The sequence below is a fragment of the Eretmochelys imbricata genome, chromosome 14, assembly GCF_965152235.1.
Source record: "Eretmochelys imbricata isolate rEreImb1 chromosome 14, rEreImb1.hap1, whole genome shotgun sequence".
Lineage (NCBI taxonomy): Eukaryota > Metazoa > Chordata > Testudines > Cheloniidae > Eretmochelys > Eretmochelys imbricata.
The window spans coordinates 46,054,478-46,115,425 of record NC_135585.1 but is presented as its reverse complement, the minus strand read 5'-3'; the positions used below and the strand labels follow the sequence as shown (position 1 = coordinate 46,115,425).

The window sequence follows — 60,948 nt, the reverse complement described above, 5'->3', positions numbered from 1 at the left end:
GCTTCTTCATCCTTTACAAATGAAAGGGTTTTTCCTCTGGCCAGGAAGGATTTAAAGGCAGTTCGCCTTCCCTTTCTATTTATGACAGTAGCAGAATAAGGAAAATGGACTCTGAAAGCAGACTTTAACAAACGCAGAGAACTAGCAACTAAGGTCCCATGCAGGGGTGAAAGTAGGCCGGTATAGGCCGGTACGGCATACCGATAAAAAGTGGCCGTTGGTACCGGCCCATATGCAGCTGACATTAAAGCACAGCTGCTGCAGCGCTTTAAGGAACCTGCTTAAAGCACTTTAACGTTGTTGCCCCTTTTGCCGCCGCCCCCAGCCACCATTGTGTGTGGGGAGGAAGGGGCAGCTGCTCCAGGGCCAGCGATTTAAAAGGGCCCAGAGCTCCCAGCCACCACTGCAGTGTCAGTGACCGGAGCCCTGGGCCCTTTAAATCGCTGCCAGAACCCTGGGCAGCACGGGCCAGGCCAGGATGACCCCCCAGTCCTGCCCCTTCTGCCTGAGGCCCCGCCCGTTCCGGGGCCCAGAACCAGGGCCCTGTACCGCTAAGTGCTTAATGTTACTTTCACCCTGGTCCCATGGGAAGAAAATGTAGAGGAAAAAGGAGCTCAAGAGAGCTGGCAGTTTGTCAAAGAGAGTCTACTAAAGGCACAACAGCAAGCTATCCTGATGCAAAGGAAAGATTGGAAGAACAGTAAGAAGCCAATATGGCTCCATCAGGAGCTTTTTAATGACCTGAAAATCAAAAGAGAATCCAGGAAAAAGTGGAAACATGGACAAGTTGCTAAGAATGAGTACAGGAGACTAGCACAGGCATCTAGGGACAAAGTGAGAAAGGCCAAGTCAGAAGCCAAGTCCCACCTAGCTAGCTAGGGACAAAAAAGGCAGTAAGAAGAGGTTCTGTAAATATGTTAGGAGCAAGAGAAAGATGAAGGAAAGTGTAGGCCCCCCCTACTTAGCAAAAAAGGAGAGCTAATAACTGACAACCTCAAGACAGCTGAGTATCAGGAATCAGGGCCTGCAGCAGAACCAGTCTCTGGGCAACCTAATAAGTGCAGCTGGTCTGGACTAGGCTGCTTGATAGGCTACAGCACCTGATTGGTTGCAAAATTCAGCAGACCGGCTCTTAAGCCCAGCTGCAGTTCAGAGGCTGCTCAAAGTATAGCCCATGATTGTGATAGCTTCTGCCTTGTTTCTGTTTTGCTTTGTTCTAGCTAACCCAAGTCTGACCCCTTGACTCAGATTCCTGACGTCTGACCTCAGCTCTAATGCCTAGCTCTGGCATCAAGCCCCTGACTCATGTTTTGACCCTGGGCTCTGACTCCTGGCTACTGACTCCTGCTCTGACCACTAGGCATAATTGCCCATGTCCTAGTCACTGACATTGAGGTGGATCATGCCTATTTTGCTTCATTCTTCACAGAAAAGGTTAACTGTGACCAGATACTCAACATAATTAATATTAACAGCAAGGGGGGAGGAATGCCAGCCCAAATAGGGAAAGAACTGGTTAAAGAATATTTAGATAAGCTAGGTGTATTCAAGTTGGTGGTGCCTGATGAAATTCACCTGTGGGCACTTAAGGAACGGGCTGAAGCAATCTCAGAACTATTAATAAAAAGGAGGAGGAGTACTTGTGGCACCTTCGAGACTAACTAAGATCTGCTGGTCTGCCTCTGAGCAGATGGGCTGAATTGGGCCCCGAAGGGAAGATAAAAGTAGAAGAGCACCTACGTTCCCCAGGTTCATGAGTGTTAGGGAGTGGGTAGGACACAGCTGCGGGGGTGCCTTGTGGGAGGCAACAGGGCAGGTGTCTATAGGCAGTGCGAGGACTGCTACTGCAAACCAAGTGAGTTTAGCTTTTTGCTACTAGTAGCAAATTCCGATGTGAAGCAGTTTCTGACATGCTGACCAGCTTCAGCTGCCTGGATCTCAGCCCCTTCCCCACCTGGGCTTCAGGGCTGGAGTCTCCCCCACCCCCAGACCCCCTTCCTGGATCCCTCCTCCTGCTGTATGGAACAGGGAGCAATAATATAGGAGTAAGCCAACAAGGGCCCGATCCTGCAAACGCTCCCCTTTGACCCATCAGGTTGGAGTCACGGGGTGCTGCTGTGACTCAGGGCTGCTGGGGAGATGAGGGGCTGCAGGGGGTGTCAGTGGCTGGAGGCATCTGCGTTGAACAGCAAGGAGACGGCCCCGGATCTGGGCTCTGCTCCCCCTCCCCCGGCTCCTGTTTGGGAAGGGGCGGGGCTGGGGGGAGGGGCACTCCGGTGATTTATGAGAATCCAGCTCGTGGCTCAGAGCCCAGGAAGCCCCCGGGACTCCGCCTCTCCGGGCTGCTGGTGACCGCGGAACAGCGACGGGACCCCCCCGCTGCCTCCTCCCAGCCTCCTCCTTCTGCACCAGCCCCGCCCCCGAGATTTCCCTGGAGCTCAGACTGGCCATTAAAACTCCCTCCGAGGAGGGACCAGCTGCAGCCGGGCAGGTCCCGAGTCCCCTTCAGTCCGATCTGACCCCCCCCGCCCCCCCCCCCCCCCAATTGATCCGCTCCTGCTTCCCACCCCGGTCCCACTCAGTCACTCCGGATTTCAGCTCCCCTCCCCCCGCAGCATCGGCCCCCGTCCTCATTCTGCCTCCACCCAGGGCGGGGGTGGGGGGTGACCTGGCTGGTGCTTTTTGCTGCTGGTGCTTCGTTTCCCCCCCCCCCCCCCCCCGACAGGGCTGTGGGGACGGGGCTGGGCGGGGGAATTACTGAGAGCCCAGCGATCCCTGGGGGGCAGGAACAGGAGCCGGGGGGGGCATTGACACCCCGACACTGGCTCCCCCGGCGAACTGCCCCCGCGCCAGCCCCAACCCCGCCAGCTCCGAGCCCCTGGGGGGGGGGGGGAGCTGGGACTTTCAGAGCAATTTGCTCCGCCCCACCCAGCCCGGGCCACGGACCGTTACTTTAAGTTTCCGCTACTTTGGTACTTTCAGTTTTGAAGCGGGGGGGGGCTCGGCCCCGTCAATTCAGCTACAAATTCACACAAATAAGGATGGCGGGGCCGGTCTCCAGCCCTCCGGCTCCGTGACCCCGTGTGCGGAACCGGGGCTGCAGCCTCGGTGAGTGACCTGGGGCCTTATGGCGCAAGCTCCCCGCAGGGAATGGCCGGGTTCCCCCCCCCCACTTTGTTATTTCCAGACTCGGTGAATCCCTCCCAGCCCCACCCCAGCCTGCAGGGCCATCGCCCCGGGGGAGGGCAGGTGCTGTTACCGCCGCTGCCCATATTACAGGTGTCTGCCAGGGCAGGGGGAGCTTCACCGCCCCCCAGAGCTCTGTCAGTGGGCGTCACTGGGGGGAGGCCGCGAGTCTGAGCCCTGGAGCCCTGGTCAGGCCCCTTCCTGGCCAGTGCTGGCCGCTCTGTGGGCAACACTGGCCCCGGCGGCTGTCCCAGCGTAGGGGAAGTTACAGGCACAGCCTGGTTCCCTGGGAGGGTTTTACACCACCGCCAGCCTGGCCGGGGCCGCACGGCTGGGTGCGGCGTGAGCCTAAAGCTCTTTGTCTCTGAGGGTACGTCCACACTGCGGCTGGGAGGTGCGATTCCCACCATAGACAGACAGACAGACAGACACGTGCTCCCTCTGCTCAACCTAGTGCAATGAAAGTAGTGGTGTAGCTGAGGGTAGCATGGGCGGGGGCTTGAGCTAGCCACCCAAGTACGTATCTGGGGGGGGGGGGGGGGGGTCCAGGCGGGTTTGTTTTCAGGCACGTCACCCGAGCTGCTGGCTCTGCTACCCCAGCTAGTGCTACGTGCTAGTTTAGGTGTGTTCACACCAGGAGAGCTATCACATGTCTGTCTATCCCCCCCCCCCGGGAAGCTCGCTCCCAGCTGCAGTGTAAATGTCCCCTGAGAGAGGTTTCAATGTTACAGATCCCAGGGGGCACAGAGCTGGGGTGACCCTGTTCAGAATTCATCCCTGACATTTGCACCCAGGCCAGAGGCAATGAGGGTGGGTCACTGACATGTAAAATCACCAGGGCCGGGGACTGATCTGGGAGATCCCCAGAGAGCCCTGACCTGGGAGAGGTGTGGTCAGGCGATGGAGCCCCTTTACCACAGCAATCAGTGGCCATTTATGCCACGCTGGCTTGTTTTCCTTAATATGTCCCATTCCACAGCGGTGTCTGAATGCCCCAACTGAGATGGGGATCCCTTTGTGCTGGGTGCTGGATACACCAATAGTGAGGGACCGTCCCTGCTCTCGAGAGTGTATTACAATCTAAATATGAGGTGCAGCCATGGTGTGAGCTATGGACCGGTCGCTGGCACAGTGACATCTAACCCTGCTCAGAGCCAGGGCAGACGAGGACTATGGGGGAAATCCCTTCTCTTCGGGTGCATTGTAGGCAGCTGTGAGGCTTGTTACCTCCTCCCCACTGCCCCGTGGCACTGTCCTGTCGCTGCATCACACTCACTCACCATCTGGTTTGTTATTTCTGCTGTTCCCCAGACCAAGCTACGATGACGGGGAAGGTTCCCTCGTTCTCCCCCGGCTCCACAGTGAGCTCCGCTCTGCCGGGCTACGTCGCTCTCTGCCTCGCTCTACAGGTTCACCGGCTGGCATCAGGTAGGAGCTCCGGCCTCCTCGCTGGGTTTGCTGCTGTTGCTATTGTTGGTCATCGTCCATCTCACATCACTGCCTTGTCTTATAAGCCACGTCTGCTCAACCTGCTCACAACCAGCCACATGGAGAAACCACAGGGCACGTCTGGGTCCCCAGTAGCCATGTTTGCTACCTAGACACAATCTTGTCAGGCCTAGCTACACACACGCTGCTGCTGTGACTGGAGGCTTCTAAGACAAAGAACACGGCGAGCGCCATTACAGGGCTCACAAACTCTTTAAAGGGACACTACCAAATTCCTATCTACTGCACTGCCAGACTGACTGAAAGTCGCAGATCAGACTCTTCAGGTACAAACAGATCATGAATCCCCGACTCTCTCTGGTTATGAAATGAAAACCCACAAGTCATTCATACTGCACTAGAACACATCTGACTCAGGCTGAGAGGGAGACCTCCTCTTACAATGAGGATGGGAGGATATTTGCTGGCTTCTTCATTCTGTACCCTTGGGGAAGGCCTTATAGGCCTGGTCTACACTGGGGGGGATCGATCTAAGTTACGCAACTTCAGCTACGTGAATAAAAGCTGAAGTCGACGTATTTAGATTGACTTACCGCGGCGTCTTCACTGCGGTGAGTCGACTGCTGCCGCTCCCCCGTTGCCTCTCACGGCGCAGGAGTACGGGAGTCGATGGGAGAGCGCTTGGGGACGGATTTATCCCGTCTGGACTCGACGAGATAAATTGATCCCTGCCGATCCGGCGGGTAGTGAAGACATACCCCTAGTGACCCACTCCACCCCTGGGGCTGCCTGCACAGCTTCTTGGGCATTTTGGTTCCCTCCTGCTGGGGTTTCTGTAATGATCTTGGGGCTCATTAAACAACAACTCAGTGAAAGGGAAAGGAATAAACCTTTTAATAAAACAAACTCGACAGCTTTTGTGGTGAAGAGCTGAACACAGCTACACTGAATTCTCAACCTTAGATTCCAGGGCACATCTCTAAATTCTGATGCTCATAATACTGTCCCTCATGAGGGAGCATCTCGAAGGGCATGGCTACACTTGCAGATGTAGAGCACTTTGAGTTAAACCAGCCTTTGGAGAGTGCACTAGGGAAAGCGCCGCAGTCTGTCCACACTGACAGCTCCAAGCGCGCTGGGCATGGCCACATTTGCGGCACTTGCAGCGGCATTGGGAGCGGTGCCTTATGGGCAGCTTTCCCAGCATGCAAGTGACTGCAAGATGCTTTTCAAATTGGGGGGGGGGGGGAGTGTGACCGGGAGTGTGTTGTGTGTATGTGGGGAGAGAGAGAGAGAGAGTGGTTTTTGGGGGAGGCTGAGAGCATGTCAGCAGGCTGTCTTGTAAGTTCAGACAGCAGCAGACCCCCCTTCCCCCCCCCCACCTCTCTCTCTCTCACACAGCACTCCACACTGATGTTTGCTTTGTCTCGGAGCAGAGAAGTAGCCGGTTGTCAGAAACGGAGCTTTGAAAGGGCACATCCGCATTCCTGCAGTGATTCAAAAACAATGAGAAGAGTGGCCACGTGACTTAAGGGGATTATGGGACGTTTCCGGAGGCCGATCAGAGCGCAGTAACGCAACACCTCGTCCACACTGACGCCTGGGCCTTGTAGCCAAGGCGCAGCAAACGTTATTCCACTCGCCGAGGTGGAGTACCAGGAGCGCTCTAGCTGCGGAGTCAGAGCGCTTTACATGCCTTGCCAGTGTGGACGGGGAGTGAGCTCGGGCGCCCGGGGCTGCTTTAATGCGCTCTAACTCGCAAGTGTAGCCAAGCCTTTAGTTATAATCTTCCACAAACGTATCTCTATATCTTCCCTCTTAAAAAAAACAATTAGCTGTTTCTATATATGTATATAAGAGTTAACAACTACCCAATAGCACATGCATTAAATTCTCAACCCATCTAGTCTATTTCCATAAATCACCTCATAAATTACCTAAAGAGGTGAGGTTACCAGGACATCTCTCTGGAGTGAGTCTTTACCACTCATTTTCCTCAAATTTCTCCAGGCAGGTTAGCAAGTCTCTATGGGCCTTTCAGGACATTTAATCTCCCTCTCTGATCTTCTCATTGGAGTCTGAGTTGTTCTCCTTTGCCTGTTGATGGTAAAGGATCAGTCAGTTGGGAAATGCCAGAGTCCATGTCGACTGTCAATGTGTTGGAACTTTCTGGGATTATACATAGATCCCTTTGATTGCATCAAAATGTGTCCCCTTGATTTGTCTGGACTACAATCGATGGCAAATTGTCTAAAATCTGCAATGGAAAATTGCAGCCCATTATCGCTAAAGACTTCATCTGGAATTCCATGTCTGGAGAGGATTCCCTTCATGTCATCTATCACTGACTTACCACTAGTACTGTGCAGTGTGCAAATTTCTGGATACAGAGAATAATCCTCTGTGACTATGAAATAATCCTTTGATTGCCAGGTAAATACGTCAGTACCTGCCTTCTCAGAAGGCCTTTGTGGAACTGGATGAGGTCACAGTGGCTCTGCTTGTTCCCTTGTTGGCTTGTATTTCAAGCATGAACAGCAGTTTCCTACCACTTTAGTGATGATGTGATTGATCCGTGGTCAATACAGCACCTCTCATGCTCGTTGTTTGCACTTCTCAATTCCTTTTTGGCATGTAATGTTCCTCCAATTTAGTCAGTATTTTACTTAACTTCATGCTTTCACCTTCTTCAAACGTAAAGCTGTTCTAAATATCCAATGCTTCCGCCTCAACAACAGGCAAAAAGATTGATCATTTTACTTGATCATTTTTCTCTTCTGCCCCTCTGGCTACTAAATACAAGTCAAATCTCTTTCTGAATTTTTTCCAGTTCTCTGCAACATTGCCTGACAATTGCAGACTGAATGGAAGTTGCGACACATCCATTTTTGGCTTTTTTCCCCGTTTTAAGCTATTGGAGCTACTATTTTGCTCACAAAATACATACAAAAGCCTTTGTTCTTCTCTGTTTGCTGCTGCATGTACTCCCCTTGCCTCCACTTTCAGTTGCAAACACAGGAGTTAACTTCAAAATGACTGCAGTCTCCTTCTCGTTCAGCACTTCTGACACCATGTAATGATCTTGGGGTTCATTAAACAACAAACCAGTTTGTTAGGAATAAAACTTTTAATAAAACAAAGCAGAAAGTTTCTGTAGTGAATTGCTGAACACGGCTACGCTGTGTTCTCAACCACAGCTTCCAGGGCACATCTCTAAATTCTTGAATTTCACAGGTGCCAACTTTCAGCTTTCCCCGGTGGGGTGTTCCACCGTGGCTCTGCCCCTTTCCCCAAGGCCCCACCCTCGCTCCACCTCTTCCAGCCCCTGCTCTGCCCCCTTCCCCAAGGCTACACCCCCACCCTGCCTCTCCCGCCCCAGTTCAGCCCCCTCCCCCAAGCACGCCCTGCCCTTCCTCTGCCTCTTCCCGCCCCTGCTCCTCCCCTCCACCCCAGAACCCCTTGCCTGCCACTGATCAGCTGCAGGTAGGAGGCGCTGTGGGGGAGGAGCTGATCTGCAGGGCCCTCTGAATACCTGATCGGCGGGTGGCTGGTGGGTGCTGAGCACCCACTATTTTTTTCCGTGGGTGCTCCAGTCTGAAAATTATAATTATACACATCTCTGCATGCCCCAGCTGCAGTCACTGTGTTAGGTGCAGCTGGGTTGACTGGTGGAGACATTGGCTGGAGCAGCTTGGTAGAGCTGTGCTTGTGATCTGAGGAGATCCAGATCTGAGTCCCGTCCCCCCGCCCAGGCATGTGATGAAAGGAGAGAGGTGCAGGTGTACCTTGAGGGATCTTGCATCCCTTAGTTCAGCCCTGAGCTGTGTAGTTGTCAGTAGCAGGGCTCAGGGGCCTGCTTGCCACGGGGATTGTCTGTGTGTTTGACAATGGGGAAGGGGACATATAGTGCTAGATAGAATCCTGGGAGTGTGGGTGGAGGGGCTGTTAAAGGGGGTGAAGGTTTGTAAAATGTAAGAAATGCGGGGCTGTTTCTGGGCAGTCGCTCAATGTTGAGGGCAGAACGGGGTGGGTTGCTCCTGTACAGCGCAGCTCACCTAAAACAAATGTTCCCTTAGCAAGGAGAAGGTGTTTGTGCTGCAGTTGTCATGTGCCCTGATCCCTGAGGGACGTGCTCTATCTGCACAGGCAGGGTGTGGGCCTGTGCCCCATGGGTTTGTTAGGTCATTGCTCAAACAGGGCAGAGTTAAGGTCGCTTCGGCTTGTACCTTAATTCTGCATTTGCTGGTTTTCAGAGGCCTGAGTTTTGCTGAACTCAATTTTCTGGAAGGACGTGAGATACCGCTGGGAACTTTAACTCTGCATTAGCAAAGATTTTGTCAGTGACTTTCCTTCCTAGTTTCTTGAACAGAAAGAGGACTCTTTGTAGTAGACAGTAGTGGCCATTTAGGAGGTTGTAGTTCTCACTTAGGTTTGCAGCTGATACACGACTGTGGCTCGATAATAACAAAAAGCCCTAGCTTTTATATAATGTTTTTCATCAATAGAGCTCAAGGAACTTTATTCATTATTCCCATTTTACAGATGGGGAAACTGAGGCACAGAGCAGTGAAAAGACTTGCTCAAGGTCACCCAGCAGGCCAGTGGCAGAGCCAGGAATAGTCCGAGTTCAGTGGTCTCTCCGCTAGGCCACATGGTTGCTGTGCTGTTCCTCAGCACTCCTTGCCCCGTCGACACTTTTTGTTACAGTGCAGTGGGGATAATGGGGTTGTGTTTTGAAGGGTTTACAATGTGTAGTTGCTAACAGGGCTGGTGAGAGAAATCTGAGACACAGTCTGTATCCCAGCATCATGACAGTTCTTACAGTGATTGTAAGTGTGAGATAAAACTGCTGAGTCTGTCTCCTTCTCCATCCCCTGCCCCACCATCCCTCACAACATGTAGCCCCCCCCTTCCCCCTCCAACATTCCAGCTCTCCCTCCCCTTCCCACACCGTTAAGCCATTAGTTAGCACTGTAGAAGCCTTTAAATATGTAAGATGTTGCTCCTCGCTGTCTCCAGATGGGATAGACATACCTGCGCTAGTTCTGATCAAGCTATCGTGCTATAAATGGCAGAGTAGACACAGTGGCATGAGCAGCCTCCCTGAATATGTACCTAGGGTCCTGGGCAGGATCATACCTGGAGAGCTAACCCATCCGCCCACTCACACCACCACGGCTACGCTTTCTCACACTAGCTCAATCAGAACTAGTGGGTGCATGTCTGCCCACACTGAAAATTATACCTCCAGCTCAAGGTGGAGACGTCCCCTCAGTGTTACCAGCTCGCAGAATTTTATCACAAGTCTCATGATATTTGATGTGTTTCTTTAAGCCACAAGTCCTGCAGGCCTGTGATTAGGTGAGAATCTCAGCTTTCAGTTTGCTTTAAAGTAAGTGTCTGTCCCTTGTGGTTGCAGATAAATGCTTGGAAATGTGACCCCAGTCAACTTTAAAGGTTCAGAAATCAGAAGGCCAAGAACAAGCCCAATTTTATGATTTTTAAAAAAATCTCTATTTTTATGCCAATCCCATGATTTTTCAGGGGGTTGACTCCTGATTTTTGAACACTTCAAAGATGGCAATAAGCACCCAGCTGCACTTACATTTCTGCCTGTCTTGGTTCCTCTCCTATTTAATTTTTCTTTCCCCTCGATACATTTCACAGCACGGTTCACAGTGACTGGACCTGACCATCCGATCACTGCCTCCCTAGGCGGGGAGGCCGTCATGCCCTGCCACCTCTCCCCCAGGATGAGCGCTGAGGACATGGAGCTGAGGTGGTTCCGATCCCAGTTCTCTGCAGTTGTGCACCGGTATAAGGATGGACGGGATCAGTATGGAGAGCAGATGCCAGGATATCAGGGAAGGACAGAGCTGCTGAAACATAATATCACCAGTGGGAGTGTTTCCCTGAGAATACGCAATGTCCAACTTTCTGACCATGGACAGTACACGTGTTTCTTTCAGTCCAGTGTCTCGTATGAAGAAGCCTCACTGGAACTGCAGGTGGCAGGTCTGTAGCTTGTTTTACCTCACTAGCAGCATAATAAACGGGGCAGGAGAGCTCATTGTGAGAGGACTCTGGATGCTTCTCATTCACACATTGATACCCAGAATCCCCTTTCAGACTCTAGTTACTGAGCAGCAGCTGCTCTCTGAGAATGAACTGGAGGAATTTCACATCTGTGCTCTGCACTCTGTATATTTTTCTAAACCTGGCTTTGTTTTAAATAGAACGGAATAGAGTTCAAACATTCCTCAGCCATTAAAACAGCCCCACCATTCCCATGTCCCAGGCTTTATGTCTATCAGGTGACTTTCCCAATTTTGCTTATTTAAATACACCGTGTGTTCTGTACAACGTTCCCAAGATGTTTCCTTGTTATGAACCAGAGTTGGTTGGTGCTGAGTGCTGGTGTCGCCCAGTGAAGTGTCTGAGCTGCTCAGCATTTCTCAGGAGCTGGCCTCCTATTTTATTTATTTATTGACTGCTGTTTTCTTTGTCAGCTTTCTCTTGGAATTGCCTTATTATTTTCCATTGTGGATAAACTCAGGATCTAATTTCCACTGGTAGAAATCAGTATTGGGAAATTATAGAGAAGAGAACAGATCTCCCAACACTCCGAGAAACACTTGCCATGTATTTTTCGTGTAGTTCCCAGTGACTCTGGGTTCTGGGGATGCAGAGGGAGAATTAATTCATTCCTTCTGCTATTGTTCTTTTGCTAATTCTGTAGAATTAACACAGGTTTATTCCATTCTTCTCTAGTTTCAGGCTCTGACCCCCAAATCTCTGTTGATGGTTACCATGATGGAACAATCTGGGTTGTGTGTCGATCAGCAGGCTGGCACCCAGAGCCCAAGGCTCAGTGGAGAGATCACAGTGGGCAGCTGCTACCATCTGCTTCTGAAAAAATATTCAAGGATGCCAATGGCCTGTTTCAAAGCCAGATTTCTATTTTTATAACAGAACATTCCAACCAGGACTTGTCCTGTTCTGTCAGGAACCTACCTCTTAACCAAGAGAAATTATCAACAGCTTCCATAGCAGGTCAGTGCCACCCACAGTGCACCAGGGATAAAATGGACATGGCAGATGCTAGTGGGGAATGTGTATGATGGTGTGTTTATTGCTCACTCCTAGTTATATATTTTTCTAGATACTGCATGAGCCTCTCTTTTACTGTCTCTGGAGGGCTTCATATAGTACATGCCAAAAAACTAAATCAGTGTCACAGAACCACCAAGGACCCAGGCCAGCATCCCAGACCAAGGCAGCATTCCCACTCGCTTAGCTGAGAGCTCTGCCTGAGTAAAGACTGAGGGAGCCAAAGTGTCAGTTTATATTAAGTTTCACAGAAGTCAAGAAATTCAGATTTAGAATCTGCATAGCCCCTTTGACCCTAATCTTCCCAGAGCATGTACTTTCTGCTGTTGCATTACAGAATGACGCAAATGGGCCCAATTCTTCACATACAAATCAATTGGAGATTGGACACAAGTGTCCAAAATAAACAGATATGAAATATCATATACATAGATCCAAAGTTATAGAGGAGGAAGTGCAGGGAGCCTTTATATTATTCACTTTCACCACTGTCAATTCTCATGATTTTATAGTGAAACTCCTGATATTGTCTATTTCAATTAAAACCTCATCTACTAGAATTGCAAGTTTATGTAAGAATCTCAGCTTTACCTGGAAAAATGTTTCTAACCCTCCTGATTGCACATAAAAGCTTGAAAATGTGACCCCTAAAGGCTCACAAACCAGAAGGCAAATACAAAGTAACATTTATTGTTTTCTAAAATCTCATGATTTAGGGGGAGGGGGGCCTGATTCATGACTTTTGAACACTTGATCTGGCAATACTGCCTATAAAATATTTTTGTTAATATATAATTATTGTAATCAATGAACAATAGCCACCTGCACAACAACAAAGTAGCACCAGTGATATTTGAACGAAGGAGGTGAGACATTCTTTAATAAAATCCATTAGTACGGCTAGAGCCCTCCCACAGCAGCACTGGCCTCCCTCACAGTGGGCAATAGACAAGGCTACCCCAGAACAGTTTTACCTTCACTTTCCGTTCCCCCAGCCTCTCTTCCAAACCTCATCTACCTGCACCCAGGCAGTAGCAGAGGGGATCCCCATTGCAATATTTAGAATGTTGTTTGTCTCAAGTCTGCATTGTTACATCTGCTGAACAGGCTGTGTATGGCATTCCGGGGTGCAATCCAGACCAGTGAGGGGCTGTCACCCCTGCCCTGCAAGCTGGGGTACCACACAATGCTTTGCTGTTTTGAATCCTAACCTGGGCTCCTCACAAACAGCATGCAGGTCACACTTTGAGTGTCTTTGTACAGCCACAGCCCTGGTCCAGCAACTCTGGCCCCCGCTGCCTTGGTTACCATATTCAGGGTAACCTCAACGCACTCAGAATCCTGGATTTTTCCCCAGAAATGTGTGTTCTGCACTCTCCAGCCCTCTCCTGGACAGTCCAGATATATTAGGTCTGTTGCCTCTCTAAGGGGATCAAGATACAGACTGTCACCTTAAACGGAGTTACCCACACAGTTCAGAACACTGGATTAGTTTTGATTAAAGAGTAGAACAAGTTTATTTAACTACCATGAGATTTAAGTGAGTACAAATATTAAGGCATTACAGTCAGAAATGGTTACAACATAAATAAAGATAATACACGTCTGTGACCTTGGTTGCTGAGGAGGCCACACTGAGGTTGCTCAATCAGGGCAAACAAGCCTGAAAACTGGTGGTCTTTTCTTTATTTAGATTTACACAGCTGTTGTGGGGCAAGTACACCCTGCCCCCTTTGGGATAGGGCAAGGGCATCAAGGCCCTGCAGTTAAGTCTGCTCGCCTACCCTTAGCCTCAGGGCAGTATGGCCCAATCTCCAGAGTCAATGTGGTCGCTCTTGTAATCGGGGCAGTATGGCGCAATAGCCAGAGTCAATACAATCACCCTCTCTCTCAGGCTGTATGGCCTTGTGGCCAGAGACAAGAAGGTTGCACTCCTTAATAGAGCTATGGTCAGAGTTGGGGAAGTGGGCCACCACCAAGGGGGTGTGTGTGTGTGTGTGTGTGTGTGTGTGATGGCCAGGGTAGGGGGACCCAGACCCTTCCTCTCCACCAGGTCCTAGCTCAGGGCCCTAGTGGTGGCAAGTGTGCATGCCACTGAGTCAGCAGGGATCTGGCTAAAACACACCGACTCAAAATCCTGTTCACTAACCAGTCCACTGTCTAGTTCCCCTGGGCTATGTCCTACTGTATCCCCTGGAGCCAAGGCCTGGGCATCTTCAGGGTCTCTGGGTTCCCTAGGCTGTGCTACCCCTGGTGACTCTGGCCTCCACAGGGTGTCCACAGGTATCCAGGCATCTGCCTGGATCTCGGCGTCTCCAGCTCCCACAGTCTGGGGCTGGGGCTGGGGCTGGGGCTGCGTCTGCTCCCAGGCTGGAGGCTGCGGCATGCATGCATCCTTCCTCTCTGGCAGTCAGTCTAGAATGATCTGGGCTGCTTCCTTTTATACTGAGGCAGCACTTGGAGCATGCCCAGTAAGGTGAGGGGAATGGCTTCCTCTGCCCAGAGTGTGTGGTTTGTCCCTACTTGTCCAGTGCGGGGGAAGTACACCCCGTCAGACCAGCCAGTAACAAAACACGCTCTGTAATGCCTTACTGATTACCAAGAAGCTAAAATACAGTTCCCTTTAAGCAATCCAGCCTTTGGCTCTCACCGTGACAGCCAAGTCAAATATGATGAAGATTACTGAAAATCTTATTCACCATATATAAAGTTCTACCAATACCAAGAGATTGGACACATTACCCTCCAGGTCAATGAATATTTCAGATTTTACCCAAATACATGCTTATAGCCAATCCTTATTAACTAAACTAAGATTTATTAAAAATAAAAGAAAGTTATTGTGGTTAAACAATCATTATCCATACAGACATGAATAAAATTCTTAGGTCAGTTACATTAGCACAGATGAGCTGCTGACTTGTAAACAGTTCTTCCAGAATCAGTTCCATAGATTATAGTCCAATATGCAGTGCATGTGCAGAGTTTTTTTGAAATTCTTCCATGAGAAATAGCTCCCTGCAGTGAGTCCATCTGAATGAGACACCTGGGGGCATCCTTACACACCCCGAAAGCAGGTCATGCACCCCCAGCTTCTCAGTTAGCAGTGACTTTTAGCCAGCATTGTAAAGCAGAAGGGTTTATTAGTGGTCTGGAACACAGCGTAGGCGAGTTTTTTGTTAGCACAGGACCCAGAAAGCTACAGCAAAGTCCATGTTGGCCACGCCCAGAGCCCTGGCTCTCCCCCTTCCCCCGAGACTCAAACTGGAGAGTGTCCTGATTCCAACAGCTCACCTTCTGTCATGCCCAGTTGCCCCTCCTCCATCCTTTGTTGAATTTCCCAGGCAAAACTGGTCACCTGGCCCCCATCTCTCTTTGTTCTCCAACTCTTTTTAACTGGCTGGCTTCTTGCAGAGGTTGGGTCCCCCATCCATCAGTTGATAATTTACAAAGTATTGCCCATTGTCTGGGCCCAGGCAGCTAGACTGCATTCACACCTAATGCTCTAGGGGTCTTTGCAAAGATCAAACACCCATATCCAACTACCTGGTTAATCATGCAACTAGGGGAAACTAAGGTGCGCGCAGACACTATTAATACAAATATTAAGAAAATTCCCCACTTCATCACGCCTCACAAGGCAAATTATATACAACGCTTATTTCAATGGTGTGTAGAATTTCAATACAGGGGTGCATTAGGTGACACTGTGACATTGCCCACTACTTCATAAATCACAAAATGAAGGCGGCATTGCTAGCAGAGCTGTTCAGAAGTATTTCAACAGAACCGTTTTCCATTAGCAAAGGCAGCTTGGTGTAAATCAAAGTATTTTGCAGGAATGTGTCGATTTCAATGACATTTTTGATGGGAAAAGGTAAAAATGAATCATTTTGACTCATTTTGTTTGGATAGTATCAAACATTACATTATATTTTCACTTTATTCTTCTGATTGATTTTGTCTGGCGTGTACATTATATTAAATAGTAATTTGAATATAAAGTATATTATATTTTGTGTAGTTATGTTATATGTTATGTTTTATATTGTACTATAATGTTTTGACATATGAGACAAAATGTTTTGGTGGCCCCAAATGAATTTTTTTTTTTTTTAATTTTCATTGTGCAGGAAATTTAAGCTTTTCAGTAGGATTCAGAACCTTTTTTTTTTTTTTTTTCAAAACATCAGCATTTCCTGTAGAACGGAAATTCTGTTTTCCATCCAGCTCTAATTGCCAACCCCAGGAGATTGGGAGGCAGCCAATGAGAGGGGCTTTCCCCACAGTAGGGCTGGAAATTATGTGATGGCTGGAGCTTCTCACATCGTTGTGCGACTGGCTGCAGCAGGGGCTAAAATCTCCTTACTCACCATTAAGTCATGGCAGTTGGTCAACACTTTGATGGACCCTCTGTTAATGTTTGCAGTGTTGTTGTAGCTCTGTTGGTCCCAGGATGTTAGAGAGACAAGGTGGGTGAGGCAATATCTTGTATTGGACCAACTTCTGTTGGTGAAAGAGACAGCCCTGAAGAAGAGCTCTGTGTAGCTCGAAACCTTGTCTTTCATCCCCAAAAGTTGGTTCAATAAAAGATATTACCTTACCCACCTTATCCCTCTGCTAATGCACATGTTGAAGGCTCCAGAGATAAGGTTTCGGAGAGAACATTGATCTGAATTTCCTGACTCCAATTTTGTTGCAGTTAACCTCAGAGAACACCCTGTATGGACACTTCCTATGTGTACAATCCTCCTGGGGCTTTTACTTTTTATTAAAAGAAGTTCTGTTGCTCAACCGCAGCTATTGGACTTGAAGCAGGAATTTATTCAGGGAAGTTTTCTGGCCTGTGTTGTTCAGAATGTCGGAGTAGATGATCATAATCTACCCTTCTGGCCTTGAAATTGATAACTCTATGACATATTTCAGTAAAAAGAATGAAAAAAAAATCTGTATAGAGGAATGTGTAAGATGCAGGAGCGGATGAGAGGACTGCACTCGGAACATCAGGAGCAGGCTCTCTGGGGTGCTGCTGATCCACACAGGCCTGCACATTGGCAAGGACTGACCAGGTCCAGTTTGGTTGCACCTAAGAGATTTAACAAGGTCAAAGCCCTGAGCAGTGCTGCTAAAACACAGGGAGTTATTTGCTGCCAAATACACAAAGACCTCAGGGAGCCAGTTAACAGGAACAGGAATCAGAGTGAGGATTTCTTCCTAACACAGTCTGCAGAGCGCAGAGGACAGGCCACCAGGAACAATAGCAAGGGCCAGTGCTCAGCCCAGCCATGACTAGGGTTCTAGTTTTGTTTCTGTGCTATTTTGCTGGTGTAAACATCTGTGGGTACATTGGGGTTAGTTGAATGTCTAAGCTCCTGATTGCACATGTTTAAAGGATAGATCCCTTGGTGAAAGGACATTTTCACTCAGCTGTTCTGGTGCCACCTCAGCTTAGAGTTCAGAGTTTTCCATTTGGGAATCTCTAAGGGAGTGAACATTTTCCTGCATTTGGTGACCCACTGGATGATGAGTTTGTGACCAGTGAGGCTCCCCGTTCTCTTGTGTCCTGGGGGGAGGTCACACTGATGTGTTGTGGCACCTCTCCATCTGGCCCTGGCTTAGGGTCGTGGGTTCAGAGGTAACTCTGGTTTCACTAGTTTTCCTGTTTCTTACACATTGTTTTCTAATAACTCTGACATTAAAGAGTGAGATTTTCAGAAGCACATCAATGAAGTAACTTGAAAACCTCACCCCCACGGTCTCTGCTCTTGCCAGGCCCATCTACACTACAATTACAGCCGTGGCAGGGTGTCACCCAGACCCAATTACAAGACAACTCCAATCTGTAGTGTTGTCTGGATGTCAGCCCTATTCCAGAGCTAGAATAAGGCTAGGAGTCTCACTGGCTTTGTAATAAAGCATGGAGGAGCTGTATCTCACCATGACATCCATCGGGAGCTCCCATAGGATTCCTTCAGCCAGTCATGCAGTGTTGTCATTGATCACCAAAATCCAGAATTCCCCTCACTGGTCCAGATTCACAAAGCGACAGACATTGTGAGACTGAGTATTGCAGTGCCTAACTTTTAGGGAGCTAGAAAATCACTGGAACCCACAAAGCCTGAGTTAGGCATCCAGGCTCCCTGTACAATGAATGGGGAAAGACAGGTAGCTAAGAACAGGATCCACAAAAGCAAGTACACAAGGCGGGGAGCTGCCTTAGCTAGCCATTGGGAGATGCTGACGAGAAGGGTGTTTCCTAAGCCCTGCCCCTGTCCCAGAGTTCAGTGTCAGATGCAGGGAGGCACCTATCTCTGCTTGTGATCCACGAACAAGAGCCCCTCACCTGGGGTCAGGCAGCTTAGGTAGCTAAGCTGTTTCTTGTGAGAATGAGCTAGGTGCCTGCTTCATCCCGCACAAAATGGTCAGTGGAGGAGGAACTCTCCTTTTGTCTTTTCACCCAGTGGTTAGAGAAAAAAGGGATTTGAAGAGGGGTTTCCCCCTTTCAGGGGAGTGCTGTAAGCACTGAGCTATGGGGATACTCTGAGGTGGGGGTTTCAATCTCTCCTGTTGAAGCTGATCCACTTTGGATAAATAATTAAAGGGACATGAGAGCAGGGCACTGGTCTTCCACATGGATGCCCTAACCACCCGGCTATGGAGTCACTAGCACTGCCTCGGTCTCTGTCCCAGGGACTACTAAGTATCTCATACAAGCTGGAACAGTTTTAACCGGAGAGATTGAGGGTGCTCCAGACACCAGAACGTGCCTAGCTTAGTGGTTAGCACATGCCCCTCAGCTAGCAAAGATCCCTGTTGAAATCCTGTCTCCCTATGCAGGGGAGGGGGAAACCGAACCAGGCCCCAACATCCTGGGTGAGTGCTCCAACCACTAGGCTGGAAGGTATAAGATGGGTGACTCTACCTCCTCTGGCTGGATTTTGAATGGAGTTGATAGAGATAGGTGTCTGGGTGCCTAGACCGAGGCAGCAGTGAGCATGCTCAGAGGCAGAAATGTAGGGAACTTTTAGCCTGAAAGGTTAAGCACTGAGTGAGCTTAGGTGCCTAGAGAGACAGGTGGCAGCCGAGCAGAGGTTTTCCATGTTGCAGTGGTGCCCCAAATTGCAGTTTAGGTGTCTAAGCGCCATTGTGGATCTGGGCCTCAGTGTTTGCAAACTAATGGAACTTTCCTTTGCAGAGCTGTTTTTCCCAAGAGTCAATCCCTGGATGGTGGCTCTGGGGGTGATCCTGGCTCTCCTGGCTGTTCTCATTGTCCTGGCCACTTACTGCTTCTGGAAGCAACACAGAGCGAAAGGTAAAGTGACAAGAAGGGAGAATTCAGTGTGACCAGAGGGACAATTTCATTAAAAACAAATCACAGGAATGAATTAATTAAGTTAATTAATTCAGTGCTCTAAAGAGAGCTTAGAACTATGGAAGATGGACAGAGGCTAAGGGGGAAGGAGGGGTTGAATTAATTATTATTCAGAAACAAAAAAGCTTCATTTAATGTGAGTTATAATTGCTCTAATTAATAAACGGAACCATTAAAAATGAGGAATTACAAAGTAAAGGATAAAAAGTCAAGTACAATTTCTAATAAAACAACACAAACCATATCTGATATTTTTAGAAAATTAAACACCATCCTTAACTTCAACCAAAATATATCCTAAAGTATTGGTGTTAATATTTACTTTCAATGTTAATAACTATTGGTTTACACTAATTGTGTTATAATATTTATTCTTTATTACTTATTTTAATGGCCACTAAAATGACCAGAACATATGGTTAAATAGTGCCATTATTACAGTCATTATAAAGATAACTCATTTCAGACACATTTTTTATTTATTGTATAAATATGTTTCTTATATTTACCATCTGAATATAATTTTTGTAATACATGTATATTGGATATTTAACAAAGTCATTAATCAATATTTTGGTTGGAGTTAAGGATAGTGTTTAATTCCGATAAAGAACGGCCCTCTTTCAAAATGGCCATCATCTTCTACTGTTCTCAAAGGGACTGAGGTCACAACTTGCCCAGGTTTAGTTGGCCATTTTCAGAAGTGAATGTATCTTTTATTGTTCCCCATGGGACTGAGACTACAGGCTGCCCAGAACAAAGACTGCTGTGACTTCACTGTCACTGGAAACAAGGGGACGCAGTGGCCTCTGTGAAAAAGTGTACCTTAACTCAGGCTACTGTAACCTAATCCCATTGAGAGCAATGGGAGATGGCAGCCATTGTAAACCAGGGCAGTTCTGTGTGAGTTTCTCTGAAGGAGAAGATTTTATGCACCAACCTCTGCTGACAGATCAACTTCCAGTTATGAAAATACTGGCAAAAAATGACCATTAATCCTACTTGTTTTCAAATGCTGCACATTGCACCAGATCTTCTGCACAGAGAGGGCAGGAGGGGGAAACTAGGGGTGTGTGTATGCAGCAAAATATGGGGTGCAAGAGGGAGAGGGATTTGGGGTGTGTCTTGGGGAATGTAAGGAGGTGCAAGAACAAGGGGGGATTTGGAGGATGTGGGGAGGTAGGGGAAATCTGTGTTATACACTCTGGCTGCTTTGAACTGCTCTGGTGATGCAAAGAAGCTGTAAACCCAGTTTAACTGGCTGCTTTGTGCTGCTCCAGAGTGGGGCAAAACAGCCACAGTGTGCTGGTGAATCTGGCCATAACAAGAAATATAATAAAAAGATTTATAGTTGATACTTCATATCTTCAAATATTAGAAATATCACATGGTTCTCTTTAGCAGTTTTCTTTAAATTTATGTACAGAATTTTTAAATTGAAAAAAAAAATCCTTCCCAGACCAAACAAACAAACAAACAAACCCAGTTAAAATTGAGCTAAAGTTGAGAGAACATATTTAAATCTATTACAGGGATACTGTAATTATCCTAAAACCAAACATTATAAATCCAGAAAATTGATAATTAAGGTTAAACTTGAAAGAAATGCAAACATGCTGAGGCCTGGAAATGTACTGTTAGGACACGCAACCAGCCTTAATTCTGCCCTATAGTGGTACCATGAGTCCAGGCCCAGGGAGTAGAGAGAAAAAAAATCTCTTTAAAGATCAGTTTAATTTAATCTGGACCACAAACACTACAATGTCTTAATCATAATCATACGGTTATGGCATTGTGTTACTACATTAGAGCTTTGTGTTACTACAAACAGGAAATGTTCCACAATTGCACACACAAGAGGAGAAAGACACCATGTCTTTTATTGCTTTAAGTCCTCTATTGCCACCTTTTTCCTGTGTGTGCGCTATCAATGCTCTCTCGCTCGCTTCCTCTATCTCTTTTCTGGTCAGCACCTTCTGGATATCTTTTTTTTATTTGTTTGTTTTGAAGAGGCAGAGAGAGGGTTGGCAGTTAAGATACACTTAACATTCCTTAAACTTAAAACCAAACCCACCCCCGCTAAAAACGAACAACAAAGGAACGAGCTACAGGAGTAAAAAGAGAATACAGGCCGAAGTCCAGCAACAGAGTGGGGGCTTTCCAGCTTATTGCACCCAGTGCAGCATGCATATGTGCAGGTGGCATATGTGTGCATTCGGTGCAAGGAGCTTCTGGCACTCAGAGACCATGTACGGACTTTGGAGACCAAAGTGGTTGAACTGGAGGAGCTAAGGGAGACAGAAAGGTACATAGATGAGACTTTCCAGGACACAGTAGAAAGATCCCACCCCCAGTCTTACAGCCTCTGTGCTGTTGAGGAGGAAGGAGAACATCCAACTGGAGCAGAGGGAAACGCTCCCATAGTTGGGACTCTCCTTACAGATGATGATGTGGTATCCTCTCGCACTGAGGATACCCCTCCGGGGGAGGGAACTCCAGTTATTAGGAAGAGACAGGTATTGGTAATGGGCGATTCGATCATTAGAAACATAGATAGCTGGGTTTGTGATGACTGGGAGAACCACATGGAGAGTTGCCTGCCTGGTGCAAAGGTTGCGGATCTCTCGAGACCTATAGATAGATTTATGTGTAGTGCTAGGGAGAAGCCAGTGGTCGTGGTACGTGTAGGTACCAGTGACGTAGGGAAAGATAGGAGAGAAGATCTGGATGCCAAATTTAGGCTGCTAGGTAAGAGATTGAAGTCCAGGACCTCCATGGTAGCATTCTCTGAAATGCTTCCAGTTCCATGCGCAGGGCCAGTTAGACAGGCAGAGCTCAATGCATGGATGAGACGATGGTGTAGAGAGGAGGAGTTTAGATTTATTAGGAACTGGGGAAACTTTTGGGAAAGGGGGAGCCTATACAGGAAGGATGGGCTCCACCTAAACCAAAATGGAACCAGATTGCTGGCACTTAAAATTAAAAAGGTCGTTGAGCAGTTTTTAAACTAAGGGCTGGGGAAAGCCGACAGGTGCGGAGGAGCACATGGTTAGGACAGAGACATCCCTTAGGGGAGGATCTATTAATGGAGATTCTCTATGTCCTAGTAAAGAGGAGAGGGTAGAAGATGATAAAATACAGGTAGGATCTGATGAGAAACAGTCAAATGAAAAAAAGTCCCATTCAATTACATCATGTAATGGCAGACAGCTAAAAAGTGACAAGTTTTTAAAGTGCTTCTATACCAATGCTAGGAGCCTAAATAATAAGATGCATAAACTAGAGTGCCTTGTATTAAATGAGGCTATTGATATAATAGGCATCACAGAAGCTTGGTGGAATGAGGGTAACCAATGGGACACAGAAATACCAGAGTATAAAATATATCGGAAGGACAGAATAGGTCATGCTGGTGGGGGAGTAGCACTATATGTGAAAGAAAGTGTAGAATCAAATTAAATAAAAATCTTAAATGAACCAAACTGTACCATAGAATCTCTATGGATAGTAATTCCATGCTCTAATATTAAGAATATAGCAGTAGGAATATATTACCGACCGCCTGACCAGGATGGTGATAGTGACTGTGAAATGCTCAGGGAGATTAGAGAGGCTATTAAAATAAAAAACTCAATAATAATGGGAGATTTCCACTATCCCCATATTGACTGGGTACATGTCACCTCAGGATGGGATTCAGAAATAAAGTATCTTGACACCTTAAATGACGGCTTCTTGGAGCAGCTGGTCCTGGAACCCACAAGAGGAGAGGCGATTCTTGATTTAGTCCTAAGTGGATCACAGGATCTGGTCCAAGAGGTGAATATAGCTGAACCGCTTGGTAATAGTGACCATAATATAATTAAATTTAACATCCCTGTGGTGGGGCAAACACCACAGCAACCCTACACTGTAGCATTTAATTTCAGAAAGGGGGAACTACACAAAAATGAGGAAGTTAGTTAAACAGAAATTAAAAGGTACAGTGCCAAAAGTGAAATCTGTGCAAGCTCCATGGAAACTTTTTAAAGACATTATAATAGAGGCTCAACTTAAATGTATACCCCAAATTAAAAAAAACATAGTAAGAGAACCAAAAAAGTTCTACGGTGGCTAAACAACAACGTAAAAGAAGCAGAGAGAGGCAAAAAGGCATCCTTTAAAAAGTGGAAGTTAAATCCTAGTGTGGAAAATAGAAAGGAGCATAAACTCTGGCAAATGAAGTGTAAAAATATAATTAGGAAGGCCAAAAAAGAATTTGAAGAACAACTAGCCAAAGACTCAGAAAGTAATAGCAAAAAAAATTTTAAGTACATCAGAAGCGGGAAGCCTGCTAAACAACCAGTGGTGCCACTGGTCAATCGAGATGCTAAAGGAGCACTCAAGGATGATAAGGCCATTGCGGAGAAACTAAATGAATTCTTTGCATCAGTCTTCACGGCTGAGGGTGTGAGGGAGATTCCCAAACCTGAGCCATTCTTTTTAGGTGACAAATCTGAGGAACTGTCCAAAATTGAGGTGTCATTAGAGTAGGTTTTGGAACAAATTGATCAACTAAGAATAATAAGTCACCAGGACCAGATGGTACTCACCCAAGGAGTTCTGAAGGAACTCAAATGTTAAATTGCAGAACTACTAACTGTAGTCTGTAAACTATCATTTAAATCACCTTCTGTACCAGATGACTGGAGGATAGTTAATGTGACACCAATTTTTAAAAAGGGCTCCAGAGGTGATCCCAGTATTTACAGGCCGGTAAGCGTGATTTCATTACCAGGCAAACTGGTTGAAACTATAGTAAAAAACAAAATTGTCAGACACATAGATTAACATAATTTGTTGGGGAAGAGTCAACATGGTTTTTGTAAAGGGAAATCATACCTCACCAATCTACTAGAATTCTTTGAGGGTGTCAACAAGCATGTGGACAAGGGAGATCCAGTGGATACAGTGTATTTAGATTTTCAGAAAGTCTTTGACAAGGTCCCTCACCAAAGGCTCTTCAGCAAAGTAAGCTGTCATGGGATAAGAGGGAAGATCCTCTCATGGATTGGTAACTGGTTAACAGATCGCAAACAACGGGTAGGAATAAATGATCAGTTTTCAGAATGGAGAGAGGTAAATAGTAGTATCCCCCCAGGGTCTGTACTGGGATCAGTCCTATTCAACATATTCATAAATGATTTGAAAAAGGGGTAAAGAGTGAGATGGGAATATTTGCAGATGATACAAAACTACTCAAGATAATTAAGTCCAAGGCAGACTGTGAAGAGCTACAAAAGGATTTCTCAAAACTAGGTGACTGGGCAACAAAACGGCAGATGATATTCAGTGTTGATAAATGCAAAGTAATGCACATTGTAAAGCATAATCCCAACTATACATATAAAATAATGGTGTCTGAATTAGCTGTTACCACTCAAGAAAGATCTTGGAGTCGTGGATAGTTCTCTGAAAACATCCATGCAGTGTGCAGCGGCAGTCAAAAAAGCGAACAGGATGTTGGGAATCACTAAGAAAGGGATAGATAACAAGAGAGAAAATATCACACTGCCTCTATATAAATCCATGGTACGCCCACATCTTGAATACTGCATGCAGATGTGGTCGCCCCATCTCAAAAAAGATATGTTGGAATTGGAAAAGGTTCGGAAAAGGGCAACAAAAGTGATTAGGGGTATGGAACAGCTTCCCTGTGAGGAGAGATTAATAAGACTTTGAAAAGAGATGACTAAGGGGGGATATGATGGTGGTCTGTAAAATCATGGAAAAAGTAAATAAGAAAGTGTTATTTACTGTTACCTGAACACATTAGGGCACCCCACCTTTTCCCAGTCCATAGGGCTCCAGGTGAAAAGCACCTACCCTTACCCAATTCATAGGGCTCCGGGCCACCTGTACCCAATTTGTAGGACTCAGGGGTGTAACTAACCTGATCAATTTAAGTACCCACACCCTTTCCCAATACGTAGGGCTCTGGGTATATACTACTTCTGCAGGTGTGCAGGACCTTTTACCAGTGAAAGATCCTTACACAGTAATATCCTTCACCTCTATTTATTAACAATCACCAAAACCAGAATGCACACACTACACATACAGTGCTCATCACTCTCAATAAGACAGATGAACTTTTCTTGATGGCCAGTCAGGATCAGGTCCATCTGGGGGACTGCAGTTTCTGCATGGTGTCATTGGCAGTGTTGAGGTCTGGCATCTCTGATCTTTGGGGCTGTGTCCAAGAGTTGGTTCCCAAAGAACTTCCTTTTGGATCTGAGTTTATAAAGTGAAATTTGAGTCCTTTTTATCTATACCTTAACCAATCATTATACTGAAATTTTATTAACCAATCCTAACATAGTGTAACAAAATTCTTTAACCAATCCTACCCCACCACCTTAATTAATTTACACCTAGCAAAATTAATTATGTAACAGACAGAAACAATTAAAGAACCAGACAGAGACCATACAGATAAACAATAGGGAAGTGGGGACCATAATGACAAACCAATAAAGAAATGAGGATTTCACAACCACAACTATTGATAAGTGATTTCTTGGCAGACAGAATGCTATCAAACTAAGTTTTCTTTAACCATCTTAAGATCTGTATCTTTATCTGGTGATAGTGGGTGCCATTAGGACAGGGTCTCCTTCTTAACAGCCTGATAGTACATTGTTTTAATGTAATTTAGATGGAATGTGAGGATGTGACTAATGGGACTCGGCTAATGGCTGCTACTTGGCTACTCTTTTAATCTGGCTGCAGACGAAGGCCTTAGACTTTAGGCCTTATGATACGGCTGCAGACAAAGGGCTTATCCTTCCATTACTCCTTCTCGTAACACAAGAACTAGGGGTCACCAAGTGAAATTAATAGGCAGCAGGTTTAAAACAAACAAAAGGAAGTATTTCTTCACACAACACACAGTCAACCTGTGGAACTCTTTGCCAGAGGATGTTGTAAAGGCCAAGACTATAACAGGGTTCAAAAAAGAACTAGATAAATTCATGGAGGATATGTCCATCAATGGCTATTAGCCAGGATGGGCAGGGATGGTGTCCCCAGCCTCTGTTTGCCAGAAGCTGGGAATGGGTGACAGGAGATGGATCACTTGATGATTACCTGTTCTGTTCATTCCCTCTGGGGCACCTGGTCTGGAGGTATATTGTCACCAAATTTGAAATAATTGTGTGTGAGGTTAAAGTCACAGAGCTCAGCAACCAGTTGTGCTGTGGCATCATCAGGGATACTGTTCCTGACAGCTTGTATTCCATCTTTGTGGGGGATGTTTGTGTAGAGAGCCTCTACATCCATGGTGGCTAGGATGGTGTTTTCTGGAAGATCATCAATGCATTGTAGTTTTCTCAGGAAATCAGTGGTGTCACAGAGATAGCTGGGAGTGCTGGTGGCGTAGGGTCTGAGTAGAGAGTCCACATATCCAGACAGTCCTTCAGTGAGAGTGCCAATGCCCGAGATGATGGGGCATCCATGATTTCCGGGTTTCACTGAAGGACAGTCCGGACATGTGATGGTCACATTAACACCACCCTATACCGAAAACCCACCGACTGCTATGCCTACCTTCATGCCTCCAGCTTCCATCCCGGACACACCACATGATCCATTGTCTACAGCCAAGCACTGAGGTACAACCGCATTTGCTCCAACCCCTCAGAGAGAGACCAACACCTACAAGATCTTCACCAAGCATTCTCAAAACTACGATACCCGCATGAGGAAATAAGGAAACAGATCAACAGAGCCAGACGTGTACCCAGAAGCCTCCTGCTGCAAGACAAGCCCAAGGAAGAAACCAACAGAACTCCACTGGCCATCACATACAGTCCTCAGCTAAAACCTCTCCAATGCATCATCAGTGATCTACAACCCATCCTGGACAACGATCCCTCACTTTCACCGGCCTTGGGAGGCAGGCCAGTCCTCGCCCGCAGACAACCCACCAACCTGAAGCATATTCTCACCAGCAACTACACACCGCACCATAGTAACTCTAACTCAGGAACCAATCCCTGTAACAAACCTCGATGCCAACTCTGCCCACATATCTACACCAGCGACACCATCACAGGACCTAACCAGATCAGCCACACCATCACCGGTTCATTCACCTGCACGTCCACCAATGTAATATACACCGACATGTGCCAGCAATGCCCCCTGCTATGTACATCAGCCAAACTGGACAGTCCCTGCGTAAAAGGATAAATGGACACAAATCAGATATTAGGAATGGCAATATACAAAAACCTGAAGGAGAACACTTCAACCTCGCTGGACACACAATAGCAGATTTAAAGGTAGCCGTCCTGCAGCAAAATAACTTCAGGACCAGACTTCAAAGAGAAACTGCTGAGCTTCAGTTCATTTGCAAATCTGACACCATCAGCTCAGGATTAAACAAAGACTGTGACTGGCTCGCCAATGACAAAAGCAGTTTCTCCTCCCTTGGTGTTCACACCTCAACTGCTAGAAGAGGGCCTCATCCCATAACTAGCCTCGTTATCCCTAGCCTGATTCTTGCTTGCGTATTTCTACCTGCCTCTGGAAATTTCCACTAAATTTCCACTACATGCATCCAATGAAGTGGGTATTCACCCACGACAGCTTATGCTCCAATACGTCTGTTAGTCTACAAGGTGTCACAGGACTCTTTGCCGATCTTCCAACATGTTACCCATTCCCTTAGCTTCGTTCGATCGCTCTGAAGTTTCTCACAGTCCTGTCTGGTCTTGACTAACCTAAATAATTATGTTTGCAGTGTTGTTGTAGCCGTGTTGGTCCCAGGATATTAGAGAGACAAGGTGGGTGAGGTAACAGCTTTTAAAGGACCAACTTCTGTTGGCAAAAGAGATGAGCTTTCGAGCTACATGGGAGAGCTCTGCGTAACTTGAGACTTGTCTCTCTCAGCAATAGAAAAGATACTACCTCACCCACCCACCTTGTCTCTATATATACACCTTTGTCATATGCAAATTTTGCTACCTTTCTGCTCACCCTCTCTTCCAGGTCATTGATAAATATATTAAACAACCCCAGGCCTAGCACATAACCTGAGGGCACCCCCCTGTTAGCCTTTTGCCATGTTGAAAATTGACCCAGTATCCCTACTTTGTTTTCTGTCTCTTGGCCAGTTTCTAGTCCATGGCAATACTTGGTCTCTTGCCCCATCATTACTTTCCTTTGTAACCTCTGGTGAGGGACTCTGTGAAAGGCTTTTGAAAGTCCCACTGTGGTGACCCAGCTAGGCTAGGCTAAGCTAACTGTGAGGAGAGGCAGAGGCAAACCAAGACAAAAAGAATAATTGTAAATGTTTAGAACTTTATGAAGGAAAACCCCATCATTTTACCAGGAGCATAAATAATATCAAACATTACCAAAGACTTCCTACGTAATAAACTATAAGTTACCAACTCATTAACCTTTGTGAGCTTGTACATACTGTGTGTGCAGTTAGTACCAAATGCATTGTTGTTAACAATAACAAACAAGATTACTTAACAATACACTGAGTCACTTTAGAGAAAAATCAACTTTTCCTCTCCTTGGCTGTAAGTCCAGTTCCATTCTTGCTGTCCTGTTCTTTGCTTCTCTTGTGTTTGAAGTGCTCCTTAGATTTGATGTTCCTGTGGCTGTACCTCTTTTCAACGAGTTTATCCACAAGTGGTGTTTCTTCACCTAATTTGGCTTTCACTTGTCTGTCAATAGATGTTCAAATTGTCATTCCCTCTGTTCATTTACTCTAGGCCCTTTGTGAGTGGGCTTCTCATTTACTGTTTTCAGGATCTGTTTTCATCTAACATAGCTTTTGGATCAATTCCCTTTTTCACCAACTATATTTCCTTTCATTCCTCTCCCCCCCAGTACTCTCTCTCTCTGGTATTTCTGTAGATTTTATTTCCCTCTACTTCCCTTCTCTTACATATCCAGGTCTGTTTTTTTTCTGCTTCTCCTGAACTGAAACCTTTCCTATTTTCCTTCGTTCCTCCTTCTCATCCCCTACTTTCATTCTCCTGCTCTGCTTTGATTCATCCACTAGCTCACCTTCTCCAACAGCGTTTTCCAACTGCCCCTTCAGGTGAATGGTGAATTGTGAGCCCCGAGCTCAAGCTGCCCTCTCGCTGGCCGTCTCTCCCCCCAGGACAGCATTCTGTGCTGCGGCATCGCAACTGCAGCAGGTGTTAGTGCCAGGGTGAGGGTTACTATACCATGACGCTGTCAGCTGGTTCTCTTTTATTCAGTGCAGCCAAATAATTCAAGCAAGGCATGGTTTTCCTTTGCAGAAGCCATGCTGGGACGTCCCTGTCAAATCACAGTTGTCTGTTTTATAATTCTATTTTTAATTTTGGTTTCAATCAACTTAATCAAACGGAGAGTCTCTTTTAAACATAGCTCCAACAGTTTCTGCCCCCAGAACAGTAGCTGATTTTACTGAGATTGTATATTTTTGCTCACAGCTCAGCCTCTCCACTCTATATGTCCTTCAGGATTATTAGATGGAACCATTTGGGCCAGGAGACTTACTGTTCTGTAATTTATCAGTGTTTTTAGCATCTTTCTTTTGCCCTTCAGTCTGTGACAAAATTTCATCTTCATTACCTGAAAAGCGTAGGCATCCTCCATCAGCCTCTGTGGTGAAGGCTGAGCAGAGAGATCGTTTCATTTCTCTGAAATGTCCTTATCCTCCTTCACTGTTCCCTTTATGCATTCTTTCTGGAACTGAGTAGGCTGCGTAAGCAGCTTCCATTCTGAGTCAAAAGATTTTAATTTGTTTACTCTTTGCTATGGGATCTTATTGAATAGCCTCTTTTTCCTTTTGTCATATATTTACTCATTTCTCTTTGCTTTACTTTTAGAGACACTGCAGGGTGAACTCAGTAAGTTCTCTTTTATTCCTAATATAAACCTTGCTACAAAATTGTCTCCTATTCAGAGTTTCAGTTTTCAGGGGAGGTCTCATCTCTCTGCCTGTGTTTGGTTTCAGAGTGGAGAAGAGACGTACTAAATGCAGGTAAATAAATATGCATTTCCCTAATCAACAGTTATCATGTAGATAATATATTTTTCTCTTATTCTAAACATCGTTAGAGATTGTTTTCTATTCAGCAAGTCTGTGTTCAGGGGAGTTCTCATCTCTCTCTATTTGCTTGATTTCAGGTTGGGAGAAAGCCCGACAATATGCAGGTAACTGTGCTGTAAACTCCGCTGAAATGTGATCTGTCAAAACCTCACCAGCCCCTGAGAGCACTCTGCTCCTTTTCTTTGGAAAAGTGCTGAATAACGAGAGACTGTTTCCCCTCGGCTTCACCTTCCCAGTATGGTATCTGGGTCGTGCCTGATAGACGTTATCTCACCTAACCTTAATAGGCATTAAACTGCTCAAATCTCCCCTCCCAACATCAGGGTTTTCATGCTCATACAAGTCTTTAACCTGCAATTTCCTTCTACAATACCAAGTGTGAGCATCGCTGTTAACGCACTGAATGGCTCAGAGGTCAGAATGGACCAGCTGGCTCAGGGGGGCAGTAAGGGCAGCTGGGGTCTTTCACTCCTCAGTCACCGATCTCAGCCCAGGCTCAGAGTCCAGTTCCCAGTGGACAGGAGCTCACGTCGTAACTCACATTAACGGCAGCCTCACCAGCCATCTCCGCAGGGAGGCCAAGGCCTGGACAGGCTGCAGAGACAATTTCTTCCCAGGCAGAGATTCCAGCAGGTGTCAAGGCTGAGCCATGTTGGCAGGAGAGTGGGGGGCTCATACGGCCGCTGTGACGTCTTTGTACCCTCGATACCCAGAGCTCCAGCAGCCGGGGTGTAACCCCATTTGTACCCCCAGCACTGAACTCACTGACACTGCCCCAAGGCCTCCTCTCCTCCTGGGCTGGGAGGGGGGTGAGTACCAGCCCCGGCCCCTCATCCCAGGGGCACATCTGTGCATTTGCCAGGTGCAAAGAGCTCTCCAGGTGGAGACACTCTCACACTGACTCAGGAATCAGTCTGGGAGGCCCCATTGCCCAGGAGGGGTGAAGGGAGGGACCCTGGGGGTGAAGGGAGGGGCCCTGGGGCTGCTGTTCCTCATTCCAGAAAGTGGGTGAAGGGGACGTGGACACGGACAATGTCCCTGCTTGCGCTGTGAGGGGCAGACCTGGCTCCACCCGGGCTTCAGAGCCTGAGCTCCAGCCTGAGTGTGAACATCTACCCGGCTATTTTTACCGCCACAGAGGGAGCCCCACAAGCCTGAATCTGTCGACCTGGCTCTGGGACTCGCTGCTGCAGGCTGTGTAGACAAACCCAAAGTGTCTCCAGAGTCTGGGTGTGAAAGTTTCCTAAGTGTCTGACCCAGGGCTGGTTAATGAAAGCGAGGTGGATGGCCGAGGGAAGTAGTTACATGGAGACACCTGAGCCCCTGGGGCTCTGAGACAGTCCCTGTGACCATTATTTGCTCTGGGAGACGCCCAGGTGCAGCGGTAGAGGGTCTGTGCCACTGGCAGCGTCCATGGGACAAATCGCTCTGGGAAGAGTTCAGGAGCCGAGTCTCCATTTTCACCCTGATTTTGGGGGGTGAGATTAGGAGTCCAGGGGGAATTTTTCAATCAAATTTAACGGCAGTTCTGGAGTGTTTCATAGTTGATGTCTTGAGTCTGACCTGCCCGTACCTGTGCGTTTCTGGGGATGTTGACAGTCACTCACTGCGAGTCACTGGGATTTGGGCTCCTAAATTGTTCTGACAGATTTCAAGTGGAGCTGGGTGAAATGTTTTGGGTTGGCTGAATTCATGTCGAGTTTGCTGAAGTTTCAATGAACAGAAGAAGGTGCCACCACTTCCCTTCTAGCCTTGAGCCCAGTGGTTGGGCCCTTAACTGGGAGCCCCAGGTTCAATCCCCCCCTCGTGTGATGTGGGACAGGAATTGGAATGTGGGCCTCCCCCCCCCTCAGGTGAGGGCTGGAACCGCTGGGCTCCAGGTGTCTGAGGTGGGGCTCCCTCAATCTATCCTGCCAAAGATGCCCCCTGTGTATAAACAATGCCTTGGGCACTGGGCCAGAGCGTGGGAGCGAGACTGACTCTGCAGCCCAGTGGGTCGGGCCCCACCTGGAAGCCCAGAGTCCAGCTCCTCTGCTCCAGTGACCCTGTAATTACTGATTCATAACCCCAGTGACGGGAAGGGTTACGGGAGGGGACACACCAGTGTCTCAGGTCGTGTCTGCCAGGGTTTTCACTCACCGACGAAATTGCCCTGGTGCAAGCCCAAGCTGCGAGGCACCCAGTGCAGCTTATCCCAGATGGATGGGGCAGTAAGTTGGAAAATGCCCCCTCCCCTCCCCTCCAAACTGTCCTGGCCTCATGAGCAACAGCCCAATAAGTACGCATTTACCTCACCCCAGAATCCCCCACTACACTGCCCCCTCATAGTGAGCCCAGCCCAGACGCACTGCCCATGCCCTGGGGGAGCGGCTGGGCTGGGTAAAGGGAGGGGCTGCCTGTGGGGTTTGTCTGGCCGGAAGGTGGTGCCCCTAGGGCCAGCATGGAGAGTCCCAGCTGCACCCCCTGGGACAGGGCTGCCTGGATAGTGTGTGTGGGGATGGCATATACCTGATCTTAGTGACAAACCAACCACACATAGAATCAGACTATTAGGGTTGGAAGAGGCTTCGGTAGGTCATCTAGTCCGATCCTCTGCTCAAAGCAGGACCAACACCAACTAAATCATCAAAGCCAGGGCTTTGTCAAGCCTGACCTTAAAAACCTCTAAGGATGGAGATTCCACCACCTCCCTAGGTAACCCATTCCAGTGCTTCACCACCCTCTTAGTGAGATAGTGTTTCCTAATATCCAACCTAGACCTCCTCTACTGCAACTTGAGACCATTGCTTCTTGCTCTGTCATCTGCCACCACTGAGAACAGCCTAGCTCCATCCTCTTTGGAATCCCCCATCAGGTAGTTGAAGTCTGCTATCAAATCCCCCCCTCACTCTTCTCTAGACTAAATAACTGCAGTTCCCCCAGTCTTTCCTCGTAAGTCACGTGCCCCAGCCCCTTAATCATTTTCGTTGCCCTCCGCTGGACTCTCCAGTTTGTCCACATCCCTTCTGTAGTGGGGGGACCAAAACTGGATGCAGTACTTCAGGTGTGGCCTCATCAGTGCCGAATAGAGGGAAATAATCACTTCCCTCTATCTGCTGGCAGTGCTCCTATTAATACAGCCCAATATGCTGTTGACCTTCTTGACAATGAGGGCACACTGCTGACTCATATCCAGTTTCTTGTCTACTGTAATCCCCAGGTACTTTTCTGCAGAACTGCTGCTTAGCCAGTCAGTCCCCAGTCTGTAGCAGTGCGTGGGATTCTTCCTTCCTAAGTGCAGGACTCTGCACTTGTCTTCGTTGAAACTCATCAGATTTCTTTTGGCCCAATCCTCCAATTTGTCTAGGTCACTCTGGACCTTATACCTACCTTCCAGTATATCTACCTCTCCCCCAAGCTTAGTGTCATCTGCGAACTTGCTGAGGGTGCAATTCATCCCATCATCGAGATAATTAATAAAGATGCTGAATAAAACCAGCCCCAGGACCGACCCCTGGGGCACTCCGCTTGATACCGGCTGCCAACTAGACATGGAGTCATTGATCACTACCCATTGAGCCGGACAATCTAGCCAGCTTTCTATCCACCTTATAGTCCATTCATCCAATCCATACTTTTTTAACTTGCTGGCAAGAATACTGTTGGAGGCCATATGAAAAGCTATGCTAAAGTCAAGATGTATCACATCCACCACTTTTCCCATATCCACAGAGCCAGTTATCTCATCATAGAAGGCAATCAGGTTGGTCAGGCATGACTTGCCCTTGGTGAATCCATGTTGACTGTTCCTGATCACCTTCCTCTCCTCCAAGTGCTTCAAAATGGAATCCTTGAGGACCTGCTCCATGATTTTGCCGGGGACTGAAGTGAGGCTGACCAGTCTGTAGTTCTCTGGGTTCTCTTCCTTCCCTCTTTTAAATATGGGCACTATATTTACCTTTTTCCAATCATCCAGGACCTCCCCCGATCGCCACGAATTTTCAAAGATGATGGCCAATGGCTCTGCAATCACATCAGCCAACTCCCTCAGCACCCTTGGATGCATTAGATCTGGACCCATGGACTACTGCACATCCAGCTTTTCTAAATAGTCCTTAATCAGTTCTTTCACCACTGAGGGCTGCCCACCTACTCCCCATGCTGTGTTGCCCAGTGCAGTAGTCTGGGAGCTGACCTTGTCTGTGAAGACCAAGGCAAAAAAAGCATTGAGTACTTCAGCTTCTTCCACATCCTCTGTCACTATGTTGCCTCCCCCATTCATTAAGGGCCCTACGCTTTCCCTGACTTTCTTCTTGTAACTAACATACCTGTAGAAACCCTTCTTGTTACCCTTCACATTCCTTGCTAGCTGCAACTCCAATTGTGCCTTGGCCTTTCTGATTACACCCCTGCATGCTCTAGCAATATTTTTATACTCCTCCCTAATCATCTATCCAAATTTCCACTTCTTGTCAGCTTCCTTTTTGATTTTAAGCTCACCGAAGATTTCACTTTTAAGCCAAGCTGGTTGCCTGCCATATTTGCTATTCTTTCTGCACTTCGGGATGGTTTTTATCCTGTGCCCTCAATAAGGCTTCTTTAAAATATAGCCAGCTCTCCTGGACTTCTTGCCCCCTCATATTAGCTTCCCCGGGGGATCCTGCCCATTAGTTCCCTAAGGGAATCAAAGTCTGCTTTTCTGAAGTTTAGGGTCCGTATTTTGCTACTCTCCTTTCTTCCTTTTTTCAGGATCCTGAACTCAACCACCTCATGGTCACTGCTGCCTAGGTTGCCACCCACTTATACTTCCCCTACCAATTCTTCCCTGTTTGTAAGCAGCAGGTCAAGAGGAGCATGGCCCCTAGTCGGTTCCTCCAGCACTTGTACCAGGACGTTGTCCCCAAGACTCTTCAAAAACTTCCTGAATTGTCTGTGCATTGCTGTATTGCTCTCCCAGCAGATGTCAGGGTGATTGAAGTCCCCCATTAGAACCAAGGCCTGTGATCTGGAAACTTCAGTTAGTTGTCCGAAGAAAGCCTTGTCTACCGCATCCTTCTGGTCCCGTGGTCTATAGCACACACCCACCACGACATCGCCCTTGTTGCTCTCGCCTCTAAACTTAACCCAAAGACTCTCAACAGGCTTTTCTCCAGTTTCATACTGGAGCTCTGAGCAATCATACCACTCTCTTATAAACAGTGCAATTCCTCCACCTTTCCTCCCATACCTGTCCTTCCTGAACAGTTTATACCCATCCATGACAGTGCTCCAGTCATGTGAACTGCCCCACCAAGTGTCTGTTATTCCAATCACATCATAGTTCCTTGATTGTGCCAGGACTTCCAATTCTTCCTGCTTGTTTCCCAGGCTTTTTGCGTTCATGTACATGCACCTAAGATAACTAGCTGATTGCCCTGCTTTCTCAGTATGAATCAGGAGGCTTCCCGTCTTGAACCCTTCTCCTTGTGTTTCCTCCCGGTAGCTCATTCCCCCACTTACCTCTGGGCTTAGGTGTCTCACTCGGTTAGCTAGCCTGCCTGTGAAGATGCTCTTCCCTCTCTTTGTTGGGTGGATCCCATCTCTTCCTAGCCATCCTCCTTCCTGGAAGAACATCCCATGATCGAAGAATCCAAAGTCCTCACTCCGACACCACCTGCGTAACCACGCACTCACCTCCACAATTCGACAGTCCCTACCTAGGCCTTTTCATTCAACAGGGAGGATGGACGAGAACATGACTTGCTCCTCAATCTCCTTTAGCCTTCTTCCCAGAGCCACATAGTCTGCAGTGATCCGCTCAAGGTCATTCTTGGCAGTATGATTGGTGCCCACCAATGATACTGCCTGGAGAAGTAGGAAGAGGTAGCAGTCCGAGGTCTTGATCAGTCTCAGCAAACACTCCGTCACATCTTGGATTCTCCTCACGCCCCTCTGACCCCATCACCCATGACATGGCCCAAAAGCAATAGAGATTCCCTGGGACCTGCCTCTCCCTCACCCCTCTCTGGCTCCTGCCTCTCCCTTACTCTTCCCTCACCCCTGTGCCCACCTGGCTCCTGCCTCTATCCTCACCTCTCCCCCTTGTCCCTTCCCTTCTTCTCACTCCCTTTCTGTTCCCCTGGGTTCCTCTGCCCCTGCCTTGCCTCCCTGGCTCATGCCCCTGCCCTCCACCCACCTCTGCCCCACTGGATCCCCCCCCTTTGCCCCCTGCTCTCCTGGCACCTGCCCCTCTTGCCCAAACATCCTCTGCACCCTGGAGCCCACCCATCACTTCACACCCCTTCTAACACTTGGTATCCACCTCTCCCCTTTCCCCCTCTGCTGCCATGTCTGCCCCCCAGAGCCTGACACTGCCCTCACCCCCTCTACCCCCTGATGCCCTCCCACCCCTCACCCTCCTCTGCTGTCCTGGTTCCCACCCTTCTCACTCCCCTCACCCCACCTGGCACCAGCCCCTCTCCCCAATCTCGGCCCCCTGTACCCATCCCTCCTCTATCCCCACTCTGACCTTCTGGCTCCTGCCCCTCCCCAATTCCCTCTCCTAACGCTTCCCTCTACCCACCTGCCCTGCCTCTCGCTCCTCGCCCCTCTCTGCCCCCTGGTGCTTGTCCCTCTTTCGTCTGCCCTCCCTGTGTCTGCACTTCTGCTCAACCCCCTCAATCCCCCTGGCACCTACCCTTTCCTTTACCTCCCCCCACACCCTCCTGGTGCCGACCCCTTCCCTCACTCCCCCTGGCCCCCAACACCTGCCTCTCCACTTGCCCCCCTTCTCCCCAGTGCCTACCCTCTCTGCCCCACTGACCGCACTCTCCTCAAGCCCCTCTGCCCCCATCACACATGATTTACCCCACCCCTTGCCTTCCTTGTGCCCCCCCCCCGGCACACACTCCTTCCCACCCCCTTTTGTCTGCCCCTTCCTTTTCTCCCTTCTGTCTCCCAGCACCTGCCCCCCCCAACCCTCTGGCACCCACCTCTTCCCTTGCCCACCTCTGCCCCCAGTACCTGCCCCTCTTCTTTCCCCTTGTTCTCCTTGGCACCTGCCCCATTCCATGCTGCAATTGCTGCCTGTCCATCTGCTCTCCCTCCTCTGTCCCCTGGCTTTCACCCCCTCCTTGTGCCCCTCTAGTCCCCTGGCACCCACCCTTCCCAGGCCCTCCCACCCACTGATGACCACACCTCATCCCCACCCCATATGTTCCTGGTGCCTTCCCCATCACATGCCCCACCACTGTCCCCCACTCATTTGTCTCTCCCGCACTCTGCCACCCGGTGCCTGCCCCTTCCTTCTTCCTCCCTGGCCCCCACCTCTCCCCTAGGCACAAGCCACTTCCCTCATCCCCCCACCCCCTGGGGCCTGCCCCTTCCCTCACACACCCCCACTGCCACCTTCCCTTTAGTTCTCCCCCATGCCCTTCCCCTCATCCTCTGCATCCCTGAAACCTGCACCCCTCACCCCCATCTAATCCCCTCATGTCAGCCCCTCTGTTCACTCCTCCTCTGCCCCCCTGAGACCCATCTCTACCATTGCCTCCATCTGCCTCCCTGGAGCCCACCCTTTCCTATGCCCCCTCTGCCTGCCTGGTGCAAGTCCCTTCCCTCGCCCCCCTTTGGGCCTCCTGGTATCTGCCTTTCCCCTCCCCCTACCTCTGTTCCACTTGTGCCCACCCCTCCCTTCACCCTCTCCTAACCTCTGGTTCCCACCCCTCCCCTCATGTTCCCTCTTTCCCCCTGGTGCCCACATCTCCACACCCCTCTGCCCCCCTAGGGCCCACTCTTCTCCACACTCCTCTCTCTGTCCCCCTGTGCTCACCTGTTCCCTTGCCCCCACTCTGCCCCCTGGTGTTCACCCCCTCCTCTCTCCCCTCCTTCCATCTGCCCCTCTGCTTAATCCGCTCCCCCATCTGTCCTGGTGACTACTCCTTCCCTCCCCAGCTCTGTCCTCCTGGCACCCACCCTTCATGCCCCTCTTCCCCTTAATAACTGCCCTTTCCCTCACTGCCCTGTTGCCCCCTGGGGTCTCCGCCCACCCTCTGCCCCCCAATACCCCTCTGGCACCTGCCGTACCCTCACCCCTCTTTATCCCCTTCTCACATGTGTCTCCTTTTCCCCTGGTGCCAGCCCCTCCTTCTACTACCCCTCTGCTTCCCTAGTGCCTGCCCCTCTGTTCACCCCTTGTGTCTCCTGGTGTAAGCCCCTTCCCTCTGTCCCCCAGTGCCCGCCCCCTTTCCTGACCCCCCTTTGGACTCCTGGTGCCCACCTCTCATCTTGTTTCTCTCTTTTCTTGGCCCCTCACTCATACTCTACACCCCTCGCACCTGCCCCTTGTCATCCCGCTTAGCCCCCCGCCAGTGCCTGCCCCTCCCATCACCCCACTCTGCCCCTAGCACATGCTCCTCTCCTCCTCCCCCTTCCCCCAGAAGTCCCCTGGTACCTGCCTCTCCTCCTCTTGCTCTCCTCTGCCTACTGGTGACACTGTCCCTGCCCTAGCCAGCCCCTGTTCCCCCAGGCTCCTGCCTCACTCTGTCCCCGTGGTGCCTGCCCATTCCCTCCCCCCACACTCATGGTCCTGACACCTGCCCCACTCTTCATCCCTCCACCCCCTGGCACCAGTCCCTCCCTTTGATTACCCCGTGTCCTATTGGAGCTTCCCCCATTCCCTCACATCCCTCTGCCCCTGGTGTCCGCCCCTTTCCTTGCTTCCCTGTGCCCCCTGGGGTCTGTCCCCTTCTTCCCTGTGCCCACCTCTCCCCTCAACCCCTGCATCCCCCTGGAACCTGCCCTTCCCTTCACCCCCCTCCATTCCCCTGGTACCCGCTCCTCCCCTCACATCTCCCTAGGGTCTGTCCCCTTCTTCTTCCCTGGTGCCTCCCCCACCCCCTGCAGCCCCATGGAACCTGCCTTCATCCCTCTCTGTCTTCGTGCCCATCCCTTCCCTTGTCACCCCATTGCCCTTGTGCCTGCCCCTCCCCTATGTCCCTCCCTCCACCCCCTTTGCTCCCGTCACCACCCCCTCCCCTTTCCTCTCCCAGCATCAGTCTGTCCCCTCCCCCGCCTCCACTGACACCTCACCCCACGCCCTCATTGTCTCCTCACAGGCAGACGGGCCCTGACTCCCCTCAGGCAACAACCCTGCACCCCGCCAGTGATTAACGGGGACAAAATGTTATGCTTATACGAAGCATATGGAATTTTGAAAAAGGGGATAAGGCAATACGCCAAGTTTATTGAGTACAGTTTAGGCATTAAAATCAGCATATGCGCACGCACACACACTCACTCACTCTCTCTCTCTCGCTCTTTCTGCAGCAGGATTTTATAGTTACCAGTCCTAAGTGTTGCTCAGTCAGTTCCAGTGGCGAGCTGAAACTGCACGTGAGGAAGGGGAGCTGGGCCTCTATCGAACACAGTCGAAGCTGCAGTGTTGATGCAGAACGAACCCAAAGTCCCATGGCAATACATCCTTCTTTTATAGTAATAAGTTCCCATACAAGTCTATGGCACATTGGAGTTGTTAGTCAAGGTTGCTCCCAATCAGGCTGTTACTGGGAGTATCCACAGCTGTTTCTTATTTCATTCCTCTGGCTCCACACTTTATCTTGTTCTTGGGGCATATGCCTTTGCTTTAGGGTCATCAGTCTGCCATCCGGGTAATTCCTCTCAATTTCTCCACTCCCTTCCCACCAATCTGGCCCATCAGTACTGGTCACTGTTAGCATGCCATACATTCTTCACTCACACACAAAACCATAAATAATTTCAAAAGCAAGACTTGCAGCCATAACACTTCTATTCTTCTAAAAACAATCAATAACACGTAAAGCAAAGAATAAAACCAAAACAATTTCTTCTTACTAATTCAAGGCTAACAAAATAAGCAAAATGGAGGACAATTTACTCAAGAAAATTTCTCCCCATTTGGCTTTTGGCCTACAACAGGTTAATTTCCCTTCAATCCCAGTGACCAGCCCCTGCCCCCGGCACTGACTCTGTGACTCTCTCCCCAGTGGATGTGACTCTGGATCCAGACACGGCTCATCCCAAACTCGTCCTCTCTGAGGATCGGAAACATGTGAAACGCGGAGACACACACCAGGATCTGCCCGACAATCCTGAGAGATTTCATCATTGTTCGTGTGTCCTGGGAGCGGAAGGGTTCATGGGCGGGAGGTGTTACTGGGAGGTGGAGGTGGGAGACAAGACAAGATGGACTCTGGGGGTTTGTAGGGAATCTGTGAGCAGGAAGGGGAAGGTCACATACACACCTGAGGATGGATACTGGGCTGTGCGGCAGAGGGATGGGGAATACAAGGCCCTCCCCGTCCCTTGGATCCCCCTCCCCGTGAGTGTAAGGCCAAGACGGGTGGGGATTTTCCTGGACTATGACGCAGGCGAGGTCTCATTTTACAATGTGACTGACAGGTCCCATCTCTTCACTTTCACTGGCACCTTTTCCGGGACGCTCCGCCCTTATTTCAATCCTGGTCTCAACGCTGGAGGTAAAAACGCAGCTCCCCTGATTATCTGCCCGGTCCCAGCTCAGGCCGGAGGGAATCTTGGTCCCTGACAGTGATACCAACAGCACAGACTGTCCCCTCCCAGTGCTGCTGCTCTCCCCAACCCCAGTAATAGAGGCCAGTTACTGCAGGGAACTGGACTTTTTGTGCTGACCGGATGCTGCCAGTTTCCCTTTTCAACTGGAGGTTCCAGTCGAAAACCGGACACCTGGCAACCCCCAGCCCTCACCTTGCCCTGTCCCCTGCCCCAGGGGTAGCAGATGGTGGTGGATGGGGGTCATTCACTCCTGTCAGAATTTTCCACCCCTGTGAAATCTCAGTGTAAAATATGAAAGAAAAAAGATTATTCTAATTTAGAAAATTTTATAACAAGGTATAAATAAAAGAATATTTTCATTTACATTTCAAAGGTATTTCAAAAGCAAGCATCTAAACATATTTTTAGAAATGGAATTATTTACATTTATTTTTTGATTCTTCCCTCAAATCTATATTGAAGTTTAACTTCTCTAACTAACGTCATTTGTATTTCAACTGTGGAATTTCAAGAAATCTAAAATATGTATCTGTCATAAATATAAAGGGGGAATGGTAACAACTTTTATGTATGCAGTAATATAAAATCCCTCCTGGCCAGAGGTACAGAATCATTTACCTGTGGGGGTTAAGAAGCTCAAATAACCTAGTTGCCACCTGACCAGCAGGACCAATGGGGAAAGAAGATACTTTCAAATCGGGGGGGCGGAAGGTTTTGTTGTGCTCTTTGTTGGTTGTTCTCTCTCAGACAGAGAGGGACGAGGGCATGAAAATCCATCTCCTAAAGACATTCCTGAAACGAGCCTCTAAGATTACAAAAATTGTAAGTAAAGCAAGGAAAGGCGTTAGATTATTTTTTGTTTTAGCTTGTGAATTTTCCCTATGCTAAGAGGGAGTTTTACTCCTGTTTTTTGTAACTTTGAAGCTAAGCCTACAGGGGAATTCTCTGTGTTTTAAATCTTTTTATTTACCCTGTAAAGTTACCTTCCATCCTGATTTTGCAGGTGTGATTATTTTACTTTGTTTTTTAAATAAAAATCTTCTTTTAAGAACCTGATTGATTTTCAGTGTCCTAAAAGCCCAAGGGTTTGGCTTGGGCTCACATTGTACCAATTGGTGAGGATATTATTCTCAAGCCTCCCCAGGAAAGGGGGTGAAGGGACTTGGGATATTTTGGGGAAATACGAACACCAAGTGGCCCTTTTCCTAAATCTTTGTCTAAATCACTTGGTGGTGGCAGCAATACAGTCCAAGGACAAGGAAAGGAATTTGTGCCTCGGGGAAGTTAAACCTAAGATGGTGGAATATAAGATTAGGGGATCTTTCATGCAGCTCCCCACATCTGTACCCCAGAGTTCAGAGTGGGAAGGGAACCCTGACTGTATCTTAACAAAATAAACTATTAAATTGTCAGACTGGGTTGTTCAGTTGTAAAGTACATGTTTCATAAACATCACAACTACACGCATGTGCAGCTGCTCTCTCTCTCTCTTCCTCTCTCTTTATTGTCTTGACTGGTTCTCTCTGGAAGGCAGGACACATACACCCACCTCCTGCACTACACCTTTGAAAATTTTTAGGTAGAAAAAATGATGGAATTAATTAAGCAAATTATTTAAATTAACTCGCACAAGATTATATAATGTTCTTTGAACTTGTCAGCATTAATTCATGTGATTTTTAACTTTCTAGCTACATATAATCAGTAATCAAGATATGACCCTTGCTTTCTTTTTCTCACAGCAATTAACAAAACACGGTCCCCAACCTCAAATGCTATCTTCCCATAGATAGAAATCTCTTCTACAATCTCCATTTTTTTTAGTTCATTTTTCTTTAGAAGTATTATTTTCAGGCAATGTACTGTCAGTGTCCACTGTTGATTTCAGAGTACTGCCAGGCACTTCATGTTCTTGGTTATAAGGACACAACACATGTAGTTTGATACAGAAATAGAGAAAGGGTTGTATTCCTTTACTGAATCATCACAAATTAACTTAATTGTATTGAAGACCCTGGCACATAATGACACCTAACATGAAATTTGGTGAAGCTTTATTGGGAAACCTTTTTTCTCGGCCACAAATCAGTCGAAAGGGTGATGTTTTAGTTGTCTTGTGAGGTTTAGCGTACAAAGAAAAGAAAGTTGCTCCAGGAAATTCATCACAATTCCTCTGGGTTCTGTCCACCACCTTCTGGAATGCTCTATACAAATAGTGACCAATTGGTCCAATTCCTTGATGTTAGCGATCGAACCTAATTTCTGGAAGAGCTGGCTGAGCAGCGTATGAGGGGAGGCACATCACATGGCATTGCTAGGACCACTTTTTGTTTTAAACGTGACGCGTTATGAACATTTTCAATGTCATCGTTCAGTTTTGAAGATTTATTCACAATACGCCATCCATGGCAGAGGGCCCTAAACTTACGTTGATTATTTGAAAATAAATACCCTCACATTATCTTGTGATGGATTCATCTGTGTTTTTATCAAGTCTGCTGCTGTCTAGGTGGCATGGTCGGCTGAAGCTCTGTGTCACCCGGCCATGATTGTGTATTTGACCATCTAGTGAAAATATCACCAAATGTAAACTGTTACCTCGTTATTCAATTCTGAACCTAGATCTGCCAGTATCTGCTCTGGACAGCCATGTTAATATATCATTTCACATGTCTTCTTCTCCACCTCATGTGCTTTCATAGTTCTAAGTGGAAATTCTTCTGCCCATTTTGAAAAATCATCTGTAGCTCTCAGTACATACCGATATCGCTTCTGGGGTACTAGATATCGCCCGATTAAATCTGCTCTCAGCAATTCCCAAGTTTTAACAACCTATGTGCAAGAACACAGGCGAGAGTTCTCATTTGGATCTTTCCTATGACATTTTTATTATAATCCCATCTATAGGAAGCAAAGTAAACATTATAATGTGGTTTCTGTAATAGTTGATGTCTCCACACAGTCAGAATCTAACTTCTGGTGTTTTTCAGCAGTAAATAAATACAGGACAAATTTCTGCAACCGAGAACTTGCATAAACACACCTTGCAGGGTCGGCGAGTTATATGGGCCCGTGGTGCTCATGCTCCAGCAATATTCAGGGCTTGGGAGCCAGGGTCCACCAATGTTTGGGGCCGGGTCTCTGCCCCGGCCCCACCTGCTGCCCCCATGGGCCTCCCCTGGAGCGCCCCCGGCCCCGCCAGCTGCTCCGCGCAGTGCTCCCTCACCGGCCGCTGCTGGCTACAACACAGGGACCGGCGCGGGCGGCAGGCTGAGATGGCTGCTGCGCCTGCGGAGGGGGGAGAGGAGGAGGTGCACATGTGATGGCAGCCCCCCCCCCGGCACCTACTGGGAGACGACTCCAACTCCGAGGAGGCTTCCTGGAGTCTGGACCTGAGCAGCTGGGGCATGGGTCTGTGTTGGACTCGTGCCCCCGGCCGCAGTCACCTCTCCTGCCCCAGGCTTGGCAAGGAGATGCCCCATCCCCCACCCCCAGTGATGCTACGATGAGGGGCAGCAGCAGGGGAGGAGGTGCACACGTGACCGCAGCCCCCCCCCCGCGCCTTCTGTCACCCACCACAAGGGAGGCGAGTGGGTTCCTGGACCTGAGCAGCTGGGGCTTGGGTGAGTGTCGTCACACCCTGGCCTCCCCCCCTCGCCTCCGCAGTTACCACTCCTGCCCCAGGCTGGGCAAGGGACAGACCCATCCCCCACTGGACAACGACGAAAAGTGTTTGCTGCTTCCTGAAGAACATGGCAAAAGAAGGGGCGACATTTTGTTTTAATTTTAGAAAGTCTTTGCTTTTGAGGGCTATTGATCCAAGAGTGCTGGGTTGTTTCTCTATTCAAAAGAGTATGAATAAAGTTGATATTCTTAGTTAAATGCATATTTCTTATGACAGTGATATTGTGGAATAGAGGGAAACTGTTAAAGGCTTCCTGTTTCCAGTCCACTTTTACATTATTTTAAAAAAATATATATCGGCTTACAAGGCAAGTGTGAACGTCCCACTCGGCTCCACTGTGCATCTTTAGGAGCCTAAATAACTTTGCAAATGTGGCACAGAGACTAAGGAGCAGATTTTAGAAGGTCTGTAGACACCTAAAGATGTAGCTTGGCATCTAGTGGGATTTTCAAAAGCACTTAGGTTCCTAATTCCCATTGGAAGCGAGGTGCCCAGGCACCTTTGAAATTTCCCCCAGAATCACTCGGCCAGCTCACCACAGGCTGCTTCCCCCACACAGGGTCCCACCTGGGCACTTATAATTTTTGTCCTCAACTTTTTTTTATTATTGTGTCAAATTCAGAAAATTGCAGAATGTTCTAGGGGAGGAGACCTAAGTCCCCTCATTTTAAAGCCTCCCTCACAGCCTCTCAGAGAAGCCCAGTGGGGTCGGCTCCAGGCCTGGCTTGGGGGGATTTCCAGGTCCCCTCAGGACCAATAACTGCATGGTCTGACTCCCAAAGATAAGCCGAGCCCAGGATCCCAGTGAGTGTGATGGTGCCAGTGAGCAACAGGGAATGTCCCGGCATTTACTGTCCGAGGGACTCATTGTCCATGGCGAGGAGTGAAACAGCCACAGGGGCCAAGAGTGAGAGCGCCAGGCCCTGCTGTACGGGCTGCTTTGTGCTGCCAACTTAGCTGTGTCAGGGAAACTGGTCCCAGCGCGATGGAGGGAGGGGTGGGGACGGGGAGTGGGGAGAGCTGGGGAAGGGAAGTCGGTAGCTGGGCCAGGGGAATGGGAGGGAGAGCCCAGTCCCAGGGTTGTGCGAGCGAGGGGCCCAGGATGGGCAAATGGGACCTGGGAGCCCAGGAAGCTCTTCAACCCTCTCCCCACCTCAGCCTCTCACCTCGCCTATACCCCACCCTATATGCTTTTAACTTTGCACCTGCCTCCATGCCTGGATGCCCACCCTGACCTATTGCCCTGGGCCTGCAGACTTCTCCTTCCATACACCCATTAGTGAGCCCCTGAGCCCAGGCCTGCTTGGAAGCACCCAGGGCAGGGACCATACAACATGCCCAGGGCACTGAGGGGGGTACAGAAATAATACAGAATAATAGGAACACCAGTAATTCTTCACGCAGAGCAAAGGCATAAATAAAAGGCAAGAGACCAAGACCGGGTGAGGCAGCGGCCAGGGGAGGACAGAAAGGCTGAAAGCAGAGCAGGGGAAATCATGTGCAGAATGTGACATGTCCAGTGAGCTCAGCTTCTGTTCCCCTTTGTCAGCTGCCCAAAAACTGATCACAATTTTCTCACATTTATTTGTTCCAATACATTTGTCAAATACATTGATTTCTGTGGAGTCAGTTATGATTGGACACACAGGTCACATGGGATTGTTTCTGTTTCTTGATTGGCTGAATTTAACTCTTAGAAACAAGGTTTTGGTGCAAATATTTGGGATTCATGCTTTGGTGGGGTTCCTTCCTGCTGAAAGTTATACACATACTTAAGGACCTTGTTGGGTCAGGGCATAAATGTTCAGACATTGCTTCCCAGGAATATTTTATAACATTTAGTCGAAATCCTTTGTTTCGAAATCCATGGACATTCCTGCCAGCAAGCGCCATCGATGGAATATGCATGGGATGAATGCAGAAGGGGCAGGAGCTAAAGGGAATTCATGGGGAGTCAGGCACCTAACTCAGGCAGGCACTTTTGAAAGTCCCACTAGGCTCCAGTCTGCATCTTTAGGAGCCTAAATAGCTTTGCAAATCTGGCACAGAGACTAAGGGGCAAAGTTTGGAATGTCTGTAGTCACCTGAAGATGTAGTTGGCATCTAGTGGGATTTTCAAAAGCACCTAGGGGCCTAACTCCCATTGGAAGCTAAGTGCCCAGGCATCTTTGAAAATTCCACTAGGCACCTATCTGCAACTTGAGACACTAAAACACCTTGGAAACTCTGGGCCTAAGTGACTTGCCTAAGGCCACACAGGGAGTCTGTAGCGGAGCAGGGAATTATGCACCTTACCCTGGAACTCCCTTCAGATCCGCACCTGAAGCGTCTCAGATCCCCTGAGCTCGGTCAGCACAGGCAGCGGGGTGTTTAATGACTGTTCCCTGTCAGTGTGTTCTGGGGCATACAGGCTCCGTGTTGCTGGTGCCCTGGCTCAGAGCCCGTCTGTCAGATAATAGTTTAATGATGTGGAAAATAGAGGAGCAGGTATAAATACAGGAAAAGTTGGGAGTTGCCTTCCCAGTGTGAGGTCAGTCTAACGAGACAATTCAACTAACAGTAGGATACACAGGGAGGAAACATCACTTTTGTTGTGTTAATGAGAGTGGCCCATTTCAAACAGTTGACAAGAAAGTGTGAGTAACAGTAGGGGGAAATTAGTATGAGGAAAATTATGTTTAGGTTTTGTAAGGACCCAACCAGCCCTAATTCAGTCTTTATTCAGGGGTAATGTGATGGTGTCCAGTTTGCAAATTAATTCCAGTTATACAGTTTCATGTTGGGGTCTGTTTGGGAAGTTTTTTTGTTGAAAAATTGCCACTTTTAGGTCTGTTATTGAGTGACCAGAGAGATTGAAGTGTTCTCTGACTGGTTTTTGAATGTTATAATTCCTGATGTCAGATTTGTGTCCATTTATTCTTTTGCGTAGAGGCTGTCCGGTTTGGCCAATGTACATAGAATCATAGAATATCAGGGTTGGAAGGGACCTCAGGAGGTCATCTAGTCCAACCCCCTGCTCAATGCAGGACCAATCCCCAAATTTTGCCCCAGATCCCTAAATGGCCCCCTCAAGGATTGAACTCACAAGCCTGGGTTTAGCAGGCCAATGCTCAAACCACTGAGCCATCCCATCCCCCCCATGGCTGAGGGGCATTGCTGACACATGATGGCATATATCATATTGGTAGATGTGCAGGTGAACAAGCCCTTGATGGTGTGGCTGCTGTGGTTAGGTCCTATAATGGTGTCCCTTGAATAGATATGTGGACAGAGTTGGCACCGGGGTGCGTTGCAGGGTTTGGTTCCTGGGTTAGTGTTTTTGTTGTGTGGTGCGTAGTTGCTGGTGAGTATTTGCTTTAGGCTGAGGGGGCTGTCTGTAAGTGAGGACTGGCCTGTCTCCCAAAGTCTGTGAGAGTGAGGGATCGTCCTTCAGGATATGTTGCAGATCATTGATGATGTGCTGGAGAGCTTTTAGTTGGGGGCTGTAGGTGATGGCTAGTGGCGTTCTGTTACTTTCTTTGTTGGGCCTGTCTTGTAGTAGGTGACTTCTGGGTACCCTTCTGGCTCTGTCAATCTGTTTCTTCGCTTCAACAGGTGAGTATTATAGTTTTAAGAATGCTGGATAGAGATCCTGTAAGTGTTTGTCACTGTCTGATGGATTGGAGAAAATGCGGTTGTATCTTAGAACTTGACTGTAAAAAACGGATCGTGTGATTTGGTCTGGATGAAAGCTGGAGGCATGTAGGTAAGTCGAGCAGTCATTAGGGTGGTGTTTATGTGACCATCACTTACTAGCACTGTAGTGTCTAGGAAGTGGACCTCTTGTGTGGACTGGTCCAGGCTGAGATTGACGGTGGGATGGAAATTGTTGAAATCCTGGTGGAATTCCTCAAGGGCCTCCTTCCCATGGATCCAGATGATGAAGATGTCATCAATGTAGCACAAGTGGAGTAGGGGCATTAGGGGACGAAAGCTGAGGAAACGTTGTTCTAAGTCAGCCATAAAAATGTGGGCATACTGTGGGGCCATGCAGGTACCCATAGCAATCCCGCTGACTTGCAGGTATAAATTGTCCCCAAATCTGAAATAGTTGTGGGTGAGGACAAAGTCACAAAGTTCAGCCACTAGGTTTGCCGTGATAGTATCGGGGATGCTATTCCTGACGGCTTGTAGTCCATCTATGTGTGGAATGTTGGTGTAGAGGGCTTCTACGTCCATCGTGGCTAGGATGGTGTTTTCAGGAAGATCACCAAAGGATTGTAGTTTCCTCAGGAAGTCAGTGGTGTCTCGAAGCTAGCTGGGAGTGTTGGTAGCGTAGGGCCTGAGGAGAGAGACTACATAGCCAGACAATCCTGCTGTCAGGGTGCCAATGCCTGAGACGATGGGACGTCCAGGATTTCCAGAATTATGGATTTTGGGTAGCAGATAGAATACCCCTGGTCAAGGCTCTAGGGGTGTGTCAGTGTAGATTTGTTCCTGTGCTTCTTTAGGGAGTTTTTTGAGCAGATGGTGTAGTTTCTTTTGGTAATCCTCAGTGGGGTCAGAGGGTAATGGCCTGTAGAATGTGGTGTCAGAGAGTTGTCTAGCAGCCTCTCGTTCATATGCTGACCTATTCATGATGACGACAACACCTCCTTTGTTAGCCTTTTTGATTATAATGTCAGAGTTGTTCCTGAGACTGTTGATGGCGTTGTGTTCTGCACGGCTGAGGTTATGGGCCAAGTGATGCTGCTTTTCCACAATTTCAGCCCATGCATGTCAGCGGAAGCACTCTATGTAGAAGTCCAGTTTGCTGTTTCGACCTTCAGGAGGAGTCCATGCAGAATCCTTCTTTTCGTAGTGTTGGCAGGAAGCTTTCTGTGGGTTAGTGTGTGGTTAGAATACTCTGGGAATGGTGGGTAGAGCTAGACATTAACTAGGGTGTCTTGATAACTTTTCCCCTTAATTTTGAAATGCTATTTTTCTCCCTTGTTCTCACCGGACTGAGCCTATTTTCTTGAAAAAAAATAATGTGACCAGATGAAAGAATAGCCGATAAAATCACATTGTTAGTTTCCCTCTGCTCCTTCCTCTTCAGTTACCTGGGGTGTGCCACATTCAGACTGAGAGATGCAGCCTGCGTCTTATCTGGCACCTGGCTTGGGCTGGGGTTTGCACTTCAGCCTCGGGAGCAGGAGAACTCGCAGGGCCTCTGCAGAGTCACTCGGAGCAGCCCCAGGGCTGTTGTTACTTTCTGACATTTTCATTTTCAGGGCAGGATGGCGGAAGCCCAGAGGAGATTTAACGGACAAGACAGAACTCTGTGAGCTCAGCTCAGTGTCTCCCTGTAACAATAACCCAGGGGGCTGCTAGGCCCCTAACGACGCACAGTGCACTCAGGGCCGGTGCAACCCTTAGGCGAACTAGGCGATGGCCCAGGGCGCCAAGATTTGGGGGCACCAAAAAGCGGGGCCCCCAATTTTTTTTTTACATTTTAACTTGTCTTCTCTCCGAGGAGCAGGGGCGCTGCCTGGCCACTGTGCAGTGCACGGAGCCGGGGGATGGACCGGCGGGGAGGGGCGGGGCGGGTCCAGCTTTCACTGCGGCGGGCGGGGCAGCACCGCGGGCAGTAGCAGATTTACCATGGTGCCAGCTAATGCGCCGGGCCCCCACTCCGAAGGGGCCCCAGCGGCCGCTCTTCTCCGTGCCCCGCTCTCCCCTGCTGGGGCAGAAGCTTGGTGCTGCGGCTCCCGGGGCTCTGTCCTGCTTCAACAGGGCAGGCTGTGCCGGCCACCAAGCTCCCCCGTCCCCCGCCTCTTCCCCAGCGTGCTGGGTTCCCGCCTCCTCCTCTCACTCCCTCTCCCTTCCTGCCACCCATCCGCTGTTGCCTGCGAGAGGGAGAGGGAGGAAGTGGAGAAGAGGCAGGAGCAGGGCCTTGGGGAAAGGGGTGGAATTGGGACATATCCCCTCCAGCCCCCTCCCATGAGTGGCTCAGGGCAGGGGGCTGGGAGCATCCCCAAGACCCAAACTCACACCCGCAGCCCTCTGCCCTGACTCCTCCAGCCCCCAGGCCTCTGTCCTGACTCCTGCACCCCCCACACCTCCCAGCCCTGACCCCTGCACCCCCCACACCTCCCAGCCCCACCCCTGCATTCCCCACACACCCCCATGTCCCCATCCCTGACTCCTGCACCTCCTCACACACATCCAGCCCTCTGCCCTGACTCCTGCACCCCCCACAGTCATAAATATAAAGGGAAGGGTAAACCCCTTTGAAATCCCTCCTGGCCAGGGGAAAGCTCCTCTCACCTGTAAAGGGTTAAGAAGCTAAAGGTAACCTCGCTGGCACCTGACCAAAATGACCAATGAGGAGACAAGCTACTTTCAAAAGCTGGGAGGAGGGAGAGAAACAAAGGGTCTGTGTCTGTCTGTATGCTGGGTCTTGGCCAGAGATAGACCAGGAATGGAGTCTTAGAACTTTTAGTAAGTAATCTAGCTAGGTACATGTTAGATTATGATTTCTTTAAATGGCGGAGAAAAGAATTGTGCTGAATAGAACATGAGCGGCTCAGGGCAGGGGGCTGAGAGCATCCCCAAGACCCAAGCTCACACCCGCAGCCCTCTGCCCTGACCCCTGCACCTCCCATCCCTGACCCCTGCACCCCCCACACCTCCGAGCCCTGACCCCTGCACCCCCACACACCCCCATGTCCCCATCCCTGACTCCTGCACCTCCTCACACACACCCAGCCCTCTGCCCTGACTCCTGCACCCCCCACATCCCATGCTCTGACTCCTGAACCCCCCTCACACACACACACAGCCCCCAGTCCTGACTCCTGCACCCCCACATATACCCAGCCCCCCCACCTCATGCCCTGACTCCTGCACATCCCCACCACCACCCTGAGCACCAAATGGGAGCTCCTGAACCCGGCCCCCCACATACCCACCTGCACCCCTCGCACTGAACGGGAGCTGCCCCAGGTAAGCACTCCACACCCCAACCTCCTGCCCCAGCCCTGAGCCCCCTCCCTCATTCTAGCTCCTGGCCAGATCCTGAACCCCCACCCCCAGCCTGCTCCTGCACCCTAACTGCCTCCCAGACCCTGCACCTCCACCGTCAGCTCAGTGCAGAGAAAGACGAAGAGAATGGGCTAGAACTAGGGAGAAGGTAGGTACCAGCTCTATGTGGGCAAGGGTGAGGGAGGGATCCTGTTTACCCCCTCCCCAGGCCTGCTGTGCTTGCAGTTTACTCCCAGCCCCTCCCTTGCTCCAAGGACCAACCCTAGCTCCCACCCCGCTGTGCTTTTACCTCCGGCCCCTGCCTTGCTCCAGTCAGCAGGGACTAATCCTCCCCCCATGACCCACTGTGCTCATCTTGCCCCTGGTCCCTACCTCGCTCCAGCTGGGGACCAATCCTTCCCCGCAACCATGCCCAGCTGTCAGGGTGGATAAAATCAATGACTTTAAAAAAAAAATAAAAAAATTGGATTTTTTTAATTTAAATCGGATTTTTGAGGGAAAAAACTATCTAAAGATAGTTTTAATTAAGATACATTATATCATGGAATAGGGATTGTAAATTCTAATTCTATAGTATGATACAATATATAATTGTAATGTTTAAGAAAAGTTTTATAAATGAGTTCTAATAGTTCATGGATTAGGGACCCAATCTTATGGGGTTCCAGGGGCTTCTGTATAGATTATTTAAGTTAATCTTTCTATCTACCCAATGGGACTCAGTGCTCAGTCTAGAAGATACCATCAGAGATGCTTAGTTTTGCAGTTCTCAAACTGTGGATTTGTGTCTCCAGAGGTAACATGCTTGTTAACAGCAAAAAATGTTTTTAAATAATGTATAGTGGTGAGAAAAAAACAGACCTCAACTCTATTGTCCCTCTGCAAATTTGTGTACACAGGGTCAACCCTTACCTCTCTTTAAAAGCGAAAAGTTTCAAAAAGTTCAATGAATAGAAGATTGTTGAGGGCAGAATAGATCTGGACAAGGAGAAGGCTGGAGATAAATGTGAGAAGTGATGGACATATGCTTTTTTGTCAAAATACTATGTTTGCTGTTGAAGAAAAAATACTTAACGTTGTTGTTTTAGCTAAATAAAACAATTTAAATGTCTGTCTGGTGATATTCTTCTCCTAATACAGCCTGGCAAGAAAATCCTCCAAATATTCATGATTAACCTCTTGAATTGGAGATAGTTCACCTCCCAATGACTTCATAAATACCTGCTTCAATTATCTTTGACAACCAATCATTCATTTTCTGATATAGCTGTAAAACTCATCTGAAAAGTTTTCAAAATAAATCATGGTTTACAAATGTATAGTGCGTGCCTTCTAAAAATGAAACCTACATCTACCTCTGAGTTGTGAAGAATATGTATTAAGGTTATAACAACCAACAAGAATGAACTTTTATGTAGAAACCCATGATTAAATCAAGTCTTCCTAACTAGTGATTCAAGTCATCATTTAAATCAAATCCACCCTACCCGCTGTGTTCTTGTCCCTGGCCTCTTCATTCCCCAGGGGGCCCCACAAAAAGTTAATCCGTCCCTGGGTCGGGGAGCGCAGGGCCCGGCCTGCTCTGGGGCAGAGAGCAGCCCCCGTGAGCCCGCAAGGTGGGCCAGGCTCGTCCCCCTAAGGCGGGACTCTTCACGGAGCAGGGCCGTGGCGAGACCAGATGGGAGCTGCAGGCAGGCGCTAGGGGGATGGAGCGCGACTCCTTGCCCAAAGCCTGAGGGTACCTGGGTACCTGCCGCTGCCTCCCCGTGTGCCCCCCGCAGCCTTCCCGCTGGTGCCCCAGCTCCCCATAGCGAGCAGCCTCGGAGACCCCTGCCTGCCCCCCTTATTCTACATTTGGCCCAGGACATTTTTAAATTTCCTGGGGCAGTTTACCCATCTCAGGATTTCTATGGGAAGTGCTCACCTGGAGCCACAGCTGGTCAATGCAGAGACAAGTGGGCACCATGAGGCATTATAGTTACCAAACATGGAAACCTCCCGCTCTGGGTACCCAGAATGTGTGTGTGTGTGTGTGCGTGTGACGTCGTTTTCCTCATTGCGCGTGGCCGTCACCCGTTCTGACAGGCTGGTTATCGTGCTACGTTGACTCGTTTTCGGAGGTTGTCGACTGAGGCTCACGATGTCTGTGGAGTTGTTTCAGATCTCAGACTCTGGCAAGTGCTGCTGCATCACTTCGCGAATACGTTGTGTCCATTGTGTGGGTATGCTCAGTATTTGAGTGTGTCTGTTTACGTGCCGATATGCATGTGTTGTTGACATTTGTCATATTGATATTGTCATTGCCACTTTGTACCGCAGTGAAGCAGTACGCGGGGAGGGGAAAGGAGGGGGGGGGGGCACAAGGTGGAAGTTTCACCTAGGGCACAAAATATCCTTGCGCTGGTCCTGAGTGCAATACACAGGTGATGGGATGTGCGCGAGGGCCAGATCCAACGGCCAGTGGGAATCTGACCATTGACTGCAAGGGGCACCGGATCAGGCTCCAAGGCCTGGAGAGTCTCAGACAGGCCAGAGCTCACGGATAGAAATGTGGGGCTGGAAGGGCTCCGGAGAAATCACCACATCCAGCTTAGGCAGGGCCCAGTAAACCGGACTGCTAGGGCTTCACCCTGGTCTCTGTGGGTGGGGGAGGGGGAGGGAAGCATCCTCAGACCATGCTTCATCCAGACCTTATTTTGTGGGTTTTTACAGCTCTGAACTTCACAGACTGACTCTTTAGCTCCAGCTGTAGAGACTTGTGCTAAGCGCTGTAGGTCCCCACTTCAATCCCCAGGGAGTGTTGGGGTGGGTTAGACAGTTCCTGCCTGTGGGGCAGGGGATATGCTGTCCCTTCCAGTCTTCCAGCAATACACATCAGATTGGTTCATATCCTTCCACCTCTCTCCATTGCCCCCTGTTCTCCCATCCCTTCTCCTCACCTCCATCCACTCCTTCTCTCCTGCCCTCTCCCTGTCCTTCCCCCTCTTTTACTCTCCTTCAGTTTCACCTTCCTGTTTTCTCCCCCTCCTGGCTCCTCCTTTTTCTTCTTCTCCTTCTGTGGCTGGGACTAGCAGATACTTGCAGGCGGCCCCTCCCAGTGTCAGCACAAGCCCACACTGCACAGCCAAGGGCAGAGAGAACAGATGCTCACCCAGCTGCCATGGCCACTGCAGCTACAGCAGGGGAAATACAAGATGAAGCTATTTGCTCCATCTGCCTGGCATATCTGATGGAGCCGGTGACTATCGCGTGTGGGCACAACTTCTGCTGAGCCTGCGTCACCCAGTACAGTGAGGAAAAGGGAATGGGGACACCCCTGACCTGTTCCCAGTGCAGAGCCCAGTTCCAGAAAAGGGAGTTCCAAATCAACACACAGTTGAACAACATCATACAAAAGATCAAACAACTGGGGTTAAAACCAGGAAAAGGGCAAAAGGAGGATCTGTGTGAGAGACACGAGGAACATCTCAAACGCTTCTGTGAGGATGATGGAGAAACTATTTGCTGCGTGCGTGAGAAATCCCGGGACCACAAGTCTCACACTGTGGTTCCCATTGAGGAGGCTGCCCAGGGATGAAAGGTAAGAAATGCTGTTGACTTTGCTTAATTAAACCCCTAAAGGACACCAGGTTTATCCCCCATCAATACAAGGACAAACATTCACACCTGGCTGCCTAAAGATAGGCACCTAAACGAAAAGGGCCTGGTTTTCAGAGGGGATGAGCACTGGGGGTTGTGGATAATGGGAAAAAATCCGAACTTCTTTTGCTCCAAAACTGCAAGTTCCAACATGTAATAGAGAGAACAGGGCTGACGGCTCTTTGTGCACCTGCAACCCGTCTGCCAGGTGGAGTGGGCAGCAAGAACTTAAGACCGTGAGAACAGCCATCCCCTCTGGGAGCAAAGGTCCATCTAGCCCAGTATCCTGTCTTCCGACAGTGGCCAATGCCAGGTGCCCCAGAGGGAATGAACAGAAGAGGTAAACATCAAGTGATCCATCCCCTGTCACCCATTCCCAGCTTCTGGGAACAGCTTCTGAACAGCTGATCTGTGGCAGGTGGGAGGCACTGGGAGGATGGGGGAGGAGCTGGTCTCCGGGCCACCAGTGGGCAGGAAGCATTGCGGGTAGGGGCAGAGCTGATCGGTGGGGCTGCCAGTAGGTGCTGAGCACCCTCTATTTTTATTCCATGGTTGCTCCAGCCCTGGAGCACCCACAGACTTGGTGCCGATGGTAGAAAAGAAACTTTAAATGAGAGGAGGGAAGTCACCTGGCATTGATTAAGGAAAATGCCACACGCAGGATTCATAAACATAAAACCGTGAGCAAAACACCCTCTCCAGTATACGTTGGTCAGTGTCTTCTGCCTCATGTTCTGGAGTTCCATAACCAAAAGTTCCTTTGCTGTGCCCCTCTCTGCTCCCTCACCCCACCCCACTCACAGTGGTTGTCCTTGGTCAGTGAAGACTCAGGGTTCAGAGGTGCATCTGTGTGAGCTCACCTCCCACCCTAGGGGGGTGCAGGGGGAAGAATAAGGCACCTTGGTTGCTCCACTGTCCAAGCACTTGCTCTGGTGTCACCACCCTGCCGCACACCCCACTGGCCCACTCCACCGGCCGCCCTGCCAGCCACCACCTGCTTCTCTGCTATAACCTCTGCAGATCAGTCTCCTGAGGTTCTACGCTGCTCTTAGTGATTTTCAACTCTTAGGACTTGGCTACACTTGCAAGTTAGAGAGCATTAAAGCAGCCCCGGGCGCCCTAACTCCTGAGGTGTCCACACTGGCAAGGCACGTAGAGCACCTGGATTCTGCAGCTGGAGCACCCCTGGTAATCCACCTCCACAGAAGCATAACGCTCGCTGCGCCCCGGCTGAAACGCCCGGGTGTCAGTGTGAACTAGGTGTTGCATTACTGCGCTGTGATTGGCCTCCGGAAATATCCCATAATCCCCTGAAATCAAATGGCCACTCTTGTCATTGTTTTGAAATCGGCTGCAGGCATGTGGATATCTCCTTTCAAAGCTCCGTTTCTGACAGCCGGCTGCCTCTGCTCTGGGGCAAAGCAAACCATGAGTGGGGAATGCTGCTGCTGTGAGGGCGTGAGAGAGAGAGAGGCGGGGGGCGGGGGTCTGCTGCTGTCTGAACTGAGAAGACAGCCTGCTGACAAGCTCTCAGCCCCCCAGAACACACTGTCTCTCCCCCCACATACACACAACACACTCCCTGTCACACTCCACCCCTCCCCATTTGAAAAGCAGGCTGCAGCCACTTGCACACTGCGATAGCTCCCACAATGCACTGCTCTCTGTGGTGTTGCACGAGCTGCTAATGTGGCCATGCCAGTGCGCTTGCAGCCGACAGTGTGAACACTCGGCAGCGTTTCCCTGCTGCGCTCTCCGAAGGCTGGTTTCACTCCCAGCGCTCTACATCTGCCAGTGTAGCCAAGCCCGTAGTGGGGGAACTTCCTTGCTGAAGCAGGCTGGGCCGAAACACTGACCCACAACAAGTGATTTCAGCTCTACTGGTCACTTAACAAAACAAAAGACTCCAGTTGGAGCCTTAGTTAGTTCTGTCTTTGAACAGTGGAGAGGAGCAAGTTAAACCGTGCCTAGGAGCTTGGCTACACTTGCAGCTGTAGAGCGCTTTGGGTTAAACCAGCCTTCGGAGAGTGCACGAGGGAACGCGCCGCAGTCTGTCCACACTGACAGCTGACAGCGCACTGGCATGCCTTGTCAGTGTGGATGGGGAGTGAGGTAGAGCGCACTGGGCGGCTTTATTGCGGTATAACGTACAAGTGTAGCCAAGCCCTAGGACTCTTGGGTAAAGTCCACACTGCCCAGCAAGCACACCTGTGCCCACCCCCTCTTCACCTTCACTGGGGTCTGGCATTGAAGCCCCCTGCTTAGCAAGTTCACTTCAGGGGAGGGTGACCCCCTCAATCAGAACAGGCTAAGTGCTACTCTGCTGCCCTTTACTCATACAGTAAAGATAACACAATTTCATTACCCCCACATTCAATACTGAAGTGATTTGTAATCCAGCACCAGCCACAGCTGATCACTTTGGCAACACAGCCCTGTCTGCTGGCTACCTAGGCAGAGTCGGTGTGTTCATGTAAATACAGTCTGCACCTGAAGGCTTCTCCTCCCCAGCCAGCTGCCGGGGGGGCAGAGACCAGCCAGGGCCAGGCAGCAAAGCGCCACCGCGCTGGGATTAACCCTTTCCTGCCACCCACCCCAGCAGCCCCGGCCGGTCAGTGCCACTCAACTGCCCGCGCTCTGACCCCAGGGACCCGGGTCCGGCAGCTCGGAGTAGTCACTGGGTGAATGTGTGGGGCAGAGTGACCAGGGCTCCCTGCACCCCAGGGTCCCCGTGTGCAATGGGGAAGTCCCGCGCTGTCATGCAGCCCTTAGGGGCTGGGCAGTGAGTGTTTTCATTCGTATAGTGCTCACGAGTGAGCCAGGCACTGCAGAGACAGAACAAGGGCCTGCCAGCCCCACAGGGCTCCTGCTCTGAGTGCAGACAAGGCCCAGCAAGGGCAGCAGCAAACATTGGGGGTGGGGACACGGGGGTCCCATTGTGGGGCCAGCCACTCCCTGACCCCACCCTGTGCCTGTCTTCCGGGTGTGGTAGACAGTATTGTAGTGACCCTGATGGCTCCATACTGGGCTCTGGGTCACCCCCCAGGGAACAGGACAGGGCAGAGGCAGCCTGAGGACAGGGAGAGCTGGAAGTTGTGGGGGAGCGGGAGCAGCCTGGGAGCTGGGACAGGTGTGGAAGTTCAGTGTGGAAGCCAGGGGGGTGGCCCAAAACCCTTTGCTGTGTTCTCTCCAGGTTCCTACTCTGTGATGCAGGATCTGTTGGGGTCAGACCCTGGGGTGAGGGGCCCACCCAGACAGACTGAAGATAGCGAGGCGCTGTCTGCATGGGGAAGGGGCAGCAGTTCTGTTAAATGGCTTCCAGTTTTGTAGACTCATCATGGGGACGCGCCCTCAGGTATCACCCTCAGCTGTTTCAGGGTGTCTTGGCAAGCATCTTGCCTCAGTTTACCATCTTCAGCACTCCTTAAATTAAGTCTTACAGTCAAAAAGATCTGAGAGAAATATCCCCTCCTGGGGCCTGCTCTGAGTCCAAGTAAACCCCAAAATAAAATCTTTTCCTTCACTCTGCTCCAGCCTCCAGCTCTCACTCAAGCTCCTCACTGTCCTCAAGACAGGAGTCCTCAGCCCTCCTTCCCGGAGCTGGGATGATTTCAGACTGTGCCTTTATTCTCTGAGTCCACTTTCTCCAGCCAGGGGCAGCTCTCCAGGGCTCTGTCCTGCTACAGCTGCTGCTGTCATTGTCATCTCTGGCAGCTCCTCCCTCTTAAGGGAGCTCCTCTGTCTAGGACAGTGGTTCCCAGACTTTTTTGGTCATGCCCTCCCTTACCTGGTTTGTGCCCCCACCCCAGGAGCTGCGGTCGGGAGCTGAGGTCAGGAGTTGGGCCAGGAACGGGGCTGCAACTGGGGCCAGGAGCCGCGGGCCACGGCTGGGAGTGGAACGGCATTTGGGTCCAGGAGCCGCGGGCTTCAGCTGGGAGTGGAAGCACGGTTGGGGCTGGAGCTGCAGCTGGGGTTTAGGATGGGGCCAGAGTAGAGCTGGGGGCAGAGCAGGGCTGGGTGGCGTTCCCTTCCCACCACCCATGGGGGCTGGTCCAGGCCCTGCCATGCCCCCCAAATATTCCTCCACACCCTCTAGGGGGGCACAACCCACAGTTTGGGGACCACTACTCTAGGAGCACCCCTTCCAGGCTCCTTGCTCTGGTGAACTCTCCTGGGAGCTCGTCTCCTCGGCAGCTTCCTATCCCTCGGATTCCTTCAGCTGAGCCCTGGTAACCCTTTATCAGGCTCATTAGCTATTTAGCTGCCAACTAGCCACCTAGGGATTTAATTACTTCCAGGTTGGTCTGGGTTGGCTGGTTCTCCCTTCCAGGAGCCTGTCAGAGGTAGCCTCTCCCTAACTCCTGTACAAGGGCCAGCCCTCTTGACACATTCCCACTCTTCCCCCCGAGAGCCAACCTGTATTCAAAGGTCGGCTTGACCATGGCTGACACTTGGTTATGTTCTGCAGCTGGGGTGGGGTGGGGGGTACTTCCTGCCCTGCTGCCACAAGGAAATCTGCAAGGCCCTTGGCAATAATTTTATTCTCGTCGCTGAAGTATGAAGAAACCAGGAGTTTGATTCCCCAAGTCTCTATGTAGCACATGTCATGGGTAAAATCCCCCATAGTCTTCAGCATGTCATAGTTCAGAAGAACTCGTTGGCCATAGCAGAGGTAGTCGATAGCACTGGGCTTTCATCATTGGTGTGGTGGTTCTGTAGCAGATATGGGCTGGCTACAGAGCTTCCCTCTCAGCCAGATACACACCAGAAGTGTTCATCACAAAATCCTTTAATTTTCTACCAACTATGGCTAAGGTCAGCTTAAATATCGTATTTTTTACCCAGCGCTACCTCGTGGTTGAACAGCATAATACAGTTTAGCGTTCCATTACATCTCCCTCTTTAAGTTCTACATTCCTACCATTTATAATGTTTACATTATCGCACTGTCTTTGAAGTTCAGTGTGGATCAGTCTGGTAGGTGTCTCTGAATGGTACTGGTCTTCTAATTACATCACCCGAACAGGTAACAGCTTGGTCATCTGGCTGTCCATTAGTTCCACCGACTGACTGTGGTCAGTCTGGAATCCTTGAGTCATCTTTTTGTTCTGCATCCACCATCTGTAGAGTTTGCTCAGTTGATTGTTCTTTCTGAGGAACAAACTGTAGATGTTGACAGTTTCTGTTGAACTCTCCTCTCTCGGTCTTGATCACATACAATCAGTGTGTTGAATTCTTTTTCTTTACAACAGCTGGAGTATTCCATTCTTTTTCTCCATCCAGTTTGACACAAACATGGTCACCAGGTTCTAGGCCTGATAGTTTTCAAAGTGATATCTGTTGTAAAAGTGTTCATAAACTTTTTTTCTCCTTTTTATTCGATTTGGCTATTCTCTACGTGTCTGACAACTTTGGAGAAGTTGGGAGGGTAGTTCTGAATCATCTTCCCATCAGGAGTTGTGCTGCACTATATCCAGTAGCTGCTGTTGGGGTTGATCTATAACTCAGTAGAGCAAAGAATGGATCTTCCTGCTGAAGGCTATTCTTGGCTGTCTGTACAGCTCTCAGCATCTCCATTCGCTTGTGAGTAATATGGGCTTCTAGTAATATAAGGAAAATCATATTTTGTTGAGATAAATAAAATTCTACTTCTATGAATTGTGGTCCATGCTCTGTCACAAGGTCTTCTGGAACCCCGAAATGCCCAAAAGTGCACTTCACTTGCTCTGTAACATTCTGGTCTGTTATGTCTTTCAAGTACACTCTTTCTACCTACCTGGAAAAATACTCCACGACTACCAGGTAAAGATGTCCCCTGAATTCACATAACTCTGCAGCTAGTCTCTTCCAAGGTCTCTTTCATTCAGA

At 49.2% G+C, this 60,948-nt stretch overlaps 1 protein-coding gene across 5 annotated transcripts; it reads left to right on the top strand.

The window, feature by feature from the left end:
• The first annotated feature begins 2,957 nt into the window (after positions 1-2,957).
• Positions 2,958-42,153, top strand: LOC144275260 (butyrophilin subfamily 1 member A1-like). 5 transcript variants are annotated; one of them, XM_077834453.1, is made up of 10 exons: positions 2,958-3,108; positions 4,498-4,614; positions 10,303-10,650; positions 11,407-11,520; positions 11,608-11,688; positions 18,941-19,057; positions 29,998-30,018; positions 30,126-30,152; positions 30,299-30,325; positions 40,205-42,153. In XM_077834453.1, exons 2-10 carry the CDS (start codon positions 4,509-4,511, stop codon positions 40,762-40,764), a joined length of 1,401 nt encoding a protein of 466 aa, XP_077690579.1. In that variant the 5' UTR covers positions 2,958-3,108; positions 4,498-4,508; the 3' UTR covers positions 40,765-42,153. The 5 variants fall into 5 exon arrangements, with proteins under 5 accessions (XP_077690579.1, XP_077690576.1, XP_077690580.1 ...); XM_077834450.1 differs by having other exon boundaries at positions 11,407-11,688; XM_077834454.1 differs by lacking the exon at positions 10,303-10,650 and having other exon boundaries at positions 11,407-11,688.
• The last annotated feature ends 18,795 nt before the right edge of the window (positions 42,154-60,948 follow it).

Bases quoted from the DNA above. Each gene is read 5' to 3' on its own strand.
- LOC144275260 (XM_077834450.1), top strand. From the start codon at position 4,509: ATGACGGGGAAGGTTCCCTCGTTCTCCCCCGGCTCCACAGTGAGCTCC. The intron at 19,058-29,997 runs GTAAAGTGACAA...CTTTACTTTTAG, and splicing joins GAAGCAACACAGAGCGAAAG to AGACACTGCAGGGTGAACTC. The intron at 30,326-40,204 runs GTAACTGTGCTG...CTCTCTCCCCAG, and splicing joins GAAAGCCCGACAATATGCAG to TGGATGTGACTCTGGATCCA.